Source organism: Gracilinanus agilis, chromosome 1 (genome assembly GCF_016433145.1).
Source record: "Gracilinanus agilis isolate LMUSP501 chromosome 1, AgileGrace, whole genome shotgun sequence".
Taxonomy (NCBI): domain Eukaryota; kingdom Metazoa; phylum Chordata; class Mammalia; order Didelphimorphia; family Didelphidae; genus Gracilinanus; species Gracilinanus agilis.
The window spans coordinates 736943977-737016065 of record NC_058130.1 but is presented as its reverse complement, the minus strand read 5'-3'; the positions used below and the strand labels follow the sequence as shown (position 1 = coordinate 737016065).

The following is a 72089-nucleotide window of genomic DNA, read 5'->3' as shown; positions in this document are numbered from 1 at the left end:
TGAACTCTTCCCTTCTACAGATGTTTGCAGAGGGAGCTTCAGACCTTCCCCAGGCAACAAACAGCAACCACAAAACCATCCCAATGGTGTTATGCCTAAGAAAGGAAGAGATAAGGATGCAGGATATACATTCTGTCAATTGATTGACTACAGATAACCTTATATACTCATTAAGGGTTGGGAACCAGATTCAGTGTAATAGAAAGTGAAATAGATACTGGATTCAGATTTTTTTTTATTTTTAGATTGAAAAGATTAGACTAGATAATCTAGAAGTCCCTTCCAGCTCTAAATTTATGATCCTAGTGCCTGTATCCTTGAATAGCAGATAATTCTTTAATGAATATATACAGAAAAATATAACACAAGGGACAATGTGATGGGAACACTTCTGGGCAGGACTAACTTGAGCTATTGATTCAGGCTTGATGTTGGAATGAAATGAGGCACTTATAGTTCTTTCCACAATTAACAAAAGGAGATTTATTTAGCCATGCTATGGAAAGGATATTTACTAAGCATACTTCAGCATCTGGCCTGGGGAAACATGGATATTTCCATATGGAAATGGGACTGGACATCAGGGAAGGCTTTGGTAACTGGCACAGTCTTGGGATATCTGCCAAGTCTGAATGGTCTACATTTCACCTGATTGCTTTTGGATGATCAGAAAGCCATGAAAAAGGGCCAGATACTACCAGGAAGCTATATCATTGGAGGTACAGCTTGAGGCTTGCATCTCTCTAGTTCAATCAAGTCCCACAGATTTCAGAGAAAAACTATCCTCATTTGCATGGAGGGAGGGGTTAGGATGTTCCTCTCACCAAAAGGACAAAGGAAAGAGAAAGCTCAATCAACATTTGTCAGTTTTCTAGGTTTCTACTAGGTGCCAAAGATTGTGCCAGGTATTAGAACTAAGACTGAAAAAAAAAACACTATACTTGTCCTCAGAGAGCTTACATTCTATCACATACAGGAGAGGATTCAACTTTTTCATTGATAGGAAGAAAGTAATGGGGGCATGGAAAAATAGTAAAAGAACTCCAGGGTAATCTGAGGAGAGAGAGAGAACACTCCCTATGAATTAATCAGCATATTTTTAAACTACTTATGCTATTTATACATCTTATACACCAACCATTAACCCGTCAAACCAGAAAGGACATTCATACACTATTTGTCAGTGTAGGACAATTGAATAGAGACTTGGGTTAGACATCAGAAAAAAGTCCCCGAGGGTACCATGGGTTTGTTGTATGATCTTGAGTAAAGGCTCTTTCCTTCCCAAGGACTTGGTTTTCTTCTCTGTTACATAAGAAATTGTAGGAGTTGATGAGATCATGTGTAGTCATAGTGACCATGGTGTCCTAGCTCTTACAGTCTGTGTCCTAAGACACCTCTCAAATCTTACTGTCTGTGTCCTAAGGACATACCTAGCGCTGACATTTGTGTTCTAATTCACTTGTAGTTCTAACTTTCTGTGTACTAAGGCTTTGACTTTCTATGTTCTCAGGTGTCCTCTGTGCTCTAACATCCCTGGTTTCACAAACATGAGTGATACATCTTTGTACATATGTAACAGAGACCATCCTGACCCCTACCACTTGAAAGCTAGGTAAGTCATTTTTTTATTCCTCTCCCAGAGTTTTTAATTTCAAAGTAATCATTATTTCTAAAAGGGTTCAGTATTTTTAAGCCTCTTTTCTCATAACTTTGTCCTCACATTCTCTTACATTCTTTCCTCCAGAACAGCTTCTAAAATTGGGATGATTGAATTTGGGATAGCAGGCCCCATTTTGCCCAGTAAACAAGAACTAGTTTAATTCACATATGTCTGCAAGCAGCAAGACATTGTCCTTGGGGCCCCTATTGAAATGAATTAAAAAGAAGGCCATTTTTCCCTGAGCATAACCTGATTTCTTCATCTATTCATTGGAGTTCTAGATTGGGCATACAATTTTCATCCTCATCAAGGAATTAAGGACAGATCGTACATTATTAAACCCATCTCCTCATTAGATATTCACAAATTAGAGATATCTTGAGTTGTCTAGGGGAGGGTTGAATAAATTGTATTTAATGACTCAAAATGCTGAATGTCTTTGTTTGTGATCACCAAGAGAGATCACTGACCAATTAATTTACTGTTTATTGCTAGCCTGAACAATAAATTCATTTTTTAACCTAGAACCCAGTCTCTTGGAATTAAAAAAAAATTTTTTAACCCTCTACCTTCTTTCTTAGAATCATTACTACGTATCGGTTCTAAGGTAGAAGAGAGATAAGGGCTAGGCAATGGGGGTTAATTGACCTCCTGAAAGTTACACAGCTAGAAAGTGTGTGAAGTCAAATATGACCTCAGGATCTTCTGTCTCTAGATTGAACTCTCATTGTCACACTGTTGCCCTCACTGGGAATTTGGAGGGTTCTCTGCAAATGGCTCCAGCTACCAGAGCGGTCCCCAATTCCATTAACCCCTAACAGTCACATTAGTTTTTATATAGAAATATTCCTTCAATATATAATCATAAGCCTACAAACTTAATCCTAGCCACCCACCAAATGTGAGAAGCATCACCCACTCCCACCAAGATTCGAAACCACTTCACTTTCTGGGGAGCGGATGGAGATTAGATTCACAATGAAGCTCAGTTTCTCTACAGCATAGTCTTGAATCTCGAGCACCCTGGCATCACAGAGCCTCTGTTCCAGGTTGGCTTGATTTACCACTCTGATTCCAAAGTTGCAGCCACAGCCAGAACGCCCTGTTCCGTGGGGATCATCCTGGTATCTAAAACTCAGGATAAATGAGACAAAACAGAAACAACCCCACACCCAGGTCTAATTCTCAGGTAATAGAGGAAGGAAAGTCTTTCTCCTCTCACAGGTTCAGTTCATAGAGCCCATGAGCCACCAAATACATTACATGTGAACAACCAATCATTCTTACAGAAATGAAAGACAAGGAGGGACCAGGTCTGAGCTAGGAAAGCTCTTGCTTGAGGTAACTCACCTTCTTTGCTTGTATTATGCATCTGTTATGTGCTAGGCACTGTGCTAATCATTGGAAATGCAGAGTCAGATAAAAAACATTTTCTGCACTGAAGAGCTGACAATTTAGTGGGAAAGACAAAATGTGAGTAATTCTGTTCAAATAGGCTATTTACAGGATAGACTGCAGATAATCAACAGAAGGAAGGTACTACTATTAAGAACTGGGAAAAACTTCTGGAAGAAAGTGGGATTTTAGCTGGAACTTGAAAGAAGGAGAGATCAAGTGAGGAAGGGAGCCTCCTGCTTCTGAATACTCTAAAGTGGTACTTGGGGTTGGGGTGGCGGGGTCTGAGAAAGTACTAGTTATTATCTTGTGGTGGGGAACTCCTAAACCTGTGGGAGAGTTCATGAGGAGTGTTTGTTGGAAGCCAGGTACCTGTGTCTTGAGAAAACCATGGATCAGTAGGTGTCAACATTTATTAAATACTTACTGTGTACCAGGTACTATTCTAAGCTTTGGGTATATAAAGAAAGATAAACACAGGAGGCCTAAGGAACTCCCATTCTAAGAATGATTATAAGGGCAGGTAGGTGGCTCAGTGGATAAAAAGCCAAGCCCAGAGACAGGATGTCCGGGATCAAATCTGGTCCCACATACTTCCTAGCTGTGTGATCCTGGGCAAATCACTTAACTCAACTTGCATAGCCCACTCTTCTTCCTTGGAACTGATGGATTCTAAAACAGAAGGTAAGAGGTTGTTTTTTTCAACTAAAAAGAATAATTATACAAGCTACAGTATATGGTGGTAATCTCAGAAGGAAGGGGTGAGGATAAGTTGGGAAAAGAAGAAGAGAGAAAGGTCTTCTGGAGAAGGCAGGAAATTTGAACTGGCTTGAAGGAAGCAGACCTGGATGTAAGGTAATGAAAGATCTCCAGATATAAGGGAAAGCCAGAGAAAAGGAATGAAGTCAGGAGATGGAGCCTCTTGTGCTAGAAGCAACAAGGAGGTCATTATAGCTGGATCACAGAGAGGGAAAGAGAAGGGTCTCTCAGGTGTATGAAGTGTAAAATGTTCAAAGCCTGGAAATGTAGAAAGCAGCCATGTGTTCCTGGGTTCAGTGTCTGGAGTAGGTGGTATCATGAGCCTGAGATCACCAGAGGTGTCTGGAGGGAGAAGGTACCCCCATATCTTGAGTGAGGCTGAGTGCCTCAGTGTGAGACAGGGTGGTGATCCTGTGAGGAGAAGGATGCATAGAGATGAACTTCCATGGAGAAATGGATGCAGAATTATAGATTGGCTAAGAAGCCCCTGGAAACTCAGAGGTGGTGATCAGAAAAGTGGTGTCTGGCTTCTGGGATTACTCTACCCACCTTTCCAGATTTGGGCTGGAGGGGCTCCTGGAGTTAGGCCAGACAGGAAAAGAAAAGATAGGTAAAGGTTCCAGGATTTCTGGCACCTCCTAATCTGAGGCTCTATCAGTTCCTTTTCTTGTTCTCCAATTCGACTCCTTACACCCACCTCCACTCTCAGCATCACCCTGATGATTACTCTTCTTCCCCCAGCCTCTGGCCTCTGGCCAGTGAGCCATCTGCCTTCCTCCAAAACCACCCCTAAGAGCCCGCCCAAGTCCTCTCTCTCTATGTTCTCACCCCCTTGGAACCAAACACTCTGCTCCCCAGGCTCCTTTCCCCAGGCTTGGGCTCCACTTCCCTCTGAGCTCCTATCTACCCTCCACCAAAGCCCCTAAAGTCCCCAAAGAGATCTTTCACTAAGAGTAGCCCATCATTGCACCCACTCTTGCCTTCCATCTGAGCAGTGACACAGATACAAACCTCTTCACTTGAATTAGGGCTGCTCCAGGGGAAAGAAGAATCGATCTCAACAGTTTTCCATCTCTGCATCACAGCATTAGGTAAGTACTTCCTCCCCACCCTTTTTATCCTCTGCCCTCACTGATGAACAGCCCCCACCCTTAAGGGGTTACCTCTACTCATCTGACTACACAGTTGGTGCCCACTGCACCCAGCCCCTGCATCCAAGGTCTGGACTGTCCCTACTGCCTAACCAGGGAGGCTCTGGGGCTCCTACATGTCTATCACCATCCCCCACTCAGTGGTATTCTCTATCCCCCATGCCTGGATCATACTGCCACCTCAGCTCCTTCTCATTTAACAAGCATTTATATTTGGATTCCTTTAAGGATCTTATCAAGCATCAGTTCCTGCCTGAGGTATTTTGTTCTCTTCCTGCACCCACCATGGTGCCAGTGCCTCTCCTTCCCCCATTATCTTGTAACTATCTGGTAGGTAATTATATATGTAATGTCTCCGCCAGTACAGAGAAAATTCTAGAGGGCAAGAAGTATTTCACTTTCATCTTTGTGTCTTGGGTACACATTGCATAATGACGGACACATAGTAAGCACTAAAAAAGTGCTTGCTAATTAATTGATCTACCACATGCTTATTCTAAACCTTAAAAGAGGGTTCAGGGTACAACACACACACAATCTTCCTATTTTGTCCCTTTCTCTCTGACCTCCTGTTGTAGTTCCCAAGTAACCCCATCTCTCCGTCATTCATGCCTCCCCCTCTGTGCTACTCACACCCTTGTGATACCCCACTTTTATACACAGGCACACCCATATACCAAAAGCCATACATCCACATTAGAAATACTTATCTTTGTCAAACATTCATATATACACTTGTGGCATACATCTCGTCACTCTTGAGTCACACTTATTTCTCCAAAAGTCCCGTTATCCTCAAGTTACACATTTAATCTCTGTGTCATACTCTCATATGTGTCTTTCACACAGTTAAAGTTTCTGGAGTATATACTACTTTTTTTTTGAAAGAAAAGGATTGAGGGGCAAGGTGGACCCCAGCTTAGATTCAGAGGTTGGAAAATTCCCTATCAAGAGAGAAATTGAACAGAATGATACTCTTGGATGGGCATCATCAATGGGATGACCTGCTGGTGCTGGGTGGGATAGGGTGGAGTGGCCTGGAGAGAAAAACCCATGCTGTCCCATCAGAATCAATCTTCTGTGCTTTCTTATGAATATTAAAAATCAATGATGGGCTTAAGGCCACTTTCCCAAGGAAGGTCTCATTAGTCTCTCCACCTCACTTTTCTTATTTCTTTTCTCTGTTCTGCTCTCATGGCTCCCAAATGACCTCCCTTCCCTATCCTCCACTCCTTCATCCCAACTCCTATGACATTGTCCCATTAAACATAAGTCATAGCACTTATATATGCAAAACACACATCTCTGAGTCAAACACATATATCATACATAGTCACTCATCTGGGTTCTCATGGTGTCACATATATCATATATATATATGTCCCAGAGCACCCTGTTACCTTCAGGTTACATATGTATGCTGTCTGTCACACATATTCAAATACTCTTTTGAGTCTTACATACCTGGAAAAACCTGTTCAAATCTGAACTTTAGGAAAATCACTTTGGCAGCTATGTGGAGACTGGTTTGGGGAGGGCAGAGACGTGAGGTAGGAACATAAGGACCAGGAAGGTGACTGTGTGAACTCAGAAAGGAGGTTAATTCAAGAGATACTAAGAAGACAAAATTGACAATCCTTGACAATTAATTGTATGTGTAATGGATAAAATCTGAAATAACTGAGGAAACAAAGGTTCAAGCTACTACTGAATATATTGGTTTATCAACAAAATATAAACCAGGATACAAGGTTAGGTAATCTGTTCTCTATTTGGAGGAAAGATTAGGGGCTTTCAGAGCTGGGAGGGGAAGAGTAAATAGGTACAATTACATGAAATTAGAAAAAGATACAAAGTGTCCAAATTCAATCAAAGGAACATGGAAATGTAAGATTTAAATTAATGTCCAATAACTCCAAATGAATTCTTCCATTTTTGATAGCATTCCTCAATTGTTCAATCATTAAACTATCATAGAGATATTTTACCTAGATTTTAGCAAAGCATTTGATAGTCTTTCAAGTGAAGTCAATAATAATTTAGTAAGTGCCTACTAGATACCAGGCACTGAAAGTACAAAGAAAGTAAAAAAGAAAAGAAGTCTCTGAGCCTGGAGTCAGGGAGACCTGAATTTAATCTACCCTCAGAGAATTACATGCTGTGTGACTGTGGGCAAGTCACTCAGCTTCAGGTTCCTCATTTATAAAATGGGCCTAATGGTAGCACCTGCTTTTCAGAGTTATTAAAAGGATAAAATGAATTAATATTTGTAAAATGCTTTATAAACCTTAAGGGACTCCATAAATGTCAGCCAAAATGGTGATAATAATGAGGAACTTGGAAGAAGTCTCCAAGGGAATATTTCTGGGATTTGTACTTGTCTTACATGAGTTCAAAAATTAATTTTCCAAATGCAAGAGGAAAGAAGTATGGCTAGATATGAATGCATCTAGCAAATATCTGGAACCATCCCTGTCCTCTAGACCTGGGAAAATATCTTTGTCACCTCTCTTTTTTAATAGAAATTTCATTTTATTTTAAAATTAATTTGTTTTTTAATAACAAATTTCCACATAAATTTTCCAACTTATATGATCATATTGTTTGCCTCCCTTCTCCCTGATCCCTCACAGAGGCAATAAGCAATATAATCTGGATTATACATGTATTATCATGCAAAACATATTTCCATATTATTCATTTTTGTAAGTGAATAATCTTATTTTTATTTAATGAATTAATGTAGAATATTTTCCCATGGTTACATGGTTCATGCTCTTTTCCTCCCCTCCTCCCACCCCTCTCCTGTAGCTAATGAGCAATTCCATTGGGTTTTAAATGTGTCATTGATCAAGACCTATTTCCATATTATTAATATTTGCATTAGAGTTATTGCTTAGAGTCTACATCCCTAATTATATCCCCATCAACCCATGTGATCAAGCAGTTGTTTTTCTTCTGTGTTTCTACTCCCATAGTTCTTTCTCTGAATGTGGATAGAGTTTTTTCTCATAAGTCCGTCAAAATTGTCCTGGATTATTGCATCGCTGCTAGTAGAGAAGTCCATTACATTTGATTGTGCCACAGTGTATCCATCTCTGTGTATAGGGTTCTCTTGGTTCTGCTCCTTTCACTCTGCATCAGTTCCTAGAGGTCATTCCAGTTCACATGGAATTCCTCCAGTTCATTATTCCTTTCAGTACGATAATATTCCAAAGTGAATAATCTTATAATACCCAAACTCTCCCAAATATACCAAAATAAGCAAGTGGTAAGTCATGTTTTCATCTGCATTTCTACTCTTTCTCTGGAGGTAAAGAGCATTCTTTTTCATAAGTCTCTTAGAATTATCCTGGATTATTGTATTGCTATTAGTAGCAAAGTCTATCACATTTGATTGTTCCACAATATTGCAGTTACTGTGTATAATATTTTGGTTCTGCTTATTTTGCTCTGCATCAGTTCATGTAGGTCTTTCCAGATCCTTCTGAAATCATTCTATTCATCATTCCTTACAGTACATTCCATCATCATCATATACCACAATTTGTTCAGCCATTCCCCAATTAAGAAACATCCCTTTAGTGTCTAGTTCTTTGTAACCACAAAAAAGAGCAGCTATAAATATTTTTGTTTAAACAGGTCCTTTCCCTTTTTTTTTATTTCTTTGGGATACAGAACTTGTAGTGATTGTACCAAATCAAAAGGTAGGGCATAGTTCCAAATTGCCCTCTAGAATGACTGAATCAGTTCATTACTTCAATGGTACCTCAGTGTTGTTTTATTTGCAATTCTCTAATCAAGAGTGATTTAGAACATTTTTCTTTGATTATTGATAGCTTCTATTTCTTCATCTGAAAACTGCCTATCTATATCCTTTGATCATTTATCAATTGGGGAATGACTTGGATTCTTATAAATTTGACTTAATTCTTTGTATATTTGAGAAGTGAGACCTTTATTGGGAAATTTGTTGTAAAAATTTTTCCCAGTTTGTTGCTTCCCTTCTAATCTTGGTTGCATTGGTTTTGTTTGTTTGTTTTAAATTTAATATAGTAAACATTACTCATTTTATATCTTGTAATATTCTCTATCTCTTGTTTGGTCATAAATTCTTCCTTTCTCCATAGATCTGACAGGTAAACTATTCTATATTCTCATAATTTACTTATAAAATCACTTTTAAAAATGATATACTCATTTTGACCTTATTTTGGCATAGAGTGTGAGATATTGATCTATATATATAATTTTTGCCAAACTATTTTCCAATTTTCCCAACAGTTTTTGTCAAATAGTGAGTTCTAATCCCCAAAGCTGGGATCTTTGGGTTTATCAAACACCAGATTGCTGAGGTCATTTACCTCTAATCTATTCCATTGATACACCCTTCTATTTCTTAGCCATTACCAAATTGTTTTGATGTTTACTGCTTAAAGAATACAGTTTAAGATCTGGTACTTCTAGGACATCATCCTTCACATTTTTTTCATCATTTCCCTCGATATTTTTGACCATTTTTTTTCCAGATTAATTTTTTTCTGGTTCTATAAGATACTTTTTGGTAGTTTGATTGGTATGGCACTGAATAAGAAAATTCATTTAGGTAGGATTGTCTTTTTTTTATTATATTAGCCCAACCTGCTCATGAACAATTAATGTTTTTTACAGTTGTTTAGATCTAACTTTATTTGTTAGATAGCAGCTGGGTGGCTCAGTGGATTGAGGGTCAGGTGTAGAGAAGGGAGGTCCCAAGTTCAAATTTAGCCTCAGACACTTCCTAGCTGTGTGACCTTGGGCAAATCACTTAACCCCCATTGCCTAGTCCTTACCACTCTTCTGCCTTGGAACCAATACATAGTATTGATTCTAAGGTGGAAAGTAAGGGTTGTTTTTTTAAAGTGTTTTGTAATTGTGTTCATATAATTCCTATGTTAGCCTTGGCAAAAAGATCCCCAAATATTTTATATTGTCTAGAGCAGTGATGGACAAACTTTTTAAAGAGGGGGCCAAAAGAAAGGAAATGCTCATCTCTCAGTTTATTTCTAAGTTAACTCTTTCGAAGTTTCATTGTATTGTATCCTACTCATTGTATTCATCAGATTAGGAATAATGTCACACTTCTGGATACAACATTTCAGGGGGCCACATCTGGCCCATGGACCTTAGTTTGCCCATCATTGGTCTAGAATGATTTTAAAAGGATTTTCTCTTTGTAATTCTTCCTACTGAATTTTGTTTGAAATATATGAAAATGCTGATGATTGATGTGGGTTTATTTTGTATTCTGCAATTTTGCTAAAGTTATCAATTATTTCAACTAGTTTTTTAGTTTATTTTCTAGCATTTTTAATACTATCATATCATCCACAAAGAGCGATAGGTTAGTTTGAAGAATTGCTGGGGGGTGGAGGGGGATTACCAGCAGTCCAGTTCCCCTTGGGGGCGGGACAATTGAGTGAAAACAGAGTGAAAAGAGCCAGAGACCCAGTAGGTTTGCAGTGGCTGATCTGAAGTGCCATCTGCTGATTTTAATTTTTATGTCATTTTTCTCAAGATTACATCAATGTTGGCATGAATTCCATTCCCATCATACATCTTATCTTTGGAGACAATGTGTTAGGTATGTTTGACATATCTCTTGGGCTACAGTGGTGAGAACATACAGGCCTTTTCATGGGAGACAATTTCTTCATATTTCATTCATTGTTCTTTTATATTAAGTTACTGTACCAAATCAGATCTGGAAAGGTGTGGGGGGGTAGAATTTGGAGACTGTTCTGGCCTGTTCTTGCAGGCACTTGTGTATGGGAATCTGAGTTAGAGATTTTAAATTTTTAACATTAACTCACTAACTGCTGGTTTTTTGCTGGGCTGATTCTAGGGGTAATTTCTATACTCTAGGGGGTTGTGCGGGGGTTTATTTTGGAATAGTGAGTATTCTGTGACTGTGATTGTTCTTGCCATGAACCTGTATTGTTTTTCTTTGTCTCCTTGGAGACAAATAAGGATATTAATTGTAATAATTTTAATGCAAGTGAATGTCACTGTAAAAAGAATCACATAGGGGAAACTGAATGTGGAATTTCCATCTTCCTGACAACTTGCCGTGCTAGATTGTCAGAGCTTGTGAGTAGTCTTGCTAAACATTACAGCCTTGATGGCTTCCGGCAAAGAATTAGATTATTTAGTTTCCAATTAATTTTTAATTGGCCTTTCTATGAACCCTTATTGGTTATCATTTTTGTTGCATTATGATCTGAAAAGGTTGCATTTATTATTTCTACTTTTCTGCATTTGGTTGTGAAGTTTTTATGTCCTAATATGTGGCCAATTTTTGTATATGTACAATGTGCTGCTGAAAAGAAGGTATTTTCATTTTTATCCCTATTCAGTTTCCTCCAGATATTTATTAAATCTAACTTTTCTAAAATTTCATTTGCTTCCCCTACTTCTTTCTTATTTATTTTTTGGTTAGATTCATTTAGTTCTGATAGGGAAAGGTTGAAGTACCTCACTAGTTGAGTTTTACTGTGTATTTCCTCCTTAAGCTCCTTTAGTTGCTCCTTTAAAAATCTGGATGCTATACCATTTGGCACATGTATATTAAATACTGATATCACTTTATTGTCTATACTACCTTTTATCAAGATGTAATTATCTTCCTTATCTCTTTTAATCAGATCTATTTTTGCTTTAGTTTTGTCTGTTATCATAATTGCTACTCCTGCCTATTTTGTCTCAGTTGAAGCCCAATAGATTCTGCTTCAGCCTCTTATCTTTACTCTGTGTGTGTCTACCTGCCTCAGATATGTTTCTTGTAAACAACATATGGTAGGACTCTGGTTTTTAATGCACTCTGCTATCTGCTTCTATTTTATAGGTGAGGTCACCCCATTTACATTTTTAGTTATGATTATCATCTGTGTATTCCTCTCCATCTTGATTTTGTCTTTTAATCTTGCCCTTTCTCCTTTCACTCTTTGCTTACACACCAGTGTTTTGCTTTTAATCACCCTCCCATTTTCCCTCCCTTATATTACTCCCCTTTCCACCACCACCCTTCTTATCCCCCTCCTACTTCTCTAAAAGATCTTTTATTCACTGTCCCAACTTCTCTTTCCTTTATATTACTCCACCCTCACCCCCTTTCTTATTTCCCTTCTACTTCTTTATAGGGTAAGATAGGATTCTACACTACAATGAATCTGGCTGTTCTTCCCTCTCTAAGCTAATTCTAATGAGAGTAAGGTTTAAGTATTACCCATCACCACCCTTATTTGCCCCTCTATTATAATACCCCCGTGCCTCTGTATGTGATATAATTTACCCATTTTACTTCTTTCTTCCTATTTTTTTTACTGCAATCTTCTTTTTTACCTCTTGATTTTTTTACATATCATCCGAAGCTACCACACCTCCTGTCTGTGTATACTTCTTCTATCTACTGTGATAATGATAACAATTTTAATAGTTACACATTTCATCTTTCCATATAGAAACATAAACAATTTGACCTTGTTGAAACTCTTAAATTTTTTCTCTTTCTTATTTACCTTTCTATGTTTCACTTGAATTTTGAATTTGGACATTAGATTTCCTGTTTAAGTCTGATGTTCGCTTCAGAAATGCTTGGAAATCTTCCATTTTATTAAATGACCATACTTTTCCCTGAAAGAATATAGTCAGTTTTGATGAGTAAGTTATTCTTTGTTGTAAACCCATTTCCCTTGCCTTCCAGAATATCATATTCCAAGCCTTCAGGTCCTTCAAAGTAGAAGCACCAGATGCTGTGTAATCCTGGCTAGGATTCCATGATATTTGAACTGTTTCTTTCTGACTGTTTGAAGGATTTTCTCCTTGGCCTGGGAGCTCTTGAACTTGGCTACAACATTTCTGGGTGTTGTCATTTGGGGATTTATAGCAGAAAATAATCTGTGGATTTTTCAATTTCAATTTTACATTTTGTTCAGGAATTTCAGGTCAGTTTTCTTTTATAGTTTCTTGTAATATGATGTCTAAGTTTTTTGGGGGGGGTTGTTTTTTTTTTTTTTTTTTTGGTCATGACTATCAAGTAGTCCAATAATTCTTAAAAATGTCTCTCCTGGATCTATTTTACAGGTCAGTTGTTTTTTCCATGAAATATTTGGGTTTTTTCTTCCTTTGATTTTGTTTTATTGTTTCTTGATGTCTTGTGATATCATTAGTTTCTATTTACACAATTCTAATTAAAAAATAATGAATTTCCTCCATAACCTTTTGATCCTACTTTTCCATTTGGTCTATTCTAATTTTCATGAAACTCTTTTCTTCACTGGATTTTTAAACCTCTTTTTCCAGTTGACCAATTTTGCTTTGTAAGATGTTATTTTCTTTTTGCATTACTTTCATTGCTTTTTCCAATTTTCTTCAAACTGTCATTTGATTTTTGAGTTCTTCCAGTGCTTGAGACCAATTTCCTTTTTTTTTTTGAAGTCTTGCATGTAGTTGCTTGGATTTTATCATTTCCTATTCAGTTGGTGCTTTGCTTTTTATCTCCACATAAATTTTCTAGTGTTAGATATTTCTTTTGCTGTTAGCTCATTTTCTCAACCCTTTTTTTGCCCATGAAATGGGGATTCTGAAAGCTACTGATTCTGTCTCTTCTGCTGATGGCTTGTAGGATTCATCAATGTGAGCTATTTTGCCCTGGGGCTAGGTCTTCACCACAGTGAAGGCTTGAAAGGGCCAAGTGGCTATGGGCTTTAGGGCCTCACTATGGGGGGTGCTAGAGCAGGGGACTTTTAGGCATTGGACTGGGGTGTGGGGTGCTCTGTTGTTGCTTTATACAGGGTCCCAGGATTCCAAAGTTGGTCTAGGCCCAGACTTGGAACTTGGAATAGTAAGTGGGGGGGAGGTGTAGTCATCCAGTACTCCCCCAGTGTATAGTTTTGCTTCCAGTTCCCACTTATTCCATGAAAATCAGCTCTCTCTGACTACCTTTCAGTTTGTATTCAGCAGGAGAGCTATGTCTTGCTGTTGGTTTTTGACTCCTGTCATTTTGAGGTGCTTTTTAAAGATTGGTTTGGAAGTATCATCAGAGTGGTTTCAGCTTTTGCTGCTGCTAAGCCTCCATCTTACCTCTTACCCTGTCACCTCTCTTAAATGAGACAATACAATATGGAGAAGTTTAAATTGTGAGCCAGATATCTGGTTTCTAGTCTTAGATATGCCACTAACTTTACTGAGTGACCTGAAGCAAGTAGGTATTAGATCTTCTGTCTCTAAAACAGGTGATCTGGGTTCACTGGCTCTGTTAAACAGTTTTTTAAAAAATAATAGACTCATGCTTTTTCTTGCCAATACCTTTTGATATATTTGTTGTCTTGCCCTTAGGATGCTGGCCACCCTATATGAATCATTTTGGAAGGCTGAGTATTGGTTACCTCCTGGGTATACATGGGCTGACTTAGAAGATTCTGATGACATCACATATCCTCATCCCAAGGACCTGCTGGCAGTTGTTCCCCTGACATTTGTCTTGCTGGTCATTAAATATGGCTCTGAGAGGTGAGTATCCCCTTTTTAAAAAGAAATTAAAATTTTGTTTATACCTTTTGTTTTTACAGTTCTTTCAGGATATTCCTTTCCCTTCTTCCCTTATAATAAAAAAAATTAAGCAAGATCAAATGATACAGCAATCACATATGATAATGTATACAATGTTCTGCTTCTATTTATATTGGTCCTTTGTCTATAAGGAAACAGGAACCAGTTCATTTCTTCATCTTTTCAAGTGAGACGGGAAGCAAGATTTGTCATGAAATTAATATTCAAGTGCATTTACATTATTATAGTAATTGTGCATACTTTCCTTAGTAATTTTATTTCACTCTATATTAGTTCAGTCAAGTCTTGTCAAGTTCCTCATATTCATCATTTTGTTTAACCAATAATATTCCATTAAATTCATTTCCCACAATTTATTTAGCTATTTTCTAGATGATGAGGACCTATTATATTTCTTTTTTTGTTTCTTGTTTGTTGCTACAAAATGTGTCGATAAGATTTTATTATATGTGAGATCTTTATGTCACTGACATCCTTAAAAACTTATATGTATTTAAAATGAGATTTCTGAGTCAAATGGTATGAACTGTATTAAAAAAGGGTAATCATCAAAACAATTTGGTACTGACTGAGAAATAGAGTAGAGAATCAGTGGAATAGATTAGGTACATAATACCTAGTAATAAGTAACCATAGTAATGTAATATTTGATAAATTAAAAAATACAAGCTTTTGGGATAAGAAATCAATATTTGATGAAAACTGTTGGGAACATTGGAAAATGGTGTGGCAAAGACTGTAACTAAACCAACATCTCACACCGTATGCCAATATATGGTCAACATAGGAACTTGATTTAGGCTTAAAAAGTAATGCTATAGTGGGCAGCTGGGTAGCTCAGTGGAGTGAGAGTCAGGCCTAGAGACAGGAGGTCCTAGGTTCAAACCTCGGCCTCAGCCACTTCCCAGCTGTGTGACCCTGGGCAAGTCACTTGACCCCCATTTGCCCACCCTTACCAATCTTCCACCTATGAGACAATACTCCGAAGTACAAGGGTTAAAAAAAAAAAAAGTAATGCTATAAGCAAACTAAGGAAACATGAAATAATTTATCTGTTAGACCTATGGATAAGGGAAGAATTTATAACCAAACAAGAGACAGAGAGTATAATAGGATGTAAAATGGATAATTTTGATCACTTTAAATTAAAAGGGTTTTGCAAAAGGCTTTTGCAACCAAGATTAGAAGGAAATCAGAAATCTAGGGGAAAATTTTTATAGCAAGTATCTCTGTTAAGGGTCTCATTGCTCAAATATGTAGAGAACTAAGTCAAATTTATAAAAATATGTCATTCTTCAATTAATAAATGGCCAAAGGATTTGAAAAAGCAGTTTTCAAGTGAAGAAATCAAGGCTAAAAAAAAAAGCCTTCCCTGACTTCTTTCACTCCTTTGGCCCTAGTTGATAATGGTCTTTCTCTCATAAAGTGCCCTTTTATTTTATTGCTTTGACACATTTACAATATAATATTATGAATATCAATACATGTACCTTATTCCCCTCCCAGACCATAGACTTTGTAAGGGCAATGATGGTTTGTTATCTAAAGTCTATATCTTCCTAGCACTGGGCATGATGTACAATAAGTGCTTAGCATATCATGAATTTCAAGGGAGACTATTTCTTCTTTGGCTGTGGCTCAGTGTCTTGGAGAACCCATATGATCCACTGAAAGGAATATTTCTGTCCCCTTTCCTGAGAGTCCAGAAGTCCTACCCTTAAAGAAAAAATACATTCTCATACCCCAAGTTAAACATCCAATATTTGCTCCCACTGGTAGCCTTCCCCTTCCTACAACCACACCCCATGATCTATCTCCTTCAGGCTATGTTTCAACCAAGTTAGCTGTGGTAGGTCAGTTGGTGAGCAAGATTTGGCAGAGATTCAGAAATGCCATAAATGAGAAAGTTCTTATATATACCCATTCTCCTGTCTCCTCTTACAGGATCATAGGATTGCCCTTGAGCAGAGTCATGGGTGTGCATGACCCCCGCAGGATCAAGGCAACTCCCAACCCCATCCTGGAGTCATTTTTCCAGACCCAGAATAAGAAACCCAAAAAGGTGAGGAGGGTTAAGGTTTAGATGTCATTGGGTTTAAATGCCAACCCCCTTCAATGGAGTAGTCCCTACTGTTCAGTGGTCCTTGAATAACAAATGAGGAAGATGGGAGATGCTATGTTTACCCAGGGCTTACTCAGACATCTACTCTCTGTGTTGTTTCCATTAGAGAAGGTGATACTTTAGCATCAAGTTCTACCAACCTCTAATCGCAGAGAGTTCAGGAGACCTCAGTTCTAATTCCACCTCTGTCACTGACTTAGTCAAGTCATTTGACCTTTTTTCTTGGAACTTTAGTTTTCTCATCTGTAAAATGAGAGGTTGGTCTCTAAGGTCATTCCCAACTTTCCAGTTCTATGTTTTGTAGACATGAGTTTTCTCCCTAAGGATCATTCCCAGTTTCTCAAATCAATATCCCATTAGTCACCAAGTCTTATTGATTCTATTTCCATAACATATCTTGAAACATTCCTCTTCTCTCCAATCTACCATATTCAATTTAATTCAGGCTCTCAACATTTTTGCCTGACCACCCCTCCCCCAAATGCAACAGCCTTCTAATTTATCCTATCAACTCCATTGTCTTCCTTTCTACAATCCATGCTCTACACAGACACCAATTAAGACATTCCTAAAGTTTATGTCTAACCATGGCTCACCTCTGCTCTCCAAATTGACCTTTATTGACACCAAGAAAAAAGACAAATGATATTTTGATCTGCAAATTCCTTTATGATTTGACTCCAATCCACCTTTCAAGACTTATTACATCTTCCACACACTCTATGTTCTAGCTAAATTCACCTACTTACTATTATTTTTATTTGATATGCCATCTCCCACTCCCATGCCACTGTATGCCGGCTCCCATTTCTGGAATGCTCTCCTTCTCCAGGAATACTCTTACTTCATCATTTTGGAAATCCTATTTCCCTTCAAGGCTTCTATCTCCATCAAGAAACTTTTCACAATTTTTCCAATTATTAATACTGTATTCTTCTGAAATTTGCATTTATTTGCATCCTTTTTATATTTAGATATATGTACACATATGATATTCCCCTAATATAATGTAAAGTCAGTGAAGACAGAAAATGTTAAATTTTCATCTTTCCATAGTGCCTGACAAGTTGGTTTCAAAGAATCCTCCACCCATCAACGTAGACTTCCTCTTCTCCAAAGGGCAATAAGGCTATGGCAAGGACCAGGTTGTGGCTTGGGAAATGCTTGATTGGAGGATATGCCTCCCAGCTCTGGGTTCTGGGTGGGGGGATAAGGGGGGAGGAGTGGAGAAGAGGAGACAGTTCCTTGGACCATACTCAGGGAACCTAGGCTCAAAGACTAAAACATGCCCCTGCCATGCTTTTGGAATCCTACAGGATCCTGGGGAGCAGAGTGGACATTCCCTGATTAAGGAAACTATGTGAATTTAGGGGAAAAGACAGTCATCAGATACTAAATTCCTCTTTGTTGGTCCTACCCCTAATTTTTTCCTACTGTCCCCAGGATGAGCTGAGTCACCTGGCCAGTCAGTGCAGCCTTTCTGTGAGGCAAATACAGTGCTGGTTTCGACGTCGGAGAAACCAAGAACGGCCATTAATGAGCAAGAAATTCTCTGAATCCTGGTGAGCTGGGGGATCTAATGGAAGGTCAGCTCCAAGGTACCTAGACTTGGGACAGTGGCCAGTCTTAGAAAATAAGGGCAATTATTCATCTTCACCCATTCCCTCTCACCCCCAGAAATATGATGTCATCAATTCACCTCTACTTTTGTTCTGTATTTTCAGTTGGAGATTTTTATTTTATTCTACTTCTTTCTTTGATGGTGTGTTCATCTTCTACAATGTGAGTATGTCCTATCTTATTCCCACCATATGATTGAAGCAGATAATTAACAATGGCTTTTTAAATTTTATTTTTTTCAGTTACATGTAGAAACATTTTTGACAATTTTTTTGACATTTTAGGGTTCAGATTTTCTCTCTCCCTCTCTCCCCTACCCTAGGCTGATATAGGTTAGATCGGTGCTTTCACACAATGCATATTTACATATTGCTCATGTGATGATAGAAGATACATATTATACATACAATAAAAATCTCATAAAGGAAACAAAGTGGAAGATGGCAATTCTTTTTCTGCAATCAGACTCTAACAGTAGTTCCTTCTTTGGCTATGGATAGTATTTTTCATCATGAGTTCCTTGTAATTATCTTGGAAACTTGCTTTGCTGATAATAGTTTAGTCCTTCCCTGTTGATCATCATATAATATTTCTGTTAGTGTATACATTGTTCTAGTTCTGTTCACTTCACTTTGCATCTGTTTCTATAAGTCTTTTCAGGTTTTTCTGAATTCATCCTGTTCACCATTTCTTAAGGCACAATAGTATTCCATTACAACCATACACTACAATTTGTTCATCTGTTTTCCAACTAAGGGACAACCTTTCAGTTTGTAATTCTTTATCACTACAAAAAAAGCTGTCAAAAAATATTTTGGTACAGGGGTCAGCTGGGTGGCTCAGTGGATTGAGAGTAAAGCCTAGAGATGGGAGGTCCTAGGTTCAAATCTGGTCTCAGATACTTCTTATCTGTGTGACCCTGGGCAAGTCACTTAACCCCCATTGCCTAGCCCTTACTGCTCTTCTGCCTTGGAACCAATAAACAGTATTGTTTCTAAGTGGAAGGTAATATATATATATATATATATATATATATATATATATATACACACACAAGTAGGTCCTTTCCCCTTAACTCTGATCTCTTTGGGATACAGACCCAGTACTGGTATTATTGAGCCAAAGGTTATACAAAGTTTTCTGGCCCTTTTAACATGTCTCCAGGTTGCTTTCCAGAATGGTTGTATCAGTTCACAGTTCTACCAATAATATATTAATGTCCCAATTTTCTCACACCCCCTCCAACATTTGTTTAGTTTTGTAATTTTTTGGTGATGTTAGCCAATTTGATAGGTGTGAAGTAGTATCTCAAAGTTGTCTTAATTTTAAATTTTTTTAATTCATAGTAATTAGGAACCTTTTTTTCATATGACTAATGATAGTTTTAATTTCTTCATCTGAGAACTATATTTTCATATCCTTTGTCCATCTTTCATTTGGGGAATGTTTTGTATTCTTACAAATTTGACTCAGTTTACTGTGTATTTGAGAAATCACTGTTTTGTCAGAGACATTTGCTATATATTTTTTCTCCAAATTTGTTTTTTCCATTCTAATCATGGTTGCATTTGTTTTGTTTGTACACAACCTTTTAAATTTAATATAACTAAAATTATCCATTTCATTTTTTGTAATTCTCTCTTTGTCTTATTTAGCCTAAATTCTTCCCTTATCCTTAAGTCTGAAATTTAAACATTTCCATGTTCACATAATTTGTTTATAGTGCCACCCATTATTTCTAGATCAAGTATCCATTTTCACTTTATGCTGGTGTACAGAGTAAGATGTTAGTCTGTGCCTAGTTTCTGCCATAGTATTTTACAGTTTTCCCAGCAGTTTTTGACAAACAGTGAGTTTTTTCCACAAAAGTTTGGATCTTTGGCTTTGAACATTAAGTTGCTATGGACATAAACTGCCATATGTTGAATACCTAATCTACTCCCCTGACCCACTAGTCTATTCCTTAACTTGCACCAGATTGTTTTGATGATTACAGCTTTGTAGTATAGTTTGAAATCTGGTACAGCTATGTCTCTTTCCTTCTCATTTTTACTCTCGATTCCCTTGATATTCTTGGCCTTTTGTTCTTCCAGATGAATTTGTATTATTATTATTTTTAGTTCTATGAAATTGTTTTGGGTAGTTTGATTTGTATGATACTGAAGAGGTAAATTAATTTAGGTAGAATTGTCATTTGTGTTATATTGGCTTGGACTATCCATAAGTAATTGTTTTTCCAATTGTTTAAGATTGATTCTATTTGTGTGAGGAGTGTTTTATAACTCTATCCATATAGTTTCTGGGTTTCTTTTGGTGGGAATACTCCTAGGTATTTTTTTTCATTGTTTAGAGTTATTTTGAAAGGAATTTCCTTTTCTATGTCTTGCTGTTGGACTTTATTGTTGGAAAATAGGAAGGCTGATGACTTACATGGGTTTATTTTGTATCCTATGACTTTGCTAAAGTTATTTATTATTTCTAAGTAATTAATAATAACTGAAGAAATAATCCAAGCTATATAACTTATTAGCAGAACAGATATAATAAATGGGCCAATGGGCTCCTCAGTTGGTCAAAAGACCCTGAATACAGAATGAGATGGGTTTTTATATATCAAAAGCAGTTAATCAAATAAGACCAATCAATTAAAATAAAAAATTAACAGGGAAGGATTAAAAATTAAGGAATCTGATTTCTAATTGAAGGAAAGATCAGGAAATTTCCTATTTGAAAGGAGGAAAGCAAACAGGTATAATTCCCTGAAATCAGTAAAAAGAAAAGTACTGCTCCTTCCAAGTGTTTGTATTTAATCAAAGGAGCATAGAAATAATAACTGATTGGTCAGTATGGGACCTGTTTTCAGCTAAGACAAACAGGTTATTTGAGATGTATAATTGTGAAAAAATTCTTTTCATCAGTTTTTTGATCTGATTGGGCTTCTAGTCAGCATTATTTAGGTCCTTAGTTAAGGGACTCTATATAAGCATCAGGTAGAAGTGGTTCAACTTCCCAGTCACCCAGGCCTATGTTCAAAAATGCAACAAAGTTGTTGTTGTTGTTGTTGTTGTTGTTGTTGTTGTTGTTGTTGTTGTTGTTGTTGTTGTTGTTGTTTTTTACAATTCTTGTAACTGAGTACAATTTTTTCACAAGACAGAAAAAGGACTTGACCAGTAATTGAATAGAAAAAGGGTTGAGCTAGATCCAGAATTGAGTCACAAGATGACGTCAATGTGGTTCATTCAATTCCCATATGACCATCCCTCTTCATTTGACTCCTCATCATTCCCATTCCTATTATCTTTGTCCTTCTGCCTTTTTCATGCTCATTAATCCTCCTCTATCTTCCATCATTTTATTCCGTCTTCTCTCTCCCTGTCTTCAGTTTTAGCTCAGCTTACCTTGTCCATTCTTGTTTCCCCCATTCTTTTTGTCTCTTCCCATACCTCCATTCTCATGTCTCCACATTCATCACCCCTCTCCCTTTACCCCTTATGACTTATTGTTCTCTCCATCTCTTCATCTCTCTGTCCTCTCCATCCCTTCTCTTTTCTCTCTCCCGTTATGTCCCCTAATCATTTTCACTCCCATTTTCTTGATTCTCTTCTTTGTTCTGTTCCTCCACTCTCATTCCCTTTGCCCTCTTAGGTTCCATCCACATACTTTATTTCCATTGGCATTCACTCTACCATATTCCTTTCTCTTCCCATCTATTTCATTGTCATATTTCATTGTCATCCCCACCCATACCTTCTCCAAATCCACTTTTCCCCAAATGAACTCTGAATTGTTCTCCATCCTCTTGTTCCATCCCACCTTGTAGTTCCTGTGGTATTGGATATGGAGGAGGCAAGGTCACAGACTCTCTCTAAGGTTAATGTAGCTTGACTGCTCAGACTGACCAACAGACAAAACAGGTTAGAAACCCTGAGTCAGATATGAACTGAAAAAGAAATTGTGTCACTCAATCAAACAGATGAGATTTTCAGTGGAAGCAAGGTCAGGCATGATGGGGTGAGGGAGGAGGAAGGAGTGGGTCACAGAATCATAGAATTTGAGAATTGAAAGGAAAGCCAGCAGTCATCTTGTCCAATCCATTATAGGAAAGGAATCTCTAGTAGAGTATAACAAATGGTCATCATCTAGATATGGACTGAAGACCTCCACATAGGAGAAGAAACCACCTCCCAGAGTCACCTATTTCACTTATGGGACAGCTCTTATTATTAAGACATTTTTCCTGAGATTAGTCAAAATATCCCTCTTTGTAACTTCCATCTATTACTCCCAGTTCTACCTTCTTGGACCAAGAGAAACAAGGCTAGTCCCTTGTGGCATCTAGCGCAATATATAAACATGTAGGTTCTTAACCTGTGAGGAAAACCCGGGGACACTATAATAGGGAAAGGGAAAAAGAAGGCTAAAGGCACAGGAGAATATACAAAGACAGGGATGGGAAGGAACCTGGAAGCCTCTTCAAACTGAGGGCTCTACAGCAGGACTATTTATTTGCAAATCGACCAATTAGCTGGAGTGCATCTTGATAAGAATTACAATGGTTCATTCAAAGTTGCAACTTCTGTTTCCACAAAGATAAAACAGGACTGCTGATGTAGGATGCATCTTCCTACATTCCATGATTATAAAATGTGATACAAATAGACACATATGATTTCCTGGAAAGTATGGTAGCATGGGCCTTACTGAACATCCTCTGCAATGTATTTATCTATAGCATCCTTTTCCTGTTGCATGTAAGATGTAGATAACAAAAAGTGCTTACAATGTGGAATAACAAAGCTGCTTACTTTGAAGATTTGGGGAGCTGGGAGTGTTCCTTTTTGAGAGAGCTAAATTAAGCTTGTTTCCTGCCTTGAGAATTTAGTCCCAAATCAATTCTTTTCTGGAAGGTTTCAGTACATATCAATCTTGTGAATTTTAATATAGCCATAACAAGAAAATTACATTTGCGATTAAATCGTGCTTTCAACTGTCCCTAGACTAGTGATGGACAAACTACAGCCCATGAGCCAGATGCAGCCCCCTGAAATGTTCTATCCAGGCGCGATCTGACAAATACAATGAGTAGGATACAATACAATGAAACTTCAAAAGACTTGCCTTAGAAACAGACTGACAGATGAGCATTTCCTTTCCTTTGGCCCCTTCTTTAAAAAGTTTGCCCATCACTGCCCTAGACCATTGAGTTCAGGATCAGCTTCGACTCTATTTTTAATCTCAAGATTCATTAGTTCTGATATCTTCAGTCCCTCCTCCTCCTCAGGACAGTTCACTTGAACACAGTCATCAAGTTCCTCTTGGGTCTTCTCCAGGCTAAACATGCCCAATTTCTCTAGTAAGTCGTCATGTGACATGAATTCAAAATCCTTCACCATCCAATCATTTGCCAAGTCTTGCTGATTCTATTGCTGTAACATCTCTTGAAACCATCCCTTTCTCTCTACTTCCACCACAGCCACCCTATACAGGCGCTCAGCATCTCAGCTCCCCACTATTGCAAGAGACTCCTAATTTTCTTTTGCCTCAATTTCTTTCCCTTCTAAAGGTCCATCCTCCATGTAGACATTCCTAAGGCTTATATCTGACTATGTCACTTCCCTGCTCAAGAACCTTGAATTACTCTACTGTTTCTAAAATAAAATATAAATTGCTCTTTTCCCCCTGTAAAGCCCTACACAATTTGGCTTTAATCTATCTTTTTAATCTTATCACTCATCAGCCCCTAGATACACTCCATATTTTAGTCAAATTCACCTACTTCTTGCTCCTGATTGCCCTCCTCTAGATACTCCCCACCTCATCCAGGTCCTTAAACCATGGTATACAGAAATGTACATAATTCTCCGGATGAGGACAGAATATAGTGGGACTACTCCTCCCTATTCCTTGAAGCGATGCTCCTTTTTTAAGGTAGCCACTGTCGAACTAGCTCTTCTGGCTGCCATATTACACTACTACATTTTTTTTTTTGTGCCAGAAAAATTGGTTAAAATTCTCTCATCATTGAGCAGCCTTCTATTTTGCCAGACTTTGCTACCCCAGCCAATTGCCACCAGCTATTTCATAGCTAATAGAGGGACCAGATGACTGGCCTAGAGGGAGGTAGAAAGCAATAGAGTAAAGCCTCTCATCTAACCAGGGGTTATAATCCATAAATTTGATTCTGACTTGACTTGAACCTGGGAAGGAGGGGAAAAGTGGAGGGCAAGATAAAGTTGGGAGATGATGTAAAATGACAATACAATCATTCCCACTGAGTGCCTTGGAGTTCCCTGGGGGAAGACTCAAAGCCAGGGGGAGCAGTTATCACCTGTGAGGATTAGATATGCTGTGAGCAGTGTCTAGGAGATGCCCCTTCTTTCTTCCAGGAAACCTGGTTTGGGAAGCCAGAGACTGTCTGGAATGGATATCCGAAGCAGGTGAGCTGTCCCTAGATAAGGACAAATATCAGGTGTCCTCTAAAGCTTTAGGAACAATGATGATGATAAGGGGGAGGAGGAAGAGGAAGAGGAAGGCAAGCATTTTACAAATATTATCTCCTTTGATCCTCACAATGACCCTGTGAGGGAGATGCTATGATTATTCCCATTTTACAGATGAGGAATCTGAAGCAGACAGAGGTTAAATGACTTGCCCAAGGTCACACACCTATTAAATCTCTGATACTGGATTTTAATCCTTTTTCTTGGCTCCAAGTCCAGTACACCATCCACTGCACTCTCCAGAGACCTGAATTAGTAATTCAGGGTTGACATGCAGAAAAGTGGATTTGGAGCAAGGTCTGGGGGAGGTCACAGTGAAATAGATAGGAAGAGAAGGGCATATCATGAGAAAGACAGTGGGAATAGAGTGTGTGGAAAGAGCCTAAGAGGGCAAAGGGCTTCCATCTCCATTTCCTTTCTTGACTTATCCTGTCATGTCTAGTGGCCCAATCATAGGAGATAGCCTAGTATGGCTGGAGAATGGGATTGGACAGGACATTTGGTCCCATGGTACACGAGTTCCTGAATAGTTGTTTCCCTCTTGAACCTCTTGTATATCAATTGGAAACATCAATGACCAAATAGCTGTTTTCATCTCTGCAGCCTCTGCAGCCTGCCATATATTGGTGGTACCTCTTGGAGCTCAGCTTCTACTTCTCCTTGCTGCTTACTCTGTCCTATGATGTGAAGAGGAAGGTGAGTCTGGAGGGAGCCCCGGTGTTGGGAAATACCCCTGTCCTCCCAGTCAAAAGAAAGAAGAGTGAAGGGAAGAGCCTGGCTAGTGTCTGCTACCATGAGAAACATGTTATGCTTGGTCCTGACCCTGAAAGCCAGTTCCTGAAGCCAAGCATAAGAGTCTTGTTCTATGGAAGCAGTAAGGGTGGATCTGATCCACCTGAGCTTACTATGGAGTCCTGTAGGAGACTGGAAAGGGGGTCCAGAATTTAAGGGATCAATTTTGTTCTATTCAATTCAACAGCCAAGGTTTTCTCTCTGAAGTTTCTAGTACTAGGTCCATATCCAACCCAATCTCAATCTCTCCCTTCACCATGCTGTCATACACTTGACCCCACTTCTTCTCTTCCTTATACCTCACTTCAACCTCTGCCTCTCCTTGACATACTAGAACTTTCCCCAAGAGGACTCTCATTTGATCAGGGCAGAAATGGTGGGAGGAAAAGAACACAGACTGTGGATCAAAGTCTAACCCTGAGCATAGGCAAATCCAACTAGATCTTTTGGGAAGTTCATGAGGACCTGGTCTTATCATTGCCCTCCTTTTCCCAGGACTTCAAGGAGCAGGTTGTCCACCATTTTGTTGCTGTTGCTTTGATCTTGTTCTCCTATTCTGCCAACTTGGTGCACATTGGTGCCCTGGTGCTGCTACTACATGATGCGTCAGATATCTTCATGGAGGTGAGTCAGCCCAGCCCGGAAGAGTGTAGATGAGATCAGCTTGAAGCCCTGGGAGCCTCATCTGTGTAGGAGCCAGAGTCCCAGAGAAGAAAACAGAGCTGTCCCTCAATTCCCCCCCCCTTTATTGAAATCCATTGTGCCTGGGGGCCCTGGAGTCCCTAATAGTAGTAGAGTCTCAAAGACTACATGGACTCCTACACAGTAGGAGAATGAACTCAAAAAGAGAAATAAGGTTTGTTATCTCCCTGGCTCTGCCTCTACCAGAGAGTAAAAGTGTAGAGAAATGTATAAAAACAATACTTATTCATTTCCGGGTTTTGGCACCACAAAAACCCCAAACCCAATACTTAGCTATGATTCAGATCTAGGGTCTCCCCAAAATAGGAAGGGAGACATATTGGATTCCTCCTAAAAAAAGTTCTTATTACACAATGTGGGTAGTAGGTATAAGAGTTATTATTCACAGATAATGTCTGATGCAAAAGACTTCCAAGTGAACCTAAGCAAATATAGTCAGTTCTGCTATAATATGACATAAATGTTCCTAAGAAACACTGTATCATCTGAAATGACCTAATAAAAACCAGAGCTTTTGAAGATAATGAGTATAAAGGCATAAAACTCAAAAACTTCATAAGCAAATCACAAAAAGATTAAAATCTAATAAAAAGAACAATTTTATACATATTAAATTGATGGAAATATATATCCATAGTATAAAAATAGTGTGTAAACTCTTGGCCTTGGGATAATATTCCACCTAGGCCCTAGACACAGAAACAGGTTGGCATGAGGCCATGGCAAAAGACAGTAGGGGTGAAGGTGGGAGTGATACAGATCCATCCTTCTCTTCTTTCAGTTTCTATTGTACTGGAAGATATATTAAGACTGGTGTAGGTCCTTTATAAAGGACCTGAAGGTTGGTTATGGAAATGGGTAGCAGAAAATATTGTAGCTTCTGATTTATATTGAAGTGGTGCTATTTTCCAGATTCTGTTTCTTGAAGAAGAATTTGAGTAGAAGCAAACTCACAATTTGTATTATGCTCTGTGTCCCCTAATTTATCAATCATATTTGAACCAATTTACATTTTCAAAAGATGCTTTATAGCAGAACTGACCATACATAAGCAAAACATCATTTGTTCTCTGTATTCATTATACTCCTCTTAAAGGAATGAGCCCTTTGTGTAATAATGGGACAGATATTTCAGGTTGACCTCAAGTTTTCATTGTCATGGTCCATATCTCCTACCAGTCAGGGCATGGATTGTGTTGGTCCTTCAAATACAGGACTATAAGAGGAATGACTATCTTCTCCAAGAAACTGTTCTCCTTGTCAATTGATATCTGAATTCAGAAATCATGAATGGCTATAAAGTTACTCCCCATAAGATCACTACCAAAGCTGGAAATAACTATTTTTAAGACTCACTGGTCCTTGATCTATACTGCAGAGGGATGCGCAGTGGAGAAATCTGTTCCCCAACCTTGCTGGAAGTTCAAGGGAGCAAAGATGTTAGCAAAGACCTCTAATAGTGAAGGGCCTGGAAAAAGAGTTGACAAAGATGCTTTCATAATTCTCATGGTACACCTCAGGCAGCAAGGTTCTATTCAGAGTCTGTCTTTCTGATTTTCTGTAGACAATGTCCCAGTCATGAAGAATAAGCAGGAGTTGCTGTGTATTCTAGTGTAGTCTGTGTCTTAGTAAAAGGTCAAAATAATTATCAAGCACCAGTTCTGGATTGATGGGTTTCACACAGCAGTGTACTCATCAGGTCTCTTGCTTAGCTTGCCTTTGGGGATGACTAGTGATTCTATTTTTTCAGACTTCTTCTAGTCCAGTATTCTTTGATTCTTCCCTCCATAGTCAGACCTTGGTAGGAGTCATGGGGAGGCAGGGTAAAGGATGAAGATATATAAATCTGGGTAAGGGAGGTAGGGGGTAGAGTTGGGTAGGCTTGGCATAACTCTGAGGACCCACCCAAACTACAAGAGGTTCTGAAAGAACCTGTGGTGACTTAGCTGATGTTATCATGGTAAAAAGTGAGAGAGAAAGTGGAAGCAACAAGTTGGATGTCCACCCCCCACCCAAAAGATGCAACACTAGAACAAAAAATGTGTGGATCAAAGGACTATAGTTGAGATGAGGGTGGGGTGGGGATCAACTTTAAAAGCAAGAAATAGTAAAGTGTCTGGATAACACTTTCTTTAGAAAAGTCTGGGAGGTTAGTGTATAGAAAGTATAATGGGAGTTCGCTAGAAGCCACAAAATTTTATGCAAATTTGAGCTGCATTCAGAAAGACCCAAAACAGGGACAGTAACAGTTAATTCAGATATCCATCAATCAATGAATAGACATCTATTAAGTGCCTACTAAATGCTAGGGAATCTGCAAAGAACTGAGGAGAGAGATAAAAAGAAAACATTTCTACCTACAAGGAGTTTACATTCTATGAGGGAAAATCACACATACCCATGTGAGTACAGTAGGACCCTCTTATCTATAGTTTCCATTCTCTGCAATTGACTCTGGTCAACCCAGAGAACTGGAAGTCTGCTCATGAAATACCAGAAGTCTGCTCACAGCAGCAGTCTACCTCTAATGCTTCCATTTTCACTTTTTTAAGGGTTTTCTTATGGCCTTGAAAGCCCATCTGAGGGGCAGGAGTGGAAAGAGAGCACATATATATGGGGATAAGCAGATAAATTCTTCCATCTATATTAGGTCTTGGCATGTATCGCAATAGAATACAGGGGTTCTACTCTAATACATATGAAAAATATAGTCTTGTTCTGACTATATCTAGAATCCTGTGTTCAATTTTCCTGAAAATTCTCTCCTCTGGATTTTTGTAATCCTGCTCTATCTTGACTTTCCTCCTACCAGACTGACCATCCTTTTGCTGGATCTTCATCTATGTCACACTCACCAACTGTGGGTATGCCTCCAGACTATCCTGGGCTCTTCCATTTTCTTCTCTATACCTGAATATTTGGAGATTTCATAGCTCTCATGGATTAAATTATTATTTCTGTGGGGAAAACTCTTGGAATGTATATATCCAGACCTCAAGATCTCTCTTGAGGTTCAGTTCTACATCACTAATTGCCTATTAGACATTTCAAATTGAATATCAAACTCATATGTAAAGAAGACATTTTCAAAGGGGAAATCAATTATCTTTCCCCACCCAAAACCCTTCTCTTTTTCAACTTATTACTGCCAGGGGCATTCCAGTCAACTAGGTTCATAATCTTGAATTTCCTGTTTATCTTACATATAGCTTGCTTGATATTTATTTGATGGACTATTGTCTCTCCCATTAGATTGAAAGGTCCTTGAAGTCAGGGACTATGCTTTGACTTTTTTTATATTCACAGAGTAGGCACTTAATAAATGTTATTGATTGATTGAAGTTCTTCACTTTTTATCCTCACTCCAATTAAGTAGCTGCATGATTTTTTTTCTGTTAGTCATTCAACTATTATTTATTAAGTTCCTATATGCTAGGCACTGCACTAAGTGATGGCAATTTTATCATTTTCACCATGTCTTTCACTCATACTTTCCTTTCTCTCATACATCTGCTACCTTCATCACTTCTTACTTAGACTACTGCATTAGCCTTATAATTGGCCCCCCAGTAGGGTGGTGTTTGGTCTGAAGTACAGCATGAGTTATGGCAACACTTGTGCTGCCACACCAGAAGTAGTCCTTAAAGGCAGCTGCAACAGAAGTAGTAATAGCTTCCAGCCCACAGACAGTAAAGGGATTGAAGAATGTTTTTCTCAGCCCATAGACAGTAAGGGGGTTGAAGAATTAGGCAGAAAGAGATTGCAGGGTACCCTTTGCTGGCACTGGGTGAAGGATACTATTGTAGTTTTGGGTTGTAATTCCAAGGCAAAAAGGAAAACTAACACTTGTGTAAGCAGGTGTGCAGAAGTTCTGGTCAGAGTTTCAAGGCAGAGAAGAATGATTGTGGTTACTCACAAAGGAACTGAGGCCATGGCCTTAGTTCCAAGGCAGAAAGAAGTAGAAGTGAACAGGGGCCTGAATCAATTCTAATATTCAAAGGAGCAATAGCAGTTGTAGCTAATTGGATAAAAAGTCCATTTCAGGATAAAGACTAGAAACAGTGACTATGCCTTTCCTTTTATCATACCACTTAGAAGTATCAAAAATTTATGAGCCCCAGTAACTATCTCTGAAAACAGCAGCACAAAAAACTTGAAGCTTGAGATAGTACACCCTCCAACCCAAGAGTAGAGCCTAATTTTAGCATAAACTTAAAAGTCAAGAAATAGACTGGGAAAATGAGCACCCAAAACAGAATCTAACCATAAAAAGCTACTATGGTAACTGGGAAGATAAAAATACAAACTCAGCTACAAGCAAAACCTCAAAGAAAAAATTTGAACAGGATATAAGCTCAACAAAAATTCCTGGAAGAACTCTAAAAGGATTGAAAAAACAAATAAGAGTTATAGAGGAAAAATCGGGGAAAGAAAAGAGAGTGATTCAAGAAACAAGCCCTGCTCTCCAATACTGAAGAAAATAGTACCTTAAAAAAAAGAATTGACCAAATGGTAAAAGAGCCACAAAAATTCACTAAAGAGAATAAATCATTACAAAGCAGAGTTGACCAAAATGGAAAGAGGTTCAAAAATTCACTGATGTGGAAAATCCATTGTGTAGAAACTAATGACCCCATGAGATATCAAAAAAAAAATCAAACAATATCAAATGAATGATTTCTAAAATGGGAAATATCTTGTTTAAAAAATAAGTGAGCTGGAAAGTAGATCAAGAAGAGATAATTTAAGAATTATTGGTCTACCTGAAAGCTATGATAAAAAAAAAAGAGTCTAGATACATTTCAAGAAATTATCACAGAAAACTGCCCCAATATGATAGAACTAGAAGATAAACTAGAAATTTGAAAAATACACAATCTATTGAAAGAGATCTCAAAATGAAGACACTGAGGAATAGTATAAGCAAAATTCCTGCGCTTCTAGGTCAAGGAGAAAATATTGCAACCAGTTAGAAAGAAATGATTCAGATATCTTGGAACCACAGTAAGGATCACACAAGATTTTGTAGTATCCATATTAAAAGTACAGAATGCTTAGAATAAGATATTTGGAAGGCAAAAGATCTGGCATTACAACCAAGAATAACCTAACTAGCAAAACTAAAAAAATTCTTTGGGTGGGGGAAAATGGACAATTAATGAAATAGAGAATTTTTAAAAAATTCTTGATGAAAAAACCAAGAGTTGAATAGAAAATTTAACTTTCAAATATAAGATTCAAATAAAGCATAAAAGGGTAAAGAGAAACCATAAAGGACTCAATAAGGCTAAACTGTTTTCATTCCCACATGGAAAGATTATATTTGTAAGTCCTAAGAATTTAATCATTATTAGGACAGTTAAAAGGAGTCACACATACAGGGAGTATGGGTATGAGTTGACTATGATAACTTGATTTTTAAAGATTAAAGAAAGAGAAAGAAAAATTATGTGGGAGAAGGGGGAATGGAGAGGAAGAATTGGGGAAAATAGCTTACATTAAAGATATGCACAAGGAAGAGCTTTTATATGGGAGGAGAAAATGGGGGTGAGGAGACAGCTAGGTGGCTCAGTAGACTGAGAGTCAGACCCAGAGATGGGAGGTCCTGGGTTCAAATCTGGCCTCATATACTTCCTAGCTATGTAACCCTGGGCAAGTCACTTAACCCCCATTACCTAGCCCTTACCACTCTTCTGCCTTGGTTCCAAGACAGAAGTAAGGGTTTTAAAAAAAGGAGAAAGAAAATAGAGGTGGGGGTGGCAGTCAGCCCTTGAACCTTATTTTGATCAGAATTAGCTCAAAAAGGGAATGACATACACACTCAGTTGGGTAAAGAAGTCTATCTCATCCAACAGGAAAGAAGGAAAATAATGGGATTAAAAGGGAGTGTGGATTAAGAGAAACAGTAGTCAAAAGCAAAATAGACTTTTAAGGAGGGGTAGGGTAAAAAGAGAGAGAGAAAAGGATAAACAAAAATAGAACGGAGAGAAATCCACAGTTAGTTATTATAGTCTCAAATGTGAATGAGATGAACTATCTCATAAAATGGAAGTAGATTGCAAATGAATTAGAAATTGCAATACAAAATTATGTTTTTTATAAGAAAAACACTTAAAAGCGTTAAACAGAGTTTACAGAGTTAAAATAATGAACTGAAATAGAATCTATTATGTTTCAGCTGAGGTAACAATCATCATTTCAGACAAAGCAAAAAACATTTGAGAAGGAGGAATAAATGGAGATTTCTTTAAAATGATAAATAGTATCTATCTAAAACTATCAACAAGCATTATTTGTCCTAATTTTTAGGACATTATTTTATTCATTGAGCTTTTGTACTTCCTTTTCCATTTGGTCAATTTTTTAAGAGTTGTTTCCTTCAGTGGACTTTTGAGCCTCCTTTTCCATTTTTCCAATTCTATTTGATTTCTTCATTTAGTTTTTTTCAAACTTTTAACAAACTGCTGTCTCTATTTTTTTTTCAATTTTTCTTCTACCTATCTTATTTGATTTTTTAAACTTCTTTTTAAGCACTTCCAAGAATTCTTTTTGGTCCTGACACCCTTTCACAATTTCATTCAAAACTTCACATGCTATCTTTGGTGCCCTCTTCTGAGTTTGCATTTTGACCTCCCCTATCACTAAAGTAACTTTCTAAGGTCAGGTTTTTCTTTTGGTTTTTGCTCATATATCCAGTCTTTTTTTTTAATAACCTTATCTATATGATGAAGTTCAGCTCTGCTTCTGTGGCAGGGGGAGTACTCTTCCTAGGTTCCCCCTAAAGCTGCATGAACTGGATTGATCTGGATTCATCTTCCCAGCTGACAGTTTCCCAGGGAGTGCTTGTACAGGGCCTTTTCTCCCACTCCTGGCTCTCCTGGTGCCTGAGTGCATTGATCTGTTCCTCAGAATGCATTGAATTTTTCTCATGCTGTCAGATCCACTACTCTCCCTTCTTGCCACAGACAGACTGATCCTTCCTGGAGTCCCTCTACATTCTCTTGAGCAGAAATACTGCTTGACACTGTCTTTTGTTCATTCTGATATTCCAAAACTTTTTTGAGGCATTTTACTTAGATGAGTGGGTTGTTTGGAGGAGGTGAGTTTAGGTAGACTCAGAGTTTTCCCTACTCCACCAGCTTGGTTCTTGGAAGTGGACGTCCAGAAAGCATTACTTGTAATAGTGATAAGCTAGAAGCTTTCCCAATATGATCAGGAATGAAGCAAGGATATCCAATAATTACCACTATTATTCAGTATTGTACTAAAAATAATAGCTAAAGTAATAAGAGAAAAAATTAAAGGAACAGGCAATGAGGAAAGAAAACTATCAGTCTTTGCAGATAATATAATGGTATATTTAGAGAATCCTAGGGAATCAGTTAAAAAACTAGTTGAAACAATAATCTTTGCAATTAACAATTCTTTCAGTAGAAGGATATAAAAACCCCACATAAATAATTAACATTTTCACACATTACTGACAAAATCTATCAGGAAGAGATAGAAATATAAATTCCATTTGGAATAATTGTAGAAAATATAAAATACTTGAGAGTCTGCCAGCCCAGACAAACAGAAACTATATGAACAAAATTACAAAACACTATTCACACAAAGTCACATCTAAGCAATTGGAGAAATATTAATTGCTCATGGGTAGGTCAAGCCAATATAATAAAAATGACAATTTAGCCTAAATTAATTTACTTATTCAGGGCTATACCCACCAAATTACCAAAAAAAAAACCCTTTTATAGAGAAGGAAAAAAAATAACAAAATTTAACTAGAAGAAAAAAGATCAAGAATATTAAGGGAATCACTGAAAAAATATGAATAAAAGTGGTCTAGCAGTATCAGATCTCAAATTATATTACAAAGCAATAGTTGTGAAAAGATCTAGTCCTATCTAAGAACTGATATTTAAAAATGAGCAAGACATAGTTTTATTTATAAATCTTTCCTTTTTGTCAAATGAGGGCTTCTCTAATAGGAGAGAGGAGGGAGGGAGACCTGGGTATTTTTAATGTAACAAATAAATAAATTAAAATTAAAAAGAAGAAATATATTGGTAGGTCAGCAAAATAGGTTAAGTGTAGAATACACACTAGTAAATGACCATAGTTATCTAGGGTTTGATAAATGCAGAGAGTCAAGCTTTTGGGACAAGAACTCACCATTTGACAAAAATTTCTGGGAAAACTAGAAAGTAGGCACGGCAGAAACTATATATAGATCAATATCTCACACCATATCAAAGTAAAAATGATTACATAATTTAGTTTGAAAGGGTGATCATATAAGCAAATTAGAAAAGCATGAAAAATTTTATTTGTCAGATTTATGGACAGGGGAAGAATATATGACCAAACAAGAGACAGAGGGAATCAAGGGAAGTAAAATGGATAATTGTGATTACATTAAATTAGAAAGGCTTTGCAGAAACAAAACAAATGCAGCCAACATTAGAAGGAAAGAAGGAAACCAGGGAAAAATGTTACCAAAAATTCCTATAATAAAGGACTCATTTTTCAGATACATAAAGAATTGAGTCAAATTTATAAGACTATAACTCATTTCCCAATTCATAAATGGTCAAAGGATATGAACAGGTAATTTTTAGGAAAGAAATCAAAGTAATCTATAATTACATAAAAATACTCTAAATCACTGATTAGAGAAATGCAAATTAAAATAAATAATATACCATCTTAAACTTATCAGATTGGCTGACCTGACAAAAAAGGAAAATTCATATTTTGAAGGGGGTGTAGAAAAATTGAAACACTAATTCACTGTTTGTAGAATTGCAAACTGATCCAACTATTCTCAAGAGCAATTTCTACTATGCCTAAAGTTTTATAAACTGTCCACACTCTTTAATTCATCAATATCACAGCTATATAACAAAGAGATTAAAAAGGGAAAGGACCTTTTAAATTTTTTTATATTTTTTTTATTTATCAAAGCTCCTTTTTTATGGCAAAGAATTATAAATTGAAGAGATGCCCATTCATTGAGGAATGACTGAACAAGTTGTAGATTGTGATGGAATACTGTTGTACTATAAGAAATGTCAAGCAGGATACTTTCAGAAAAACATGGGAAGACATTAATTTATCCACAGTGAAGTAAACAGAACCAGGAGAACACTGTACACAATTAACAACAATTAACAACAATATTTAAAGGATTACCAACTGTGAATGACTTAGCTACTCTGATTAATTCAATGATCCAAGACAATTTGAAAGGACTTATGATGAAAAATTCTTTCCAACTTCAGAAAAAAACTGATGGAATCCAAATGCAGACTGAAACATAAGATTTCCCCTTTTTTGCAACATGGACACCCATTTTGCATGATTTCATATGTATAATTGATAGCACATTTCTTACTTTTGAAATTTGTGAGGAGTTAAAGGGAAAGGAAATTTGGGATGCTAAAAATTTTTAAATTAGCATTTTAAATGAAAAAAAAAAGCCTCCCTTACCCATCTCTCTACATTCCAATTTATCCTCCACAGAGTTGTCAAAGTGATTTTTCTCAAGTATAATTCTGACTATGACATTTCCTCCCCACCCTCAGCAAACTTCAATGGTTCCCTATAACCTCTAAGATTAAAATAAAAATACCCTTTTTTTTTTTTTAGCAGTTAGGGATCTTTAGAAATTGACCTCTTCCTATCTTTCTAGTCTAATTAAAATATTTTCCCATCATGATTTGTATGGTCCAGCCATGTTGGTCTACTTGTTCCTACACACAACACTCATTTCCTATCTTTTTGCTTCTGCATTGGAAGTCCCTCTGGCTTTGAATATTCTCTGTCCCTCCTCATTTCTGCCTCATAGAATCCCTGGCATCCTTCAAAAATTAGTTTACATGCCCCCTACTGTAGAAATATTTTTAACTCCTAGATGCTGGTGCTGCCCCCTCTTCCTTTTGAAGGGAGTAAGATATTTTTCATAGAGAAGTGTCTAGTCAGGCATGAATTTTAGGAGTTGATCAAACCAGGAGGATTCAGCACAGAAGACACCAGGATTTTTTGAATTCACATCCCTCTGGGTAAAACATTTTCACACTTGCATGTCTTGTGCATATGCATTTATTTATAAATTATTTTTGTATCCTATTTTACTCATATTAATGCATAACAAAAGGCATAATTGTAAATTTTTAAAGGAAGATAAAGATAAAATAGACAAAATTTTATAAAATTATTTCTCAATGGACAAGAAACCTTACTGCTCTTGAGAACAATGTGATTGAATATCCTTCATTATTTCTTTTAATCCTGTTATGCCTTGGTTTTTAGTTAAAACAAAACAAAACAAAACAAAACAAAACAAAACAAAAAAACCTTAACTCAAATATAGACAGACCTGAGTTGAAGTCTCACTTCTGACATATATTGGCTATGTGAGCCTGGGCCAGTGTCTGAATCTTTCAATGTTCTAAACCAGAGGGGACAGCTAGCAACACTCCATAGTACAGTAGGAACCATATCAAAATATAGTTGAAGGAGCAGCTAGATGGTTCAGTGGTTAGAGAACAAACTTGGAGATGAGAGGTCCTGGTTTCAAATCTGGCCTCCGATACTTCCTAGCTGTATGATCCTGGGTGTCATTTAACCCCCATTGCCTAACCCTTACCGCTCACTCTTCCATCCTAGAATTGACATTAATTCAAAGAGAGAAGGAAAGGGCCTTTTTTAAAATGAAGTTGAGAAATATATTAAACAAAATAAATAATTTATTAGAACAAAGTTAATATTTGGCTTTCTAAGTTAATATGCAGCTAAGGAATTCTGACAATGAATTTAGTGACTCTTGTCTTTAGTTTGATACCACTGCTCTAGGTAAAGGTGCCAAACTCAATTAGTAAAGAGGGTTTCCCAGATCAATGACATCACAGACCCAGGATCTATACCTGTCCCTACGTAGTAATTAATCAGTTAATTAGATCAATGTAGCTAGTTATTTCCTTTAAAAAAAAAGATATTGCTTTATCAAGAGATCCAAAAATGTCATAACTGCCGGTAAATAAAGCAGTGTCAATATAAAAATAATCATCAAAAGTGAATTATATGTGATTTTAACAGTCGAGAATATTCAATATAAATCTATTCTACTTTCTTTATAATGGCTTCATATCTTAAGATAGGTGACCTAGTAGTTAGCATACTCAACCTGGAGTCAGGAAGATTTGAGGTCAAACACTTACTAATTGTCTAACCTTGGACAAGTCACTTAACCTCTGTCTGCCTCAGTTTCCTCATTTCTCAGATGGGAATAATAAGAGCACCTACTTCCCAGGGTGACTGTGAATATACAATGAAATGACATTTGTAAAGTACTACACACACACACACACACACACACACATATACTAGCTATTATTATTTTTTGTATATTTTAATTGTTTTTTGGTATGGATATAAAGAACTAGAAATAGCCCAGCTGGATTAGAGACTAGAGGGCAGGAAAGTGAGCATTAAAGTTGGAAAAGTAAATTGGGACTAGGTCATGAAGGGCTTTGAATGTCAAATACTTGGAGACGATTGGGAACCACTGGAGTTTTTTGAGTAGGAAAGTGAAGAGTCAGACACGTACTTTAAGAAGTTTACTTTGGCAGCTAAATGGAGAATGGGCTAGCATGGGGAGAGACATGAGGCAAAGGATCCAATTAAGAAGCTGGTTACAGTAATCCAGGCAAGAGGAACTAACCCTAATTCTGATGGTTATATAACTGGGGATAAGAGGATGTAGATAAGAGATGTTGTGGCAGCTTCTTGGCTATATGGAGATGGGGCAAAAGTGAAGAGTCTAGGATAACTCAGGGGTTTCCTCTCTGAGTGTTAAGGGATGTGGTGCTTTTGAGAGAAATGGAGAAAGTCTGGAGAGGGATGGATTTGAAGGGGATATGATCTATAATGAATATCATCACCCAGTGAATACACCACCATGCCATCCAGGTGGGTGTATCCTGTGACTAGCTCTGTTTTACTCAAAATAAAAAAGATGTGGTAGGGCTCTTTTTCTTTGCTTAAAACCCTGAAACTCAACCCATCCATCTGAGGGACCTCTTTAGGCTGCGTGTAATGAAAAGTTTCCTAAGGCACAGAGCTCTCTGAAAGTAAGATGAGTCTTCTGTGAAGTGCAGTAAGCTCCTCTCATAGTAGCCCTTCAATTGAAATGATGACTTATCTAGGGGGACTCTTAGACAAGCGCAGATTGCATTAGATACCCTCTGAAGCCCCTCCCAACTCCGGGTTTATGTGTTACCAAAATTCGCTCTGTTGTCTCCTTCCAGGCCTGTAAGATGTTAATTTACACAAAGTGGAGGCTAGCTCGAGACACAGTGTTCATCCTCTTTGCCATGGTGTTCTTCATTTGCAGACTCATTCTCTTCCCAATCAAGTGAGCCTGGGTCTAAGAGGTGGGTTGGGATGAGGGCAGAAGGAGGAAAAGGGTCTGAGAAATGGGGACCTTCTGCTGCCAAGAGCTGCCTCCTAGAAAGAGAAGCAATCCTCTGCCTGACAAGTCTTTCTATGTGTGAGAAAGATGAGAAGAGGTCAGGACAGGAGGGTCTATGTGTCCTTTCAAGAGGTTCTTCCCCCATCCCAGAGGCTTTTCACTCTGTCCCTCCATTTCTTTGGGGGGAAAGGGGTTGTTTCTGGTGACTAAGGGATCTGAACCCTGGCAGCCTGGCTCCTCCTCTTTACACATTGTGACTCCCAGTTGCTCTCTCTTGCAGAGTCCTTCACACCACTTACTATGCTTTCCTGACCAACTACCAGGCCTTCTTTGGATACTATTTTGCCAATGTTCTCCTGATGGTCCTGCAGGGTCTCAATGCCTTCTGGTTTTTCCTCATCCTCCGAATGTTCTACAAGCTTTTATCAGATGGCCAGGTAGTTACAAACCTGACCCTGGTCCACAAACCCTCCCTCCAATCCATGACCAGCAGCAGAGAAGTGGGGAAATAGGGAGGAGTGGAAGGGGAGCATGGAGGATCAGCTTGGCATCCTAGTGCTAATAAGGCACCCAAGTAGTTCCAGCAAAGCATCTGAATTCAAGTTCATCTCTTGTCTTTCCCATCTGTCTTCCCATATCTCTAAGTCTCTGTCTCTTTCTCTCTAATTCTTTCTTCTCTCCCCTCCCCTCTTTCTCTCTCCTCTTCTCTTCTCCTCTTCCTTCCTCTTCTTCCTTTCTCACTTCTCTTTCCCTCACCTCTCTCTTCACTATCTCTTTACTCTCTTTCCTTCTCTCTCTTTTTCCTTCTCTTCATCTCCCATCTATCCCACTCCCCATACCCTTTTTTCTCTCTCTCTGTCTGTCTCATTTTTTCACCCCATTTCTGTCCATCCTTTTTTCCCCACTTGTCTCACTTTATATATTCAAACAGGTGCCAAGTCTTGTCACTTCTACCCCTGCAATATCCCACCCTTCTTATCCCTTCTTTACTCATACACCCATCATCCTAGTTCAGGAAATCATCACCTTCCTCCTGAACTATCTAATTCATCCTTCACATAGTTCAAAATTACAACCACAAAGGTTAAACCAAAGAGAATGGAGATTATATCAAGGAAAGCCTGCTAAAGAAGATGGGAGGAGGTGGGGTAAAGGGTGCATATCAAAGAGTTTGCTTCAGTAAAGAGAAAGGCCACTTTTTATGTGATATAATGGTAAAAGAAGAGATAGTGGGAGAAGATGTCTGAGTGATATGAGAAGAAGGAGGATGAATGAGCTGTCAGTGAATGACCTCAATAGTTTCAGTGAAGGAAGAGGTGAGGCCTTCAGCTGAGAGTAGAGGAAAGAGTATTGTGAGTCTTGAGGAGGGATGAAAAAGTTTGGAATTCCTATCATGGTGAGTAGCCTGCCAAATTAATTATTAAAGAATAAAAGAATTCCCTTGCTTTCAGTGAGAGCCTAGTTGCAGACATATAACATAAATCTGCAGGGAATCTTATTTATTATGGTCTTGTGATTTTAATGACTATGAATAAAAGATAGATAGTGGGAATAATCCAACGTTAGGGTTTGGCAATGTATAATAGCTAATAGGATAAGGAGGTAAGAGATTCAGGTGTCCAGTTAGACTTATTCACCAATGGGTCAAAGTAGGAAAGGGAAAAGGCAAGAAAATCATAGCCAGTACAGGGGTAATGACTTAATTAAGAAGAGAAAATTGAAGGTCATGATGAAGAAGAAGGTTGGGGGTAATAAAACAGAAAGAAAGATGGAATGAGAAAAGATTACGATTAGCTAAGGGAATCTCAGAGTTTATACACATGGTAGAAACATTTGTGGTTGATATTAAATTTAAGAATATGACCATTTCTATATGTGACTGGGTTGGAGAGAAGGAGTAGGTCATGGGAATTTGAGTTCTTGAGTTAGAAAGAATGAGAGTAGGAAATTGGAGTGTAGGAATTCCTTTCACCCTTAGAGGATGAAAGGAAGGAGAATACTCTGGGTTGTTTTTTTAATAAAAATCACTGGAATCTAGATTGGGTAATTAATTCATTCACAGTCTAAAGAATAAACTCTTCTACTCAAAGAATGAATTAAAAAATATTTGTTAAAAACCTTACAATTGTGCTAAGCTCCAGAAATACCGATATAAAACCGAAACTGTCTCTAACCTTGAGGAAAAGCAAAGAATACATAGAACTTAGTAGTGGCCAGAGATAGATGTTCTGATCTGAGAATAACAGCTAGCATTTATGTAGTACTTTAAGGTTTGCAAAGCACTTTGCAAACTTTATATCATTTGGGAAGTCATTGGATTTGTGAATGGGGTGTCCTTTCCTGCACCAAGGCTGGAATTCAGGGAAAGGGTTTTGAGGGTCTGTACAGTGCCAGGGCAAATGCAAGGTCTGTTGGTCCAGAGGGTGAAACAGCATGATTGATGACAAGGTAACAGGGGCCACCCTTTTACCACCAAAAGTAAATATGGATTATCTGTCATTTAAAAATTTATACCACTTGGCCCCAGTCTACTTTTCCAGCTTCACTGCACATTGCTCCCATTGCTTCACCCATAATTCTTTCTGGCCAAACTGGCCTTCTTGCTATTGTTCCTCACCTAGGACGCTCCTCCCATCTCTGTGTCTTTGAACATGTTGTTCCCCATGTGTGAACTGCAATCCACCCATCCCCATCTCCACACCTCACCTCCACTTCTTAAAATTCTTTATTTCCTCTAAGACTTAGCTCAAGCATCACCTAAGTTAGGCATTTCCTGATTTCTTCCCTAACCTCAACTTCTACTTCCAAAATTTCCTTATTTATTTACTTTGCATATATTATGGATATAATTTTATAAGTACAGGCTGTTTCTCCTGAGAGATAGCAGTTTCTTGAGGGAAGAGCCTATGGCATTTTTGTCTTGATTTTCCATTGTTTTGTACAGTGATGAATACACGGGAGGTACTTAATAGTTATTTATTGGTTGATTGTCCCTCTCATTCTTAGGTGAAAAATGATGTGAGGAGTGATACAGAAGAGCAAGATACGAGTGATGAACAGTTGGACATGAGACAGCAGAGAAGTGGGAAACTCCAGTCTAATGATACCATAGACACTCGAGCCCGGGGTGGTTTAAAAGGCTGGCCAGCTTGCCACTGAGCCTGTCCAAGTGAAGATCTATGGATGACTGGTCTCCTGACTGCCCGAAGATTGATTCACCCTGGGAAATATCTCAGATTTTGATTGAATATGGACTCCATAGAACAAGACCTGTGCTGAATAGGGGCCCTTTATTTCTGTCTCCCCATGTCTGTCTATTTTCCTGTCCCTACCTTTAGTGGTCTTCAAGGTAGAGGAGAAAGGATATAATGTCCCTGCTGCGGATTTTATGGTGAATTTAGTTATCTGTCTTTTGCACAATCTTTCACACCAAACAATTGTCCTCAGACTTAGCCGCTGAGGCATGTCCCCATCCCTTAGAAAAAATAGAGTGAAGGGGAGAGGCATAAAGAGAGAACTGAAAGACCCCTCACAGGGATAGCCCAGAAGCTGCTTCATATCCCCCAGAAGATCAGGTAGGTGATGTCTGATCCCTTAGCCAATGAGAGTGTCCTAGTCATGCAGGCCCTTCCCTTTTCATCAGGGAGTCTTCCCTGGCAGATCCCAAGAAATAGAGAAGCCCATTCAAGGTAACAACGGATGAGTTGAACCTTGTTTTTCACCAGACCCAGAGAAGGAACAATAAAACTTGAATGGTCTGGGACTTACTTTCTCTTAGCCCCAGACCTCCTTCATTTCCAGCTCACTCCCTACTCAGCGTTCACCTTTATTACTTTCTTACTTTCTCCATGATTGTCCAGGTCACAGAATTCTTGAACCTCAGAACTGGGAGGGACCTCATCAGGTATCCAGTTGAATCCCTGCTTGGGTGGACTAGAGCCCTCTCTAGAATCCCCAACAAGTGGCCTGGAGAGTTCACCCCTTACACTGATAGCTCATTGTTCTGTCCAGGCAGCTCTGAAGTTTGCACATTCATTCTTATATGAGATCACATTTGCCTTCCTGAATCACTCATCACTATTCTCCACCTCCGTGGACAGCAATGGGAAAGACTCAGAGGGGTTGGATGGAAAATGAGGGAATGCCCTTTGATTGGGGAATGGCTGAACAAATTGTGGTATCTGTTTGTGATGGAATACTACTGTACTAAAAGGAATGATGAATTGGAGGAATTTCATGTGAACTGGAAAGACCTCCAGGAACTGATGCAGAGTGAAAGGAGCAGATCCAGAAGAACATTGTACTCAGAGAATGATACTTTATGCCACAACTGAATGCAATGGATTTCTCTACTAGCAGCAATGCAATGACACAGGATAATTCGGAGGGACTGTGAATATAATAGGATAGGATAGAAGAAGTGTGGGAGTAGAAATGCAGAAGAAAAACGTTAGCTTGATCATATGGTTCGTTGGGGATATGACTGGGAATGTGGACTCTAAATGTTCATTCTATTGCAAACATTAATAATATGGAAAAAGGTCTTGATCAATGACACATGTAAAACCCAGTGGAATTGCTCATTGGCTATGGGAGGGGAAGGGTGGAAGCGAGGGAAAGAACATGAATCATGTAACCAAGGGAAAAATATTCTAAATTAATTCATTAATTAAATTTTTAAAAAAAGAAAGGAACTCTAATGTACTAGTGTACTTTCTCGACCTAGAACTGTGATCTGGATCCCAGTATGGGTGATGCAATAGCGTCCTTCAACCAGTGTCAGCCAACAGTCCCCTATAATCTCCATCTGACCAATTGTCTGATCTCCTCATCACCTGCGGGGCTGAAAGATTCATAAATGGCTTCTACAGATTCAATTGCTCCCAAGTCCTGCTGCTGGCTTGGCAGGCAAAACAGGCACTTAGCTGTTCCCCCCACCCCTGCCCCACCCCAGTGAGACAAATTTTACCTACCAACTTTCTAAGTTGGTATCAGATGGAATATTGTTTCATCCCCTTTTGTTGTTTTTGCCACTCCAGGCTTTGTTTTGAGCCTATTTTAAAGGTATTTGGAAGGGAATTTACAAGAAGTTTGGTGAGTCCCTGCTTTTACTCTGCCATCTTGGCTCCACATAAAAATCCTTTATTCTTTTCTATGTGTTCTATCACTTGCAAGTTAGAAACAGAATCTGTAACCCAGCCATCTGTAAAGGAGACAGATGTGTAAGCACCCTGAATAGATTTCACAGAGCTGTGGTTTGGAATAGCTTCAAACTTTGCTTTTCTGTTGACACATATACACTCAGGCATGGGAGAACTTACCTAAGACATACCATGAACCATGAAATGAACCAGAATAGACCATTCAGCCATGTACATATATGCACACACAGAGGGGAAAATATCTCTATACAGTCTTTAGACATCAAGATCTTATAGTATTTTAATAATATTTCTACCTGTAACAGGACCTCCTGTACCTGTGGGGAAAATGTCAAACTGTATCTTGTATGAATGAGGATGAGCTTTGCATCATGTATTTAGAAAGTTTTCTATGTCTAGAAGAAATTCCTGAATCTGATATAGGGGATCTACACTATGTAGTTACTTTTGCCTACTCAAAGTGTGAAGTGGTTTGCCTATTCCCTGAGGCCCCAATTCACTCAGTTCACCACTCTCAAAACATGCATATCTAGGGAGAAACCCCTGGAAAAGTCTTCCTCCTTAACTTAAACTCAAAAGTGTGAAAACCAGGTCCTCGCTGACTGGAAAAGTTATCAGTACTTCACCCTTCTAGTCTCTGCCAGTTACTATGAGAAAAGGATGAAAGGAAAGTTTTTATAGCTCTTTTACCTATACTCCTCCCCCACCCCCAAAGATTCCCCAATTGAAGTAGCTAAAGGGGATCAAAAGAATTTCCCATTCAAATAAGATTAAGGGACTAAAGAGTACCCTAATTAAGACAGATGAAGGTTTAAAAGAGTTTCATAAATTTCCTCAAACTAGATAAAGAGACACTTCTAGAGCTTATCTGGGCTCAGAAAAAAATTTGGATGACTTGAGGGGCAATTTGACCTCCAGAGAAAGATCCTTCAAAGAGAAAGCCATTTCACACTCTAGGAAAATCTTCTGAACAATCATCCTAGAAATGTAAATCCCATTGACCATTGATCGGTAGGAACTTAAATATGCAGAAAAGGGGAAATTAGTCAACAAGGAAGTTACCTGGAATCAATATCCTGCCAACTTTTACAGGATCTTATTCATAACATTTTCTTTTTAATTTCATCCCCCCAATTACATGAAAAAATAATTATAACATGTTTTTAAATTTTTGAGTCCCAGATTCACTTTTCCTCCTTCCCCTCCACCTTTGCTGAGAGAGTAAACAATCTGACGCAGATTTTTTCAAAAGAAAATTAATTATGGAGGGAAAGATGGAGGTGATGGGAAGGAGAACAACTAAACTTTATTCTCATCACCATTTGGCTCAAAGAGGGAAGAACAGACATAATCAATTGGGTAGAGAAATCTATCTTTTCCTACAGCTGTGATGGCATGCAGAGCCCTCTCTGTGGGCATGCCTGTAGTTGCCCACCAGAGTTCATTACTAGAAAGTTAGGGGGACTGGGGTGGAACTGTTGCTCTACCCCTCTGGGGATATTCCTCACTTTACCAGCTCCTCTGCCCAGCAGCCCAATTAGACCACTTCCTTCCTCACCTGTCTGTAGTGAAAGGGGGAGTGAGGCAGCAGGAAGTTGGGGGCAAAGGGGGTGGGAGGGTGGCATGGTACTTGGTCTGCAGGGTGAAGTAGGAGCAGGGCCCAGCACACCATCAGTGCCCTGCAGGAAAGTAGGAAGGGAAGAGAATAAGAGAAGGGGGATGGGATCAAATTGGGACAGGTCAGAAACTAAACAGGGGAAATAGGATAGAGAGTAATACACGGTAATTATAATGATGTAAAAATTTTTACAAGTCTCTCTAATAAAGACCTGATTTCTCAAATACACAGAGAAATTAATTGTATATATAAGAATACAAATCATTCCCTAACTGATAAATGGTCAAAGGATATGGACAGGCAGTTCTTAGGCAAAGTAACTAAAGCTCTCTATAATCAGACAAAAAAAAATGCTCTAAATCAATGTTATTTTAAATAAAGCAAATTAAAACAACTCTGAGGTACTACCCCATACCTCTCTGATTGGCTATCATGACAGAAAAGGAAAATGACAAAACTTGGAGGAGATATGGGAAAGTTGAGACATGAATGCAATTAGAGGAGTTGTGAATTGATTGAATCATTCAGCAAAGCAATTTGGGCGTATTTCCAAAGGTCTATGAAACAGCACGTACCATTTGACACAGCAATACCATTATTAGGTTTGTGTCCCCAAAAGATTTTTTTAAAAATGAAGGACCTATATGTACAAAAATATTTAAAGCAGCTCATTTGGGGGGAGCAAAGATCTGGAAAGTTAGAGGATACCCATCAATTGGGGAATGACTGAATAAGTTATAGTATTATATATAGTATATATATATGTATATATATGGCATATATATAGTATTATATATAGAATATATATAGAGAGAATATAATATAGTATTATAATAGAATACTACTGTGCTATAAGAAATGACAAGCAGAAAGAACTCAGAAATTCCTAGAAAGACTTACAGAGTGAAATAAGCAGAATCAGGAGTACATTTACAGTGGCAGAAATACTTTATAATGAACAACTGTGAATAACAACTATTCTCAGCGATATAATGAACCAAAGCTATCCCAAAGGACTGTAATAATTAAAAATGGGTTTGACAAATATAAGAATTTAAAAAAATTATTGTGATTGCTGTTTATAAAAATAATTAACTTCTTCAGTCAAAATGACTGTAAGTAACTTTTATTTACAGCAAGTTGGAGATATTAAAGTGAGAAACATAGGAAAGAGGTACAAAAATCACCTAGTTATAAATACCCTTAATCCTAATCCTAATGTTTCCAGACCATGAAAGTGAATCTCACCAGAATCCAAAGTCCTAATTAGGAAGCCAGAATCTGAAGAGCCAGGAGACACTGAAAAATCCACCAAGCACATGTAAAGGTGAAAATTAACGGTTGGACAATAATTTTATGAAATTATGCATTGGCCAATATTTATTATATCTAGAGTCAGAAATCTATTTACAAAATAGAGAGAAAAAAAATAAAGTAGAGAAATGTGAAGGGGATAGCAAAGTTATCTATCCTCTCTTAATCCAGGCAGAGATTAATTAGCTCTCAACCAGAAAGGCTGATAGTGAGTAATCACTCGGTCTCCTCCAAGATGGAAGCTAGTCTCTCCAGAAATTTAGGAAAGGTGTCAGCCTTTCACTCACCAACAAAAAAGTCCAGGAGTCAGAGTCCAAGTTGAAGCTCAGCTCCAAGCCCATGATCCAAGCCACAGTCTCCAGCGAAGCTCCCTCAAAGACTATCTCCAGGAGACACTCTCTTCAAATTATCTTCTCAAAGACTATCTTCTTTTAGCTAAGACCACCAAGAATCTCACCAAAGCTCATGCTGAAGAGAATGTCCCACCAAAGCGCCAACCAAGAGAGGGAGTCCTCGCCAAAGAGCCAAGGAAGGAATAAAAAAAAAAAATCTTCTCTTCCACCTCCATCTTGCCTTTCATAGTCCTTTTCCCAAATCACTTCCTGTCTCTCTCCCACTTCATGAGAACCAAACACAGCCTTCCAATTTGTCTAACACTGCCCAAGATGGAGCAGTGCTTATGATCTTTAAGGGTGTGATTTTTTTGTGTGTGTTTTCCTAGTAAGTGACTTGTGAACTCTCTTACTTAGTGACTTACTAAGTGTTAAGTAAGGGTACTTCAAATTCTTTATTGATTAAATTAAAGGTTGCTGATTGATTACATTAAAAATAAACAAAGAGGGGGCAGCTGGGTAGCTCGGTGGATTGAGAACCAGACCTAGAAATGGGAGATCCTGGGTTCAAATATGGCCTCAGACACTTCCCAGCTGTGTGACCCTGGGCAAGTCACTTGACCCCCATTGCCTATTAAAAAAAATAAAAAATAAACAAAGAGAGTTTAATTCTCTCTTCAAAGGAGTCCTGATAAAAAATGTCACCTGTTTCCAGAGAAAAAGAACTGAGTCTGAAGTCAGAACAAAGTAAACCTTTTTTCACTTTTCAATTTTTTTTCTATTTGAGTTTCTTTCCCAGAAAAGATTAATATGGAAAAACTTTTCACATGATTGAACATGTAAAACCTATATGAGATTGTTTACCATATCAATAGGGATAGATGTTAAGGGTAGGGAGAGCAAAGACAGGAGAAAATTCAAGACTCAGTATTCTTTGAAAAGTGTTGGAAACTGTTTTTAAATGTAATCAGGGAAAATTTAATTTAAAATAACCATTTTAAAAAACAACTAGGCCAAATAAACCGTAAAAATAATACCACATGTACTTATATGTTAAAGCAAATGAGGGAATTAGAAATACAAAATAATCCACACATAAACCTGTAATAGGAAAATTATAGAGATGTAGGATAAGATGGATAGTTGGCTTTAAGAACTAGCATGAGCACACACCGAGAACTCTGAAGAGGGATTCTAGAAGCCAGAGGGCAGAAAAAGAAGGGTTTTGAACTGACAACTGCCACTTGGTAATTTGGTGTCTTGGTCCTGGTCCTGTTCAAGCTAAGGGAAGGAGAGCCGTTTCTGAGAGCTTTTCTGACCTCAAGCCTTTGGTAGACAAAGACAACCCTTCAACCATTCCCTGAGATTCCAAGTTATCTGCAGAGTAGTCTTGGAAAATATCTGGTTATCCCTACTGTCTATGAGTGTGTGCCAACTTGCCTGGCGATTTTTATTTTAAGCTAGGTTGGACTTTGAGTCTAACCCAGGGTCAAATCCCACTGGGTGAACTCAACTATCTGAGTCACTCTTACCAAACCCCTGAAGACAACTTTGGGAGAATATCTGAGGATTATAGACAGGCAGTGTTTAGACAGAATTTTGGATAACATCTAGCCAGTACAGGAAGCTGAAAAGAGAGCTGGAAGAACAGAAGAGTGTCATCTTGTGATGAGTTTAGGTTGGTTTGGGGAGAGATAGGGAAATCCTTTTCCTAATCCTCATTCTCTGATCTTAATTTGTAATAAATTATATATTTTCCCTATATAACAACATCCTCAGGGCCATTATGAGCTACTTGCTCAGTGAAAGGAAAGTGAAATCCACTTTATTTTCACTAATAAGAATCCAAAATACCCAGAGCCCACAGCTGGGTATTTAGGCAATTCCCTAGATGGAAACCACATGACCTTAATCTTGCACTGGCTGCTATGAAATTGGGACAGAAAAAGAGCCTCATCCAGTTGCTTGGACACAACTCTGTTCTGCAGGGCAGTTCTTTACTCTTCATGATTCCTCCATGGACAATTAAATTACTGCATCTCTTCCTATACAGTAAAGTAGCTTCAAAACTCTAGGCTCTTTCTGCTTTTCCCACACAAACCAGATATGGCAGCTAAGAAAGACTTATGAAAGAAGTTGCTTGGGCTTGTTTGACTTGATCAGGAATTTCCAGCCTCACTGAGGGACTTGGCACAGTGTCTGACACATAGTACATTCTTAGTAAATACTTAATGACTTACTTTTTGAGTCAAAGTAAATGGCTAAGATGACCATCTGGTAACTTCATTATGTTCAGTCTTGTATCATGTATCTCTGCCTGGTGCTAAATAATCCTATCTTTATCAGTTAAGTAAGCTCTTGTTTTTTTTTTTTTGTTTTTGTTTTTGTTTTTGGTTTGGTTTTTAATCTTAGACTCTAGTCTTCAGTAAGTCAATAGACATTTTATTCAGTGCCTAATATGTGCCCAATGTTGCATGAAGTATCTTTGTCTTGTGTTAGATAACTGTATCCTTATCAGTTAAGCAAACCCACATTTTTGTCTTAGATTCTAGACTTCAATCAAAAAATATTTTTATTCAATGCCTGCTATGCATTATATTGGACACGGATTACTTTAATTGGACATTATTCAAAGACTAGTGTGATTTTCTATTTTTTTTCTTATCTGGAATTTTTCCATATGAAAATTTAGGATTGGATGTTTAAAATTTTTCATCCACTACTTATTTGGTTTTTGTGCTAAATTTTCTGATGAATTTGATTGGCAGTGATTCATATGCTTCATGCCTCAATCATGTTTTCCCTGTGTGATTTCATTGTTTCTTTCTATCCTCCTCAGGGGGGAATGTGTTTTTATTTTGTATGGAGAATTTAGGTTGTTTTAGAAAAGAAGTTTACTGCCTCTTGGAATCGAAATGGAGATGCCCTTAGAGACCACATGGAGAAAGCATGATTTGGGAGCCTAAGAGAGCAACGGGATGTGAAAAATTTTGAACTTTGGGGGGGGGTTTAAATTCATTTATCTGGTTTTTAAAATTCATTTGTGTGTTCTAAAATTCATTTGTTTTGTTAAATTCACCTGTTTTATTTAAATGAATTTGTTTTATGTATGTATCTATTTTGTTGTGAAAAAGGGAGACTGTCCCCTGAATATTTTTGTAAAAGAAGCACCATTTGATTTCTTTATATTGTAAAAATTGTTACCTTTCTCCCCTTGTATTGATATATTTACCCTTTATTTATTGTAATTGTAAATTTATTTATGTTTATTATGATCCATTGGGGAGATTGGTCTCCCAAAGGATCACAGGGCAGAATGTGTCATTTGAAATTATCCTAAACCCTGGGAGACTACAACTCTCAGGACTCTCTCCACTACAACTTCCCCTGACACCTCCCACTTCCTTTGTGGTGGGAGGTGTCAGAGAAAGTATAAAAGGCAAAGTTTGGCATCTTTTCTCTCTCTCAACCTTGGAGGCTGGCTGGGCTCTCTCTACCCAGAGACCCTGATCTCTCTCATCTTTTCCCCTTTCTTCCTACCTCCTAGTTTCCTCTAGACCTTTCCCTTTCTAATTAAAATAAAATCTAACTATTCAAACCCTAAAGTTACTCTCTGATCATTCATTTGAGGGCTCTGGTCACTTTCTCCCTGCTGGGCTGTGACTGCTACCTTCCTTTCCCTTCCTCTACCAACCAACCTTCCTCTTCCTCCCTTCACTTTCACCCACACAACAGTTTCTCTTTAAGACAGAAATGCAGAAAATTAAGCTCAAAACTATTCTCAGACAGTCAAGGTCAATACTGGATAAAAGTTAGACGAGACTAATCCAGCAGATGCTTTTCCTCCCCATAAGGTATAAGACTCAGCCTTGGGACTTTTTTCTCATCCAGCATTATCTTCATGAGAAAATTCTTTGTAAAACTATAACTTTATCGTGCTTTGTAAAACCATGATGTAACTTTGGTTTGATTGCGCAACTTCGAAGTCCTTTGTGTTTTGTTTGTGAATTGGGTTTGGTATACATTATATAAATAAAATTCTAAGCTGATTGCAAGAGACGCAGCAGGAGCATGAGCTGATAGAAAGATGTGTCCGCTTCTTTCTTATCAACTACGCCATCCTTATCAGATTATCTGGAGATGATAAATAGATTTCAACAGGGTACATGTTGAGAAGAAATGTCTGAGTAAAGGGAGAAGAGGAGAAAGGGAGAAGAGAGACATCAATTTTTTTCAGTGAAGAGCCTGAATTGAGACAATATGAGGACAGAGTACCATGGAGTCTTTAGGAAAATGAGAATGTTGAAATAGTTGATGTGATGAATGGAATAGTAAATTGATTAGAGAGCTAGGAATGGATTACTAATTGCAATAAGAACTAGATGAAATTTTGTAACAAAATTGTAGCAGGTTCATTTAGTATGGTTTTGTCATTTCCTCATTTCTGTTCATTGGCATGTGAATGGGAGCCAAGGAAGTGAATGGTCAGAGTGATCTCAGCCTGAAGATTGGCAAACATAATTGATAAAATAAAATAGGATAAGGTATTTAATTGTAGATGAGAAGGAAGAGTTAGACTGATTCATCAAGGAAGTATAAAAGGAATCTAATTAGGCAGCCCCTCATTTGTATTAGCACAAGTATCCTTTTAGTTTGATACCTTGTAACTGTGATTTGCAGTAAGAATATAGTCCCAGGCAAAAGTCTGAGTATGCAATAAGGTTAAGAATGTAGTTCAGAATAATAGTCAGTTATAATTTCAAGTGTTTGTGTGTGTGCTGTTATATAATTTTAGGTGTGTTATCAAATTAATCACAAATAAGTTACTACATTAATCATAAGCATGTTAATCTATTTTACAATATATTCTATGCAAACTATTTCATGTCAGAAGTTACAGATAATGAAGGATCATCCAGTGTACAAAGACGAAGAGGTTCAGGAGGCCTGGAAATGGTCTCAGAGATCAGGAGATCCAAGAGCTCCAAAAATTATCTTTGAGACCTCTTGAAGACCTTAGTGGTGAGCGAGAGGGGAGCAGGTTTGGACAAGAAACTAAAAAAGCATGTCTTTTACAAGACTGGGCCTCAGTTTCTGAACTGGGGATCAACCTAAAATCCTCTGATCATGCGATAAATATCACAATAAAGCCAGATTTTTATACAGAAGTCTCCCAGCATCTTATTTTTATAGGAGCAATATATGGAAGTAGGTCAGTGTAGTCAAAGTAGGATAAGGGTAATGACTGGAGAAAGAAATGAGTGGGTGGAGGGATCAGAGATCATGGTGAGGATGAAGAAATAGAAATCATAAGGCAGAATGATGAATATTTGTGATAAGATAAAGGAACGTTAAAACTTATGAATATGGAAGTGGTACACTTGTCGATGACAGTAAAATCAAAGGGATGACTATCTCTGAATGCAACCAAGGTAAAGTAGAGCAATAAGTCATGAAAATTGAGAAAATGGGCATTTAGAGTGTCTGAGGGAACATAATTGTGAATGTTTCAGTTAACTCGCAGATTCATTTTGTTAGAGAGAAAGACTGTGAGACCAGCCCTGAACTCATTGAAAAAGCCCTGGGAGTTGATAGATTACAGCCATTGGGTTTTAGATTAGGTGATACATTTGAACAACATGGATCTCAGAGGAGTAGAGTTTGCTGATTTCTATATAAATGGAGAGATTTCCCAAAGATCTGTGTAAAAATTCAAATAAACTATAAATTGTTCTTAGGAGAAAACTAAAATTTGGATTACAAACATGGCAATATCTTGACATTCTGATGACTCCTGTTTTTACAGTTTCCTATACAATTACTATTAAACCAGAGTCATGTCACCACTTTAGAGTTTAGACAATTTGAGGGCTGCTGGATAGACAATAACTTTCCCATTGCACCTTCAAAAACTCTATTATAATAGAAAGGACCAGATCTCCTTTCCATTAAAATGGGCTTTAATCCTCAAATTCCTCTATCCACATAGCCAGATAGGCAAATACTTTTCTTTTGCTAAACCAAAAAGAAGAAAAGAGATACAAAGAGGAGTTGATAAGTGATCAACTATGATTCCAAAGAATTGATGATGAACTGTGCTACTTTCCTTTTCTGACAGAAAGACATTGGACTTGAGATCCAAAATGAACTTTATATTTTTTTGACATGGACAATGGAGGGGTTTGTTTTGCTTGACTGTATTTTTGTTAGGATGGTTTTTATTTTCTTTTAGATTATGAGAATGGGAGAAGAAATAATTCTTTGTTTAATTGAAAAATAAAATTAAAATTAAAAATATTTAAACAATAGTAAAGGTATGAAATTTGAATAGAGAATATGATTCTCCAGAGCCAGAAATATGTAGGAAAATCTAGTACCATCCCTTGGTTCCCAGTGCCTTAACCTCCAGAGACAGATAAGAATCAGTTCTTTGAGGGAGGTAGTTCTCACTCAAGCTGAGTAGAGATTTTATCTGGATCCCTTACTGCAGATCCTACCAACTCTTTTGTATTCCATTGCACGAACTAATTTTTATGACTTTCCAAAGTACAATCTTACTTGCTTTGAAAGACATGTTCAGTATCTATGATTATTTTTTGTATAATGTCTATAGTGTGGAAGGGAAACTAAACTAGCCTCAATTAAGCTGTTACCTTCCAGTTCTTGAGCAGAAGTACTTCACTGCAAAGATATCAGAGAAAATAATTTTTATCCTAAACCTCCCCAAATAATTGCATCCTTAAACTTTACATTCCTAATATGTAACAGGTAGATATAATTTCAAGTCCAATATCCCCTCTTGAACAGAGGAGAATGAGGGAGGGATTGCTCAGCCATAGCCATCCTTTAAGAACTCACAAAGGTGGAACTCCTGTCTCCCTGAAATGTGGGGTGGGGCATTCCAGATAACATTTCTAAAGTACTTAGAATAGCGTCCAGCATGTAACAAGTGCTCTCTTCTCTTTCCATTATATGTAAGTACCTATTACATGGAGGCTACCCTGTTCTACATGTCTATATGGGGAAGTTTATTTAAAAAATAATTTTTAATTCTTTATCATTTCTCTTATAAGAATTATACATATACACACAAAGCTCTGTCATAAGGCTTTGTACATCAACAAAAACTATCCTGAGACTTTATCAATCTGTTTTTTCATCACTTTTTCTCACTGAAAGAGGGAGAAGACAGATAGTATCTTTGCAGAAGTCTGATATATGGCTTTACATGAGGAAGGTTGGCTCATGCATGTTTAGTTGGAACTAAACATGAGAGATTCCATAGAGTGTGAGGAACATATAAAAGGAGACTCACAGAGACAAATGTGTGGAGTGTTCCTGTCTCTTCAAGAGTTTGGAGAGAGACTTCCTGCCATTGGTTACAGGACTTTCTTTGGAAAATCGTTGGCCCTGTTCCTGTGAATCATTTCACCCAACCATTGTGTCTTTGAGAAAGAGAACCTATCAACTCTGATTTCACCTATTTCCCTCAACTGAGTTCCTGTGATCTAGTGACATAAGAGAATTTCATCCTAACTAAGAAGAAGTCAACAAGAACCCAGTAACCTGTCTGTCTGGAAGTGAAGGCTTGGCCCATATTTGGCTGGGCTCACTAGGGTGACTCCATCATTTACCTCACCCTATCCATTCCTGATGAACTATGAATTTGTCCACCATAAAGTTTGGAGGGCCAGTAGGTAAGGAAGCTAAATAGGGTTTGAGGTTCAAGACAGAGAGTATAGAAGAGGTAGCAAGAAGACAACATGAGGATATCATGAGAAATCCATAGATTGGTGGGAGGAAAATTAGAGGAACTAGAGATAGGGAATCCATTCCCTTGCCCTCCTTCCCTTCCCTGTGTTGAAAATAGTTAATAAACCAATTTACAGTTTACAAGATCAATAAGCAGTAAGATTGTATTATAACTATCATTCTGCTGATGAGATCTAACATACTGGCCTACAGACTCATATCAACTAAATAGATTACTGTACTAGACTAACATAATTCAAGATTTAAGTAGTTACTTTATTTTATCACTCAATTATATTCCACCAGTTTAAGTGGAATTTTAACTGGAATTATAGTGGTCATTCTGAAGCTACACAGTATTCAGCTTCTGGCTTTACCAGTCTTTTCCTAAAAGCCAGTGCTTCAGTAGTAATTTCAATTTAAATAGCCCTGGAGCAAGATGGCAGTGTAGTAACAGGAGCCTTCTGAATCTCTTTTGAACTGATTGTACGAAGCATCTCAAAAGGACAGAAATCAAAACTGGACAAGTAAAGGGGCTCTCCCATTGGATGCTATCTTAAAAGTAGGCAGTGTTTGGAGATTCCCACACAAAAAGTGGGCAAAACTGCACTAATCAAAGTGCAAGTTGATCACTCCTCCCCTACACCATTTACCCCATAAGAGTCAGAACAAGGGCTAGGGCAATCTCTAAATTCTTAGGGGCTGGCTGGAAGCACCACAGACTTACCCCTACGGGCAGTGCAAAGTCTTGACAGTAAGACTTGAGACATGAGGCTGAAGAGCACAGAGCCTGGGCAGCAAAGCACAGAGCTTGGGCAGAAACAAGGCTAGCTATAGTCGAGGCAGCTAGGGCTGGAAAGATAGCCTCAGGGAAATATGCTTTAAAGCATGCTACACAAAGAACATTGTAAGATTAAAATTAATATCCAATAACTCCAAGTATTATATTTTACAAGATTTATTAATAATCACTTGAAGTAGAAGAAATAAAAGGACAAAAGTAAAAGCCTAAGTAAAGAAAAGTTTTCCCAGCTACATTCACAGAGAGGGGTGGAACTACACAAAACTTTATTTCCAAAACATATGGACGTGTGTGACAATGAAATTGGGATGCTGGGATTTAGAGTCCTAGGGAGCAGATTCTAATTATACAATCCCTGCTGTAATTCCACTGGAAAATGAACATGTAGAAATCTCCCACATTTACATGCCTAGTTTCCCCGATGAATCAGTACACATAACCAACTTATAGCTTTAAAAATCTTTAACTAGACATGCATACAATTTTGCACTTTCTAAGGGGAAATTACAATAATTTGGAAGTGTGTGATCAGAATTTTGTACTCCAGGACTTCATTTCCCAGAACCCCACTCTCCTCCTCTCATTACATGCTGACAAATAAATTCTGTGTAGTTCCACCTCTCACTCTCTTCTCTTCCTGACTCAGCTTTGGTGAAGCAGTTCTTTTAAAAGGAGAAGGAGAGCTTAGACATGTGGTTTTATTTTGTTAGATAATTACCTTTTTATTCCTTTACTTTAAATTATTATTAATAAATCTTATAAAATATAATACTTGGAGTTACTAGATATTAATTTTAATCTTACATTTATGTCAAGCACCGAAGCTGGAAAAAGAATTCTCAAAATTTTTTTTTAAAAAAGCCTTTCAGTAAAGAATAGGGAGTAGATAAATTTTGCAAAGCCACATTTCTCTCCTGCTGCTTCTAGTGCCCTGCTGCTGCTCCCACTTCTGCTGTTGCCACTGCTGCTGCTGCCTCCCAGGTTTGACCAGACACTGCCTGGGTGTCCTTGCTGTTTCTGCTGTTCATGAGCTTCTATAGTCCTCACCGTCACTCCCCTCACCCCCACCATGGCCTCGCTACCACTACTTGCTCCTGTCATTTTTTTGTTTTTGTTTTTGTTTTTTTTGCCACCCCACCCCCTATCCTGCCTGCCTAACTGATTTCATTTGAGTGACTTAGCCTGGGGCTTCTTGCCCCCAAAAAAGCCTCCAGAGTACTGCTGATCCCCCAAATTCCTCTACAGAGTGTTAGATCTAAATCTCCCTTTCTCTTGCTTGCTGCAGCTTCCCAAGCCAAATGTTTTTCAAGAGCAGCCCTTCCACACTGCCCACCCCCAACTCTGTCTAGTTTCCAAACCAACCAAGGTATCACAGGGCCATTGTTTTTTACCTCTGTGGGGGGGGGGGGAAGGAATGGAACTCTTCTCCCAAACATTTCTTGTGAGGCTTTTACTCCTAGTCAGTGCATAACAGGTTAGCACCCCCTATAGACAGGAAGTAGATATTGCAAGCATGGCCCAGTTTCCTGCCTATCTCAAACAGCTTCCATTTCCGGAGAGCCTTACTGAGCTCATGCAGCTTACAGCTTTAGGATGTTTTTTCTTACTATCATTCATGGGTGTACTGATTGGATATCTTGCAGTTGATAGCTTGAAAAATCCTGAGATTCAGGGGGAAGATTCATCTCCCTACACCTTCTTGCCATTTTGGCCTGCCCAGTCTCTGCAATACATCCAATATGGGGTTTGTCCACACTATGCCCATTGCTGGGATGGGAAACCTCAAAAGTGTGACCAAAGGAATCTAGATGGATGATGATACTGAGGAGGGGAAGGAACCTTAATGAGTCTGGAGGTGAATTTTAAGCCTTTTCAGACCCTAATGCTTTACTGATGGCTGTTTTCAGTTTGCTCCCCTCCAAATAGTGATGACATCTATTAGAATTGGAGAAAAGGATTCTTGAATTCAGTGCCTGTATCCTGTCACATATATTGTATTTACTGATTGTTTTAAGATTTAATTTTGTTGGTTGAGTTCACATATTAATCTAATTTAATATCTTTGGTTATACTGAATCATTCTAAGTTACTGTGTTTTGGTTATTAGCTATATGTTTTGTTACATTGTCTTTATTTGTACCCTTTCCCTATGACTGAAATGGAGGAAATATCATTGTAAAAGCCTATAATCAAGTTGTGCAAACCCTTTTCTGCGGCAAAATAGGTTTTTATAGATGCTGGGTTTGTCACCAGATCTATCAAGGCCACATGTTGTCTAAATGACCTTTTGTTCCTTTTTGTCTTTGTTAATTGTCACATAGATAATGATGTATGGACTCCATAAAACTGGTTACAACCTGTATACAACCTTTGGAGAATTTAATATGAGCTAAAAATCTCAATTGATTTTAAGGATCTTCAGAAGTGATTTTCAGGATATCTAGTAGCATCCCTACCTCTGACTGATCATTTGCCTACCTTTGAGATGTTTGTAACAAGAGGTAAGGGTCCATTTAGTAGTTCAAGTGAAGTGCAATAGAACTATTGTATTTTGCCACCTCCACATTTATTAAAAATGTAATGGATGAGACATCTGAAGTGATTTTCACTATTGTAGTCCTTGGCACCACATTGAAATGGATGGGACATATAAAGACAGGTCTTTTAAACTGTTACAGTCTTATTACAGAGGGAGGGAGGATCCCCAAAAGGGGCTTTTAATCCAAATCCAGAAAGGTTACCCTATGATAGGTTATAATCTCATCCAGGAGATGGGAAGGGGCATGGTACCTCTGGATGGCTCTCAAGAGGGAGCATTTCCCAAGAAGCCTATTGGCTTCTGGATGGTTTCTATATCTTCAGCTTACTCTACCCTTCCACCAGAAAGATCTAGATTCTTGGTGATGTTTTAGACCCAAAAGGTTTTCATCAGCAGTATAAAGATTATGTTTGTTTTTTTTCTGGCCTCCTCTGCCACATTTTGGAATGATAGCAGTAATAGACTTTGTTAATAATATCTCAGCCAAGGCTGAAAGATTGGACAGATCTGGAGAACTTGTGACAAGTTCATAGATTTTTTTTTTAATGTCACTCAACAAATGCCTATAGAGATTCATGCAAATTCTAATGATAGTGGGTTTGTTTGCTATTGTCATTAAATGTGCTTTTATGATTTTGGAGATTTTGGTACTTCTTGAATGTGAATTAGCTGTTATACTACCATTTTGAAAAGCTATTACTTGGTAAAAATCATTTGCAGTCATACTGTGGATTATGGCCAAGTCAAAAAGGAAATGGATTTCATTTTGGAGTGAGAAAACTTTGTATTCTACCTCTCCTTGGCTGACACAGTATGTCACTGATTATAACCTATATTTTTGATTTTAAAAACATTTTTATCACTATTCTTTTCCCTTGTATATACAATAGAGTATTTGAGTTTTTTTCTCTCATTTTTTGTACTTGAAACACATGTTACCAGTATTAAGGTTTTTTAAATTTTGCACTAGAGTGAGTTTAAAATGTCCATTAGCCCTAATGTCAATGCATACTCAAAAGCTTTAGACTATCAAAACCTGCCATTCATTGCTTTTATGGGACTTTATTATGGGACTTTGCTTAATGATTGTGTCTGATTCCAGAACAAGGGATCACTAAAAGAGCCACTGCACAGTGCCAATGGGCACAATGTCACAGAGACCAATTAATCTTGGTGGGATTGATCAGATTCTGCTCCAAGACAGGGGACTTGAACTTGTTTGAGGTTCGAGCTTGTGGCTGTTTGACATACGTTAAACAAAGTTCTTCCTTGTGTCACATTCTACCAAGTACCAAAGTCTGGCTACCATCCTGGCTCCCCTATCCTGAGAGAAAAGGTAAAGCCAGACCAGGGAATGCTATTTCCCATTTGCTACTGAAATCTAGTCACTTTTCTGTCTTTCATAGTGTGGTAGTTTTCTATAGTCCTAGCTGCTAATTGAGTAAGTACATAATTGCTACTACAGGCTTGTGGGACATAAATTACTTTAATTGGACCCTGATTCAAGGATCTGTTATAGGTTTGTTTTTCCTTACTTAGAATTTTTACACATGAGACTTTGATATTTTATATTTCATCCAGAAGTTACTTTTTTCTCTTTTATTTGGATTTTTTAAATGTTTTTAATTTCTTTTGACAATTAATATACCTCATAACTCAGCCATGTATCCCTGAGCAATCCATCTGTTTGTCAACATTCTTCTCAGGGAAGATTGTATTATTATCCTATAATGAAAAGCTTAAATTCTTTTGAAAGTAATTTTTGGATAATAAACTTGCTACCTCCCCAAATCCAAAAAGTGAACTATTTGGAGAAAGTGTCATGAAGATGCCTGCAGAGAACACACACTGCACCAAAAGATCCAGAGTGAACTTTTGGATGTGGTGATTTGAACTGTGGGGGTTGAATATATTTATTTTGAATGTACACTCTTATGCCAAAGGGGACTGCTCCCAAATTGGCTTTTTGTCTATGTAGCAATCATTGTTTTTGTTTTTTTCTCTTTTATTCCCCTCTTACCCTCAAATAATTGTAATTTCTCCTTAGCAATTGCAATATTGTATATACCTTTAGTTAAAGATTTGTAGAGCTATAAGCTGGTCATGTTTAAATGATCCACTGGGGAGACTAGTATCCTTTGGGACAGGGGGGATTATGTAATTAGAATTTTGTACCCCAGGACTTCATTTCCCAGAATCTCACTCTCCTCCTCTCATAACATGCTGATATAGGCAGAATATAAATTCTGTGTAGTTCCATTTCACGTTCTCTTCTCTTCCTGTTGTGGCTTTGGTGGAGCAGTTCCTTCAAACAGGCAAGGAGAACTTGGGCATGTGGTTTTATTTTGTTAGATAATTACCTTTTTATTCCTTTAAGTGATTATTAATAAATCTTATAAAATATAATACTTGGAGTTATTGGATATTAATTTTAATCTTACAGGGATAAGAGGGAAACAAAAGAGAAAGAGAGCAAAACCAGTGATTGCTAGACACATTGACAAAAAGTCAACTGGGGGTAGTCCCCTTTGGCATAAGAGTATACAATAAAAATGAATGCATTTAACTCCCCACAGATCAATTTCACTACATCCTAACGTTCACTTTGGATCTTTTGGTGCAGTGTGTGATTTCTGCAGGCATTTCCATGGCATCTTCTCCAAACAGTTCACTGCCTTGATTCAGGGAGGTAGAAAGTTTTTTATCATAGAATTACTCTCAAACAAGAAAAATGTTTATAAATCTAGAATTCTATGACAATAATACAATCCCCCTGAGGAGGATATTGACCAATATACATGGATCACCCTGGGATACATGGCTGAGTTATGAGGTATATGAATCAATTGTTAAAAGAAAACCAAAAACATAAAAACTCGAATAAAAGAGAAAAATAATGTCTAGATAAAATATCAATCTTTCATGTGTAAAAATTCTAAAGTAAGGGAGAATAAATCTATAACAGGTTCTTGAATCAAGGCCCAATTAAAGTGATTTATGTCCCACAAGCCTGTAGTAGCAATTATGCACTTACTCAATCAGCAACCAGGACTGCAGAAAATTGTCACACCGTGAAAGACTAGATTTTGAGACAGATGAGAAATAGCATTCCCTGGTCTGATTTTACCTTGTCTCTCAAGGATAGGGGAGCCAAAATGACAGCCAAACTGAAGTACTTGCTAGAAGGCTGGATCTGGCACAAAGGAATCCTTCATCTGACTTTGCAAACAACCACTTCCTCAAACCCCAAAATGAGTTCAAGTCCCATGTCTTGGCAAAGAATCTCATCAATCCCATTGGGATTGGTTGGTCACCTTGACCTTGTGTTCCTAGGCACTGTGCAGTGTGGCTCTTTAATGATCCCTTCCTCTGGAATCAGACACAATCATTAATCAAAGTCCCATAATATTTAACAATCAATGGCAGGTTTTCCATAGTCTAAATCAGTGATGAGTAAACTTTTTAAAGAGGGGGCCAAAGGAAAGGAAATACTCATCTGTCAGTCTGTTTCTAAGGCAACTCTTTCGAAGTTTCATTGTATTGTATCCTACTCGTATTTGTCAGATTAGGAATAATGTCCAGTGGCCAGATAGGACATTTCAGGGGACTGCATCCAGCTCAGGGACCATAGTTTGCCCATCACTGGTCTAAATCTTTTGGTTATGCATTGGCACTAATGCTAATGGACATTTTTAAACTTATCTTAGTGCAAAATAAAAAAAAACTGTTAATACTGGTAACAGGTGCTTCAAGTACAAAAAAGGAGAGAAAACTTCCCAGCTGTGTGACCCTGGGCAAGTCACTTGACCCCCATTGCCCACCCTTACCACTCTTCCACCTATGAGACAATACACTGAAGTACAAGGGTTTAAAAAAAACAAAAAACTCAATTATTCCATTGCACATACAAGTAAAAACAATAATAAAACTGAAAAAATTCAAAAATATATAGTTGACAATCAGTGACACGCTGTGTTACCCAAGGAGAGGCAGAACAGAAAGGTATTTCATCCAAAAATGAGATTCATTTCCTTTTTAACTTGGCCATGATCCACAGTGTGAGTGTACATGATTTTCACCAAATAACAGATGTTCAAAAACAGTAGTACAGCACCTAATGCACATTCAAAGAAGTACCAAAATTCCCCAAATAACAAAAACACATCAGTTTCCCAAGAGGTAACTAATATAGGTTTTGTCCAACTAGTTATGGACTTTTATAATGATATTTTTCTCCAGTCCAAGCACGACAGTACAAATAAAGACAGTGCAACAGAATATGTATCTAATAGCCAAGAAACAGTAACAGAAAGTGACATAGTGTAACCAAAAATTATAGATTAAATTAATATGTAAAATTAAAAAACAAAATTAAATATTAAAACAATCTAAAAAACAAAATTAAATTTTAAAACAATTAGCAAATATAATAAGCATGATAGGATACAGTCACTCATTGTCTATAGGAAGTACTCTCTTTAAATGTGAGCAATGGATCCAAGAGTCCTTTTCTCCAATTTTGATATCTGTTTGAGTGGCTAATAGGACTTGGAATGGACCTTCCCAGGTGGGCTGAGTTGCTCCAGTGCACTAGAAGTTCTTTATGTATGCCTTTTCACCTGGGTGCAAGTCATAGAGTGAGAAGTCTATAGGTACTACTTGTACAGCAGCTCTAGATTCATGTAATTCTTGCAATTTGACTTGTAAATCCTGTATATATGAGGCAATAGAAAGTATCTCCCCTAGTAATGATGTGTATGAAGGAGAAAAAGGTTTAGACTGCACAGAGGATGTCCAAAAAGCATCTCAAATGGTGAGATGTGTAGATTTCCCCTGGGCCTGCTAAAAAGATAAAATAGGGCCAGAGGAAGAATTTCAGGCCATTTTAAATGAGTTTCAGTGCACAATTTGCCAATCATAGTTATAAGATCTCTATTCATTCTCTCAACTTGGCCTGAGCTCTGGGGATGGTATGGTACATGGAATTTACGAGTTATCCCCAAACAAGAATAAATCTGAGAAAAAACCAAATTGGTAAATGAGTTTCCCTGTCTAAACCAATTTGTGCTGGTAGACGAAAGTGAGGAATAATATCTTTTAAGAGCACCTTGGCAACAAAACACACTGTGGCTTGAGTAGTAGGAAACATTTCAGGCCTTCTGGTCGGCTGATCTACTATGACCAGACAAAATGTATACTTTTCAGTGTGTAATTAGAATCTTTTACCCTAAAAAAATACGATTCTCAGTACCTCACTTCTTCCTGTTGTTATGTGCTGATGTAGACAGGATATAAATTCTGTGGACTTCCATCTCTCTCTCTTGTCTTCTGGCAGCTTTGGTGGAAGGGGATTTTTGAGCAATAGAAAAACTTAGCCACATGGTTCTATTTTGTTAGATAATAAACTTTTAAAAATATAATACTTGAAGCATTGGATATTAATTTAAATCTTACACCAGCTTTTGACAGAGTGATAAAATCAATTTGCAGGTTTTCAAAAGGTGTTATACTAGAGGACACCCTCCAAAAGCTTTGCCATGAAAGGAGTGCTGATTGAATGCTTAGCAGGTAGGGCAGGCTGTACACACTTTTGAGGCTCTGGTAGTTATGCCTGGAGCTATCCATACTCTTTTAACAGAGTCCACACTGCCTTGGGTACAAAAGTGACCATTTTTGTAAATGAATTGGCAATTGTACAGGCATGCTTTAGAGCTATCAGTTCTGTACCTTGATCACTTATATTTGAGGGCAGTGAAACTGACCACAGAGTGGCAAATTCTGTGACTACAACAACTCTGTAATAATAAAGGAGCCAGTAATGGATGTTGACAGAAGGGAGAGAGAAAGAAAGGGGCTGTGTGGTGACTTTCTACTCCAGCATTCCCCTGGGGCTGAATATACACTATGAGACTTTAATGGGGTGTCACCCCAAAACTGGATGACCTAGACGGTCATGCCACTCCACAGGAGTTGGGGGCAAGGCTTCTCTACAAGAGGAGGCATGTGGTACCACAATCCCATATGAATAAGGACAGGGTTCACTCAAACCTCCCCCAGGTTGGTTATTTTCACAACAGGTGATCTGGCTCAAAGATGAAGGCTGCCAGACCAAACTGTGGTTCCTCTTTCCCTTATTGTATTTCAAGCACACTGGAACACCATCTGACTGTAAAATGGCTTTTATTATTCACAAATCAGGGATTGAGGAAAGGGGTGAAGGGCAGAGGGATTTTGGGATGCCCTCTTTGCTATTCCTATGGGGTCTATCAGTTGAGTAGGAACCCTAGAGGTTCCAACTCCTAAGCTTCTCCCTCCTTCTATTTCTATTTTCTATTTCAACCCTTTCCTATAATTGTAAGCTTTGACTGAAAAGGCTCTCTCAACAAGGACGGGTAACAAATGAAGGAGACTAAGAGATTGCTCCCAATGGAGTCCAAAATATTAGTTGACTTGATGGTTGTAGACTTGAAGGATGAATTGAGATGAAATGGCTGTGATCAGGGAATCAGGGTTTCAATTTCCAAGAGAAAGATCCTCAGGAAGCCCACCAGACTGGATCAGAGCTGGGTTGTATGCCTCCTCACTCCTTCCAGCCCTCAGCCCCGAAGACCTCTCCTCTTATCTCCTCCTGGGAGAAATTCCCAGAATCCTCTCTGGTCGCAACTGTCAGCAACTGTCAGCAACTGTCTCCTTCTCCTTTTGGTTCCCTTTCCTTTGCACAAAATTCCATCCTTACAGCTCCAGTCTACCATATGCCATCCTTCATGAAAGAAGAACCATCAGTGAATAAAAATGAATCTATATTGTTTAAAGGAGTGTCCAGGAGATTACCTCGAGGTTTTTCTGCCATGGATACTAAAGTTTCACAACTGTGCAAAGGTGCTCCTGAAATTGGTAAATCAGGAAGCAAGATGGCAGGATTAAGAATTGTACAGCATTTTTAGGTAATATTTTCATTACCTAACAAGGTTACCTCATAACTTGCAAGTCTCTAATAAGAAAATGCCTGTGTTCTATGTATTAGCAGCAATGCTTCAACTTCATGTTGGCACATTATGGTTAAAGGGCATCCCAAGACTAAATCAGCAGATTTAGTTACTAGCAAGGCTGTGGCAGCTATGCCTCCAAGACATGGTGGTGCTCCTGAAGCAACCGGGTCCAGCTGGGCTGAATAATGAGCAACTAGACACTGAGCAGGTCCAAAAATTCGAGTTAAAACACCTGAAGTTACCTTTCTCTGTTTGTGTACATACAAAGCAAATGGCTTATTGTGGTCTGGGATGTGTAGAGCAGCGGCAGACAGGATAGTCTGTTTTAAGTTAGAAAGAGCTGACAGGTATTCTATGTCTAATTTTAGTGCTTTGGGGACTGCAACTGAAAGTAATACAGAAAGAATATAACAGCTTAAAAGACAAAATTGCCCATATGGAAAAAGAGGCACAAAAATTAAATAAAGTAATAAGCAAATTAGAGAACAGAATTGACCTGCGGGAAGCCATGAAAAGCAGGATAGACCAAACCTAAAAGGAAAATCAAAAGAGCATAACTAAAAATCAGTCTTTAAAAACTAGAATTGGAGAAATAGAAGCTCACAAGACAGCAAGAATTAATAAAGTAAAATCAAAAGAATGAAAAAATAGAAGGAAACAGGAAATGTCCCATTGAAAAAACAGCTGACCTCGAAAACAGATCCAGGAGAGACAATTTGAGAATTATTGGTTTACCAGAAACATGGAACAAAATAAAAGCCTTGACATTATATTACAAGAAATTATCCAAGAAAACTGTCCTGATAGTCTTGAATAAGAGGGCAAAATAGACATTGAAAGAATCCATAGATCACCCCCCACAAGACGACCTACAGGAAGGTTATAGCCAAATTCAAGTGCTTCCAGGCCAAGGAGAAAATACCACAAATGGCCAGAGAGAGACATTTTGGATATCAAGAAGCCCCAGTCAGGATTACATAGTGTAAATGTTAAAATTAATGGTTTGGCTAAATATATGAAAATTTTAAATCTTTTATTTATAAAAGAGGTAGAAAGAGTGAAAGTGCAAAAAAGTAGAAAAAACATTAATCCATCTAACTAAATATTGTTCCAGTGCTTGGCTCAGCCAGGACTTGTTAAGCTTCAATCAGAATTAAACTATCTCCAGAAGACAGGAAGGGAAAACCAGCTATCCATTCACCCAAGACAATGACTAGAGCTGAAAGTGACTCCTGAAACTGACTTTCTTCTTTGAACCAACCTTCTTCTTGAAGCCAACTTCTTTCTTGGAGTGACTCTCTTCTTGGAGTTCACTCTCTACTAGCCTCCTTCACCAGCCTCCTGCTCAGAAATTTTCATGGCTTTTATGGTGGTTTCCTGTCCCTGTTCCTTTTCATGGGGGCCAATCACAGTTTCCAAATTGTCTGAGTTATCACTTCTGGAATCACACCTTTCTGAGTGTGTGAACTCTTAAGTTTCTTGCTGTTTGAGTTTGGGAAAAAAGGTGGAGCTCTCCAAGTATCTTGCTGGCTTCTCACCTAGCATCAAGTAAAGTGTGAACTCACCTAGTTCAAACTTGTGTTGATTCAATCAAAAGGTAGACAAAGGGGAACTAATCTTGTCCTCACAATCTAGTGAGGTACTAAGTAGGGGTACTTAAGTTATTGTCGAAAGTTTTAACTCCAACTAGGCAAAGAGAACAAAAGATTCTTTTTTCACAAATGTGAACTCAAAGAGAACCAAGAATTCCCTTTTACAATAGGATCTGGCAGCTTCCACACTAAAGGATGGAAAGCTTGGAATATGATATTCAGAAAGGCAAGAGAATTGGATCAACAACCAAGAATCACCTACCTATCACATTATCCCAAACTGACCATATACTTTCAGGGCAAAGTATGGGCATTTAATAAAATAGAAGATTTCCAAGAATTCCTAAAGAAAAGACCAGTACCAAATAGAAAATTTCATATCTAAATACAAAATTCAAGAGGACAATAAAGAGGTAAGCAAGGAATTCTTAAGGGCTTCAGTCAAATTGATTATATTTCTATATGGAAAAATGATATCTGTAACTCTTAAAAATTGTTTTAATGATCATAGTAGATAGAGGTAGAGGCAGTGGTATTAAGTTGTTTAAGATGATATGTTAAAAAATGGGGGAGGCATAAAAGGATAGTACTAAGTATAGGAATGAAATAGAAAACAGATATTGATTAGGTTTGATAAGTTAAAGAATTCTGGAAAAGTGTCTCTGAAACTGCAGAGTGACTTAGGCAAGAGAGAGGGTTCTGTTCCTGAGCTTGGAACTTTGAAGAGAAAGCAGCAGGCAAAGTTCTGACAGTTAGTCTCTGGCTTCTGAGGAGACCAGCCAGCCCAGTTTTGCTCTTTGAATTAGCTCTGCAGTGAAAAGAAAGAGAGAAAACTCTGAACCATTCTGAAGGGTTTTCACTTTCCTTATTGTGGAATTACATCAAGGAGAGTAACTGGTCAGATCTACTGTTGTGCATTGTTTGTGAGAGAAAAACTGAAGGCCTGCTTGCCTGAGCTCTCAGAGCCATTCCAGAGTTACACTCTGGTTTGTTGCCTTTGAGACATTGGCCTAATAGACTCACATTACTTGGAAACACTTTTGACTATAAATAAGTTATTCTCTTATATAAGGATTTAGTTATATTTAGTCAAATAGTGTCTTATGGGTTTTTTTAGGTAGTGTTAAGAAGGTCAGTGTAGCATCAAGACCAGAAGACTTTGCTTTGCAGCAAATGTAGTAGAGTGGGTAGATATTTATTTTCCCTGTAGTGTTAAGGTTTCCTTGTTTATAATCCTTATATTGATATATTTTAAATTACAAATAAATACATTTTTATAGAGAAAATACTCTCCAAGGCAGTTTGTGTGCACTGAACCCAGTGGAGGAGGTACCCAAATTGAACAACTGAGGTACTTTGCAGTCATCAAACAAAGTAACCCATAGTATATCACCTTAATACTTCATTTATACACCTTATTATTTCATAAGAGAAACTTGAAGGAAGAAGAAAAATAGGATAAATTATACCACATAAAGAGGCTTATGTGGGGAAGGGAAAAATGCTATTATAAGAAGGAAAGGAACAGAGTGGTAATACATAACACTTAAACTTTATTCTCAGTGGAATCAGTTCTGAGAGGAAATAACAGCCTCTATTGGGGTATAGAATGCTATCTTAACCTATAGGGAAGTTGAAAGAGAATAACAAAGGGGAGGAATGGAGTGGAGAATATTAAAAGGGAGGGAAAGTTTGGAGGGTAGTGACTAATAGATCTTAAAGAGAAATAAGAGGGGAATAAGAAGAGAGGGGGTGGGAAGAAAAGTAAAATAAGGGTGGGGAAAAGGGGGACTGATTAAAAGCAAAACTATCTATCAATAATCGCATGAAAAAGTGTTCTAAGTCTCTCATAATTAGAGAAATGCAAATCCTAAAAACTCTGAGGTACCATCTCACACATAGCAGATTGGTCAATATGACAGTAAAGGAAAATAATAAATGTTGGAGTGGTTGTGGCAAAATTGGGGCACTAATGCATTGCTAGCGGAATTGTGAATTAATCTAGCCATTCTGGAAGGCAATTTGGAATTATGCCCAAAGGACTTTGAAAGAATGTATGGCCTTTGACCCAGCAATACCACTACTAGATTTGTACCTCAAAGAGAATAAAAAAGGGTTCACAAAAATATTCATTGCTACATTCTTTGTGGTGGTAAGAAATTGAAAAACAAGAGGACATCCCTCAATTGGGGAATGGTTGAACAAATTGTGGTATATGATGGTGATGGAATACTATTGTGTTTTAAAGATTGATGATCTGGAAACTTTCTATATGAACTGGGAGAACCTCAATGAACTGACGCAGAGTGAAATGTGCAGAACCAGAAGAACTTTGTGCACATAAAGCAAAGCATTGCGGAAAAATCCAATGTAATTGACTTTGCTACTTGTAGTGATGCACTACAAGTAGCTTCTGAAGGACTTATGTAAAAGAATGCTATCCACATTGAGGAAAGAACTATGGAATTAGAAATGGAAAAGCAAAACATATGACATTACTTATCACATATATATGTCATATGTTTTGCTTTTATATATGTGTGTGTGATTTGGGGTTTAGGCTTTAAAAAATTGCTCTATAACAAAAATGAATAATATGGAAATAGGTATCAAGTGATAGCATTCTTATAACCCAGTGGAATTTCTTGTTGGCTCTGGGAGGGGGGAAGAAAGAGAGGAGAGAAAGAAAATGAATCATATAAACATGGACTAATATTTAAAAAATTTAAAAATAAAAATAAATAAATAGCCCTGGACTATTCTGGACTAGGCTTCAACATTAATTGATTTGATACCTTTACATTTTGAATGTGAATGTTCTATGCTTTTGGCTCCAATTTCTGAGTGCCAAGATTTTTAAATGTTGAGTCTTTTGAAGAAATGACTAGAATGATCTTTCCAAACAGGAAAAAATATCTGGTACTGGCTAAGAAAAATTTGACAGTTATTACTTTATAATACAATTAGAAATCGGATAGTCCTAGACATCCTTTATTATTTTTAAAATAATTCTTTGGATATACTTGATTTTTTTTATTCAAATTAATATTGAGACTGCCAAGACTTGTGTTATTGTGACTGTAGCTCCACAGTATTTAAATTGGTTTCTTCTCTTGCTCTTATAGTATTTTCTCCTTAATCTGGAAGCTATAAAACTTAGCAATAATGTTCTGAGACATTTTCATCTTGTTCTTCTTGAGGCAGTGATCTATGGATTCTTTCAATTTCTGTTTTATACTCTGGGTCTAGAATTTCTGGGAAGTTTTCCTTGATGATTTCCTATAGTATGGGGTATAAATTTTTTTTTCATTATAAATTTTCTTGAGTCTGACTCTTTTTTTATAATCTCTCCTTAATCTACTTTTCAGGTCAATTGTGTATGGGATAAGATATTTCATATTCTCTTCTATTATTTCATTCCTTTGATTTTGCTTTATTATGCTTGTTGTCTTAGAAAGGGAAGAAAAGCCTCAGTAAAGAAACCCAGCTTTCCCAGCTGCAAATATGAGAAAAGAGAGAGAGGCGGAGTTACAGCAAACTTATGAACATTACGTAAGGACACTATGTGCATGAAGGGAAAAGGATTCTGGGAGATGAAGTCCAAGAGTGCAAGATTTTCTAATTATACACAGTAAAAATATACTGCTTACATTGGCATTTGAGAATTAATGTTGTCACATATAGTTTAATCTTGGGGGGGGGGGGGGAAGGAATGCAGGAGTTGAATACTATTGTCATGCATTTACAATGGAGAAGAATAGAGGTCTCTTAATATTAGTAGACCTAAACCTTAAGAATGCGGCAATTTTAAGGATATTGTCTAGACACATAAAAGGCATAGAAGAGTGTACAATTGAGGCCATTGACATGATGGCAAGTGAGAAATCAGCAAGTTTTTTTCTAGTTCAGCATGAGAATTTTGAAAATTGAGATATACTTGAATGTTAAGTTGTACCTTAGAACTTTATATTAGTCTATCCTCTTAGAAAGGAAATACTTTAAAAGTTAGGAGTTATACTACTCAAAGAAGGACTTCTCAGAGAAAAATGAAATATCTCCATTAAATCTGGACTGATGCTACAACCCTAATGGCATAGATATACAATAGCCCTAAATTTAGCATCTTTTATGGAAAGGAAATAGTAATGGGAAGGTTGGGTTGGGAAAGATCAGAAATATATATCTGATATATAGACTTAGAAAAGTGAGTTAGAAAAAAATGATAGGATATCCAATGCCAAGATGCCAAGGTAAAGTAACCATTCCCCTTCCAAACGACCTTGAATCTAAGCCTTCTACCAAATTTTGGAGCAGTGAAGCAGTTCTCTGGACCAGAACAGCCTGGAGCATCAGCAAGAGAGGTCTGTCACATCTATCAGATTGGCCAATATGACAGAAAAGGAAAATAATAAATTTTAAGGGGGTTTGGGGAAACTGGGACACTAATATACTGTTAGGGGAATTGTGAACTGATTCAACCATTCCGAAGAGCAATTTGAGACTATGCCCAAAAAGCTTTAATACTGTGCATACCTTTTGATCCTATAATAATACCACTACTAGATCTGTATCCCAAAGACATACGAAAAATGGAAAAGGACCTATTTGTATAAAAACATAGCAGTTCTTTCTCTGGTAGCAAAGAGTAGAAATGGAGGGGATATCTATCAATTGAGGAATAGTTGAATAAGTTGTGGCATATGATTGTAATGGAATACTATTGTGTAATAGAAATGATGAGAAGGGTGATTTCAGAAAAAACTTTGAAAGACCCATTCCTTTCCCAGAGATCTGACAGGTATACTATTCTGTGTTCACTTAACTTATTTATAGTTTCTTTCTTTATATTCAAGTCATTCACCCATTCTGAATTTATCTTGGTGTAGGGTGTGAGATGTTGATCTAAACCTAATCTCTCCCATATTGTTTTCCAAATTTCCCAGCAGTTTTTGTCAAATAGTGGATTCATGTCCCAAAAGTTGGGCTCTTTGGGTTTATCATACACTGTCTTGCTGATATCATTAACCCCAAGCCTATTCCACTGATCCTCCTGATCCTCCCTTCTGTCTCTTAGCCAGTACCATATTGTTTTGCTGACTGCTGCTTTATAGTATAGTTTAATACCTGGTACTGCTAGGCCCCCTTCCTTCACATTTTTTTTCATTATTTCCCTTGATATTCTTGATCTTTTGTTATTC

At 37.8% G+C, this 72089-nt stretch overlaps 1 protein-coding gene across 1 annotated transcript; it reads left to right on the top strand.

Moving 5' to 3' along the window:
* The first annotated feature begins 14344 nt into the window (after positions 1-14344).
* LOC123244266 (ceramide synthase 4-like) lies at positions 14345-41950 on the top strand. The gene is made up of 10 exons (XM_044672645.1): positions 14345-14517; positions 16522-16639; positions 18143-18261; positions 18424-18481; positions 24706-24756; positions 25423-25515; positions 26107-26235; positions 38628-38734; positions 39072-39228; positions 41798-41950. Exons 1-10 carry the CDS (start codon positions 14345-14347, stop codon positions 41948-41950), a joined length of 1158 nt encoding a protein of 385 aa, XP_044528580.1.
* Positions 41951-72089: the final 30139 nt, after the last annotated feature.

What these genes read in the sequence shown, in the direction of transcription:
- LOC123244266 (XM_044672645.1), top strand. Translation starts at nt 14,345, where the DNA reads ATGCTGGCCACCCTATATGAATCATTTTGGAAGGCTGAGTATTGGTTA. An exon ending in AGAATAAGAAACCCAAAAAG is followed by an intron (nt 16,640 to 18,142) that starts GTGAGGAGGGTT and finishes TACTGTCCCCAG; the next exon opens with GATGAGCTGAGTCACCTGGC. An exon ending in GGAATGGATATCCGAAGCAG is followed by an intron (nt 24,757 to 25,422) that starts GTGAGCTGTCCC and finishes TCATCTCTGCAG; the next exon opens with CCTCTGCAGCCTGCCATATA.